This window comes from Cucumis sativus, chromosome 5 (assembly GCF_000004075.3).
Source record: "Cucumis sativus cultivar 9930 chromosome 5, Cucumber_9930_V3, whole genome shotgun sequence".
Lineage (NCBI taxonomy): Eukaryota > Viridiplantae > Streptophyta > Magnoliopsida > Cucurbitales > Cucurbitaceae > Cucumis > Cucumis sativus.
In genome coordinates this window covers 511274-562188 of record NC_026659.2, presented here as the reverse complement: position 1 = coordinate 562188, position 50915 = coordinate 511274, and the positions used below count along the sequence as shown (strand labels likewise).

The following is a 50915-nucleotide window of genomic DNA, read 5'->3' as shown; positions in this document are numbered from 1 at the left end:
GTCTAAAAAAAGATGGCAGAGAGAAAAAATATTAAAAAAAGAAGAAAAAAGTAAAAAATATTTGAATGAAAGGATGGGGGAGGAATATAATGGGAAGTTGTGTGGATAGGGGTTGGCCAAGGCATTAGAGGGAAGGTAATGGAAACCGGGAAACGGACAGGTGGCGGTAAGGGCTGTGAAAACTCAAAAGGGACTCTCATTTTGGCAACTGCTTGAATGAATGAATGAATTAAAAAATTAAAGTGAAGTTGGCTGTGACAAAGTACTGCTGAATGTTCCTCTCCCCTTTGTACACGTGTGAAACTATTTTTCCACTTAATTTCATTTCTATGGGCTTTTTTGTCCTTTTTCTTCAAATTTTAAAAAATTATAAATCACCTGTCTGTCAGTTTATCACTCCCCATTTTCGCCTCTTCCCTTCCCTCTTTCTCCTCCTCCACGCGCGCGTCACCCTCAAACTCCTTCCCTCCATCTCTCTTTCCAATATTAACTTAAATGTAATAAAGATGAGTTATCTCCATTTTTGTTATTAATACTTTTAATCTTACAGCTAACAAAATTTTAAAATAATAAACTTTACAAAAAAAAAAATAACTCAAAATTTTGATATAACTTGTAAATATTTTAATTTAATTTTAAATTTATAATAAAAATATAAATAAAAGAAAATAGAATAATAAAGAAATAGAAGTTACTTATTTAGGGTTTAATTAAAATACATTCATTGAAATTAGATGTTAAACAAACTTTAAAGGCGTTCAACCTTATAATCCTTACCTTTAATATGCATTTGGCAAATACTTTTTAATAAAAATCCATTTTCTTTTTAAATGAAAGATTAAAATATGATTCAAATTTGGTGCTATCCATGGGTAAAATAAAGAAAGAAAGGAAGAAAGTATCTGAAATTGTATTTAAAAGAAATTGTATTATGTGCATAATGGCCAACAAAAGAAATGCAGTATATTAATAATATATTGGGACTGAAAAATACAAAAGTATTTATATCATAAGGAACAAATGGAATCAAATTGGCATATTTTAACAAAAATTTCTTTATCAAAACAATCCCACTACCATGGATGACATATATATATATATATATATATATATACTTTTCTTTCTTACATTTCTTCTTTTTTAAACTCCCTAACATAATAATATTTGTTTTTCAAATTTTAAAATCACAAACCTCATTCCAACCACATTATTATTTTACCCCATCTCATAATAATTTGTTCATCACTAGTCAATTGAGTAATATTTTAAATAGATTTAATTTATAGATGATTTTTATTATTATTATTATTATGATTATGGATATCGATTTTTCAACTTAACAGCATGCAAAAATGTGAAATCCTCTCCATTCAATGTGAAAAGATGCCATATGAATAAATGAGACATTTATTTTAGTGACGCATTTGTAACAACTCTTTTTATTTTTATTATTATTATTATTTCAAGATTATTCTCATAATTTTAAATAAAATTAAAATAAGATTACTCATTTTAAATAGTGTAATTTTGTTTTAATTTTGTTTTATTTCTTCCTATTTCATTCTAATTTGGTATGCATGCATGTATGATTAATTAAATATTATTATTTGATCTCCTTGATTTTGATTAAATGTTATTAATTATGTCTAAATTACTTTTTAGGCACTAATGGTTTTTTTCTTCTTCTTCTTCTCTATTTTCCTTTCTTTTAAAGTTTGGCCAACACAATGAGCAAAATAGAAAAAACATAGCACCTATTTAATATAATAACAATAGAAGAAAATAGTAAAGTTTGACCAAATTATATGTATCATAATAAAACTATATGACACTACAAAATTAAATTCTAATATCCACTTTGGAAATTACTTAAAATCCAAACTTTTAATAAATAGAACCAAAGAAAATCAAATCGTCATCATAGTGATTAGAAAATTCCATCAAAATTGTCATCACACATGTGTATAAATTATATAATTGCATCAAATGACAAAAACATTTAAAAAAACAGTTAATGATATTTTTTGTGTGCATATTACGAATATGACAAGTAATTATTAAAGTGTTATCGACTTTTAAATTTGCTATTTTTGCACGTTAGAAAGTGGAGTAACATAGACTTTATTATTATAATTTTTCTTACTACTTTTGCAATGCTCCAATTCAAAAACTATTTTCCAATTAAGATTACATATAAAAATCATCAGTTTATTTATTTATTTATTTTAATAGTAGATTGTGTAACTGAGGTTGGAAGAAGTGTAAAGAAGGTAAGAGTTGATGCATTGATATTTTTTAAAGGTAACGTTAGGAAGAGGTGTATATTTGATGAACTGAAAGATAGGTGTATAAAATTATAGAGGTTTGATGTAAGGTTAATTAAAATGTTTTGTTTAAATGAAATAGGGAGAGAAGAAAAACAAATGAATGGATAAAAGTAATTAAGAAAATTGGTAAATATAATTAGGAAGTGAAGAGAGACGCGCGTAAAGAAGAGAGTTGGGGAAAGAAGTGAAGAAGAAGAAGAAGAAGAAGAAGAAGAAGAAGCAAAAGTTTCGTGGAAAGTAAGGAGGGATGGGTTGGGTCTACCCCTCGTTTTATCACCACAAATTCTTCTTAACTGTCGCCACCCAACCCCATCTTCTCAACATCCAACGGCTCACCTTTTTTTACACTTTTTTTTCCTTTTCTTTTTTTCTTTTTTTCAAAAAAAAAAAAAAAAAAAAACATAGAGCTATTTGATACATTTCTTCAATTTTTTGAAAAAGTTGAAATCAAACCCTCTCTTTCTCTCTCTCTCTCTCTCTCTAATCTTCTTCCGTTATATTCTCAAGAATTATTTAACTGTTTCTTCTTCATCATCTTCATCCTTTATATATATATAATATATATATATATATATTCTCTCTTTGATTTCCAATCCCATTTCATAATTTTTTTTGAAAAATTATTCTTTGTAATAATTTCGTGAGAGAAAATACAGAGAGGGAAGGAATCGGTTTGTGTAACGATGCAATCAGGTTTTACCGGCGGTGGAGCTCCGGATTTCTATACCGCCGGCAGATCCATGTCTTCCAACCCTTCTCAACAAAATGCTTACAGATCCCAACTCTCTGGGGGTTCTTTCATAGATCCTGCCGCTACTCAGATCGCTCGTCAAATCCCTTCTTCCCTTCTGGGAAAGCGGAATCTTGCCGATCTTCACTCTCACAATCAACATAATCATCACAATCTTCCTCTCAATAACTTGTTTCTCCGGTCTGTCAAACCCAGGGCCTTCAATCATCCCATTTCTTCACTTTCTAATTTGGATTTTTACTCCACTATGACTTTGCCGTCGCCGGATGTTCAGGCTCACCGTCTTTATGGCACGAGTTCTGGAGCGCTTCTTCAGCAGCTTCGTCAACAGCCTAACGGTGGGATTCCGGTCAGGGATTTGCAGAGTCTGGAGTCGGAGAAGAAGATGATGAACCATCGGCTTCAGGAGTTGGAGAAAGAGCTTCTTGAGGATAACGATGATGACGATGGGAGTGACGCTGTTTCTGTGATTACGAGCTCCAATAGCGCATGGTGTGAGACGATTTATAATCTGATCAGTCCGAATCCGAGTCCCACGGCCCAGAATCCGAGCCCGACTTCCTCTGCTTCTTCTTCTTGTTCTTCGTCTACCTCCTCCTCTGTTGCGTCTCCGGCTTCCGATTCTTGGAAACAGTCTGTAATCGAGGCCGCTACTGCGATTTCCGATGGGAAATTAGAAGGACTTGATGAGATTCTTGCGCCGGTTGTTAAGATTTCGAATGCGAGAGGTAACTCTGTACAGAGATTGGCAGAGTATATGGTTTTGGCTCTCAAATCGCGGGTGAATCCGGTGGAATTTCCGCCGCCGGTGGTGGAGATTTACGGCGATGAGCACTCGGCAGCCACTCAGTTGCTGTATGATGTTTCTCCTTGCTTCAAGCTCGCTTTCATGGCAGCGAATCTCGCGATTCTAGAGGCGATTGGGGAAGAGGATCGGAAATTGCACGTTGTGGATTTCGATATAGGAAAAGGCGGTCAGTACATGAACCTAATCCATCTTCTCTCCGGTCGCCAGAAAGGGAAGGTCACCGTGAAGCTAACGGCGGTAGTGACAGAAAACGGCGGCGACGAGAGTTTAAAACTAGTCGGCGAGTCGCTGACTCAGCTCGCGAACGAACTCGGGGTTGGGTTCAATTTCAACATCGTGAGACACAAACTCGCTGAGTTAACACGCGAGTCCCTCGGCTGCGAGTTGGACGAATCACTGGCCGTAAATTTCGCATTCAAGTTATATCGGATGCCAGACGAGAGCGTGTCAACAGAAAATCCCCGCGACGAGCTCCTCCGCCGTGTCAAGTCATTAGCACCCACAGTGGTGACGGTAATGGAGCAAGAATTGAACATGAACACCGCACCCTTCGTAGCACGGGTGACCGAGTCCTGCACCTACTACAGTTCGCTCTTTGACTCCATCGACTCAACCGTGCAACGACATCATTCAGACAGGGTCAAGGTGGAAGAAGGACTCGGTCGCAAGCTAGCCAATTCCTTAGCTTGTGAGGGTAGAGACCGAGTGGAAAGATGCGAGGTTTCGGGGAAGTGGCGTGCCAGGATGGGAATGGCTGGGTTCGAAGCGAGGTCGATGAGTCAAACGGTTGCGGAGTCGATGAAAACCCGGCTGAGTTCAGGTTACCGAGTGAACCCAGGGTTCACCGTGAAAGAAGAAAACGGAGGAATATGCTTCGGTTGGATGGGACGGACTCTTACCGTCACAACGGCGTGGCGTTAGTTAATAACCTCACTCATTGTTATTGCTATGTTTTTTTTTCTCTTTTTTTTTTTTCTTTTTTTTTAATTTTTAATATTACCTAATTTCCAAAAGTATTATTAATATCAATATTAATATTAACATTTTCCCGAGAAAATGGAAAGGAAAATGCTACCGAGAGAGAGAGAGAGAGAGAAAGAGAGAGAGGGTAGTGTTTGGATTCCAAGAAAATTCTTGTAATGTAAAATTAAAAAAAAAAAAAAGAAGAAAAAAAGAAAAAGAAAAGAAGAGAAAAAAATTGATAAATATATTTTCCTAATTTTGGGGTGTGTGAAAGGGGAAGTTTGGTGAAGTGCCAACTTGTTGTAGTGTGGATTCCCCTCTCAAATTACCAAACTCAATGGGCCCTTTTTCTTCCTAATTCTTATTTTTATTATATCATATAAAAAATATATTTGTGAAGGACGTGTCGGCTTGTGATTGGTGCTTCCTATGTTTTTGTTATTCTATTTCACTTTTTCTTTCTAATCATTAATAATTGTTTACCTAATTCAAAAAGTCAAATTTAGTTTGGAATATAAATCCCATTTTGGCCTTCCTTTCTAATATGATGCAAAATTAGAAACTAATTTTATTTATTGTAACTTTTTTTTATACGTTAATTATTTGTGTTCTTATTAGTCAAGTTTATGTCAAATGAAATAAGTTATTTTACCAAATATTAAAATCGGTTACGATTTTCTGAGAATTAATTTCGAGAGTTTCAAAAGCATTTTTACAGATTTATATTTATATTAATATTAATTAAAAAGAAGGTTAAATTTTGAAAGAAAATAAACGATATTAATTAATTACGATGATTTAGAAAATTAATATTTCGAAAAAGTATGAGTGAAGTAAACAATAAATAATGGTGGAATTGGTAACTTTTGTAATTTACTCATGCATCAATTATTTGGCAATATTTTTTTATATTATGTTTCAATAACTTTGTTCAATTTTTTTTTTCTTTTTTCTGTTTCAATCTTTTCATTGAGTAAATTTCAATCTTTGTTGATCTAAATTTCGTTTTTTATTCTTTTATCTTTTTTGAGATGTTAGGTTTGAATTTTAGTGTTGGAAATTGATAGTAGGAGCTAAGTTGAAATTAAAATTAGAAAGAAAAAAAAGGTGAATATTTAAAAATGAAGTTTTGGGAAAATGGAATTAAATGGGATATTCTCATTCATTTATTGAAAGAATGGGAGATGGGGTTACATACATCAATAATGTAGTGATTATGGTGAGCCCCAATATGTTTGTCCACTCCATTCCTAATTTTTCCTTTCTCTCTTGCTTTAATATTCCAATTCCCCATTCTCTAATTTCTTCACTAAACAAACTTAATTAATCTCCAAAACCAAACATTACATTCTTCCCGTCAAAAATTGTATCAAATGACAAAATCAGTTCATTACACAAAATTAGTGATATCAAACGGTAATCATAAGACTATCGGAGAACTATACAATTACTGGACGGCTATCAAAGGATCATCACTTTTAAATTTGATACTTTTGCAAATTTTTGACAGCTCTATTAATATATTTTTTTTTACTTTATTTTTATTTTCTTATTGTTGTATAATTATTTTGCTTAAATTGAATTACATAGTTAGGTAAAGAAGGTACGTAATATAAGTTTAGTCATTAATTCAATTATGACATCAAAACCTTCTCGTTTACTAATTTTTCACTATCTAGTTACCATATAGTAATTAGTTAGAAATAAAAGAGAATTAAATCAATCTCTCTTATTTCTTTTACTATTACAACTATTTTAATTATAGATTAATAAATGTGACCTAAATGTGAAATTATTTAACAAAAGTTGTGATGAAAATAGAAGAAAGTAGTCAAAGTCAAAGGGTTTGGTTAAAAATGATTTTTTATAAAAAAAATTATTATTATCATTAAAATGATTTATTATTAGTGGAGCCCAAAGAAGGGCTTTAAGGCATTGAGTATATGAAATGACTTGACATGCAATGGAAGAACACAATTACTAATGCTTCATTTTTCTTATTCACTTTATTTCTAAAAGTACTTTTTTTTTATATATTTTTTATTATTATGCCTACTTCCTAACACTTCTTTCATTTTTTTTCTTTAGATATTAATGTTAAAATAATATGGAACAAACAATTTCAATATACATTTGAATATAACAGTGATTTTGATTTTCTTTTTCTTGGAATAGTGTAATTCAAAACTATTACTTCAAAACAAAAGGTTGGAATAAATTCTAAGTTCAATAGTTTCAAAATTATATTATGTTTGATAAATATTTGGTTTTTTTTTATATATATATAAAATTAAAGTTTATAAATGATATGTTTTGTTATTCACTTATTCTTGTTTTATTAAAAAAAAAGAAGAAGAAAAAGTTAAGTTTTGATTTTTTTTAAAAATTTAGTTTTCGTAAATTTAAATAATAGAAAATTGAAAACGACATAGTTATTAAATGGGGTCTTAAGTTTTTTTTTTTTTTAAAAAAGAAAAATAAATTCTTTTTGGATTTTCTCAAAGGTGTGATTGATATATCCTTGAATGATTCCTCGTCAAAATTGTTCCCAAAAAACGAATCCATGGGATTTAACAATAACCCTAGCCGAAATCAAGATTGATTCCTTAAATGATTCCTCATCAAAGTTCATAGGCGACCCGTTGAAATCAAGAAAACCAAGAAATGTTGAACAACGGTGAAAAAGTACTTATTTGGTTTAGAAAACGATGCAATCACATCAATTCATATTTCTACAAAATCACCAAAACAAATTATAAAGATCAACAAAGAAGATAAATCGAACTCATTTGACTTGATTTGAGACATTTACACAATCAACAAAACGCAACACTTTTTACTTACTAAAAGTGAAAAAAAATGATAAAAGATAAAACTATACCCTTGAAGATATTTATGGAGTTTGTAAAGTCACGTAGAGAAATGTAAAACAATGCACATCACCCCATACAATAATCTTACTGTGAGTAACCCTAAGGCAGAACAAAAGTAATGGATGGAGAAGAGGAAGAGGAAGAGGACACATTTGTGATGGAGATCAAAACTTTTGAAATTTAATATAATTTTATGTCACTTGAAAAAAGGGAAAGAGAGAGAATGAAAAGGAAGAAAAGATGATTCCTTTGGAGAACATAAACTAAAAGAATAGTGCAGTAAAGTGAATGATTTTTCAAACAAATTAAATTAATAGAGAAACATACAAAAGATAGAGTAAATATTTAGAAGATGATGATTGTTAAATGATACTGTTAATTAGAAAAAGCAGTTTTTGACATTTCAAACTTGGAGAAGACAAACATGGTGGGGGGGGACTTTCCACAGCAAACAAAAAATCCATGAATTCGAAAAACACTTTTTCAGCTAATATATTTCTTCACACTTCCATGCTTGAATACTTCCAAAGAAGAAGAAGAAGATCAAGAAGAAGAAGAAAAAGAAAAATAAATAAATAAATCAAATCAAATCATTGTTCGGATAATTTTTAATTTACAACTTAGTCCTTCCATTTTTTTTTATTTCATCCCTATACTTTAGAAAAATATCTAATAAGTCTCTTTCAACTTTAAAAAGTATATTTTTATTTTTGTGTTTAATAACTCTATGCTTTTAGAACTCGAAGAAGGTTTTAAAAAAATGTAATTAATATACTTTGTTCATAGAGTTACGTTTGAATTGACGAATATAGGCATTAACGTTGGTGGGAAGAGATGATGAATGATATTTAGTATATAAAAGAAAGAATTGTGTTTATAGTAAGAAATTAAAGAGATGGGTTTCATGGAAGTATGCAGTTTGCTTTTGGTTGAACAGTGAAATTAAACCTTTTGAAAAAAAAAACAAAGGGTGAAAAAAATTCACTTATTCATCTATTTCAAAATGTAACAATTATACTTTCAATTTTGATATTTAATTTTTATTACTCTCCAAAATTTCAAAATGTTACTGTTTCGAGTAATTTCTTAATCAATAACAGTCTTTTTATATATTAGATTTCAAATTATATATTAAAATTTTGATTTCTTCTCTTAGCAAAATTCTATTAGTTGTGTTAACCGGCATATGCAATTTAGTACAGAAGTTGCGTCGAATTTTGTTTTACCAACACGCTGTTAGACTCCATCAAACAAAGATACTGTAGGACGAAGACCTTTATAAAGGAGAAGGATCAGCCATGCAAAATGCTATTTTTCATCTGGACCTTTATTTTTGGACTATTCATATTCTACGTAGAAGACATGCGGAGAAGAAGATTTTCGGTTCATATATTTTCCTATTAGAATGTTCGAAACCGCTCCACTCCTTAAATATCAGTGAAGGAGACTTGTTTATCTATATAGATATCCAACGATCTCGATACAACACAGTGATTGACCTTTGTTTTTTAGAGGTTAGATGATTAAAAGGTTTTTGATTGAGGGGTCCTAAACTAAGAGTGTTAATATTTAGATTAGATTTGCAATCCCATTTGCTGTAGTGTTGACTAAGAAAAGGATTTGCAAATCTCCCAAAGTGTGAGATTTTGTTGAGAAGAAAAGTCTCAATAATAATGTTTATTATTAATGATGTTTGCTGTCATGCAATAATCCTATGAACTCAAACATCTCATCTTTGCATTTTGCAATCTCAACCCTTTCCAATTCATAGGAATTTATGGCCAAAACAATAACAATAACAACATTTTTATTTTGAATTTGAAATTGAAATTGATCATGAAATTTTGTGATCTAAAAAGAGTGGTTTCTTTCTTTCTTTCTTTCTTTCTTCTTTGTTATGTAAACTATAACTTTTAGCCTTTTCAATCTTACAATCATTTTTGTGCCTTTGAATTGTTGGAATACAAAAATTCTATTATTTTCTTTCTTCACCAAATGATTACACCTAGAAGGTTAAATTTCATCTTAGCTATCAACTTTTAACTTTATTCCCTTTACATTTTTTTTTTCTTTACTAGGAAGATATCTATTTTAATTAGCTATAGTTATTCGAACTTTTATTGTTTGATCGTTCTCGAATGTCTATTCCAACTTTTAAAGTTTTTTCTTCAACAAAACTGAGAAAAACGTTTTGATCATGGTTCAATTAATATTCACTTAACCAATTTATATGGCTAAAATGCATGTTTACATCAACATAGTATTTTTTTTTGTTGAGATGCAAGAAAAACAAACAATCACGACCTATTCAATTAAGTTTTTTAAGTATTACATAGAACACTTGAATTAAAACAATACAGAAAAAAGAAAAGAAGGTGACACGTGACAGGAATAAATGTTTAGAAAAGGTTTAATTTTAGAAAAATTTCCCATAAGAACATATATTGTGGAAATTGTAATCTTTTAGAAGATTGCATCAGTTGCATATTTCAAGAAATAAATGCTTTAAATATAACATAGGAGGATTTAGAATCACCTTCCCCCATCTCACATTAATTTCACTTGGACTTTTATGATACTCTCTCTCTCTCTCTCTAACTTATTTGGTATCTTTTATAGATTTGTTGATCTAGTTCGTAGATTTTAATTGATAATAACTTAGTCCATGTATTTTTAGATGTATAAAAATTTATTGTGCAATGTCTTAGCCTTGTTTGATCGTTAGTTAGTTTGTAAATCTCTTAAAGTATTAACTAAATCATTACGATAAGAACTTAGTTTAATGTGATACAATGAACAAGTTGAAGAGTAAAAGTCTATTCGTCAAAATAAAATATATCAAAATATTTTTTCTTATTAAAATAAAATAGCATAATAATAATTAACAATCAAACCAAAATTTAAAACAAGTAGACATTTTGGAATCTATTAATTTTACGACATATATTAAAAGTTAAAGTCTAATAAAATAAATAGACATTGTCAAATACGAAAAAATGAACTAAAATATAATAATTTTTTAGATTCTATCCTGTACATTTTTAATATGTCTATGTAATGAAATTTGAAAATCTGGTTATATTTTGAAAATATTTGAAGCATTTACGATAATTTTTCTAAAATAAATCTAAAATTTGAAAGTGATTCATTGAAGAAACTTGAGTACAACTCAGCAGGTACTTTGTTACCTCACCAATCAAAATTTAAATCCCAAATAATGATAACAATAATAATTTTCTTCAAAAAAAAAAAAAAAGAATAATAATAATAATAATAATAATAATAATTGATTGACCACGTGACACCAAGAATAGATTCTTTTCCAAATTCAAGATAAAACAGCCCCACAAGTTACTTTACACTTTTATTTTACTTTCAAATAATGCATCATTATTATCTTAAGAAGAAGAAGAAGAAGAAGAAGAAGAAAAGGGTAAAATTTTGAGCTTATTCCTTTAGAAAAATTATATAAATTTTGCTGCTCTTTTATATGTTTCAATGTGAGTCAAAAGTTTCTGTACGTTTCTGTCTCCTTTGTAGGAGTTCTTTCTAGAAAACATCTACATTTTGACCACTTTCTAAGAGCAAAACAAAACTAAATCAGCTTTGAGCCTTCTATGTCTAACAGTGTCCTTCACAAAAATCATTATGAATTTTTCTTTTTTTTCTTTTATAGTTATGCCCTTCTTCTATAACACTGCTAAATCATACCTTTTGAACTTACACAGATAGATCCAGTGTCTCTCTTGGTTGAATCCGATCTTTGTCTTTCTCTTCTCCAGTGATAAGAAAAGGTTTGATGCTTTCATCAGTAGATTCCATCTTTGATATGCATTGTTCCGTCACCTGAGGCATTGAGAATAATGTTGTTTTGACCAATATAAATAAATTCCAAAGCAATAACAGATTTTCCAGCTGCTTTTACAAATCATAAGACACATCATTTCTTTTACTAGTTTTCCTTGCTCTTCCCATTTTTTTTCTTGATCTATTACTGTACGAAACCTTGTATTTAGATATACATTGATTTCTATAGTTTAAGTCCATACATTAATGAGATATTGCTTTAGGTTTAAAAATATCATGTGTTAGATCAATGGGGCAAACTCCAGGCTCCTCTGTTGGGGCCAAAGGGAGCCGATGAGAAGATGTTTGTTCGTGGTGATACAGATTGAATTGTGTGGAAAGGAATGTGAATAAAGTTTTAACGTTTAAGAAAACTTACTTGTTTTTCTATATGTGCCTGAGGATCATCAACCCGAAACCAACACCCAGAAAAGTAGCAATTGCGATACCAAAAATGCCAGCAAGAATACTAGGAACCACCAAAGATCTCCAACCCTTGGCAGTTGCCATTCCACATGCTGTTGTTGGGCCCCCAATATTGGCATTTGAAGCCAAGAGCAACAGCTTCAAATCAATCCTGAACAGCTTTCCAAAACAAAGAATAATAGCAAGATGGACTGTAACTTGAACTAAAGCGAACATGAAAATACTCGGTGTATTGTTGATGACATACCATATACTCCCACTAGCACCCACAACAGCAAAGAATACCTGTTCAAGTCATATCAAATAAACAAGCCAACTGAACTTTCAGGTGTTCCTCAGTTAACTTTATGTCTAATGCCATGCTCTTTTTTTACCCAAATCTACAAGTTACTGAATTTATCTTAAACAAAAATATTTAAAATGAGCTCAAAGTTAACCATAGTACCTAAATTTTTTTAACTACTTTCCTGTTCTCAAATTTGCTCATTCATTAGTGGAAACAAAATAATGAAGTGTTATTGGAAGCCAAAGTTGCAAGATCATGTGTAAATGAGATGCCATTAGGGGACAAACTCGGCCCCAAAATGCATTTTTTTTCACTAAGTTGTAATGGCAGACCGTGATTGTATCTTCTTTGTTTACTTTGGGTCCCGACATGTACTTTTTTCAACCAAGTCAAACTGTCAAAGCAACATGCTTCCCCCACCCTCCCAGTGTCCAACATAGATGAATAGAGGTGAACCAAATCCAAAGGCCAGGCAGAACAAATGCATTTAACTTTTGGGAAGAGAATTGAATTGCTCTCTACAGTAATATTACAAATTCTGTGTGGTGGTTATTATTATTAACAAGCAAGAATAGAAAATGATGTAAAAGCTTCCGTAAGAGATGCAACTAACTAAAGCTTTACATACCTGCATAAGAATCAAGGCAATGGTATCAGCTGCGGGTGCTAAATAATTGAACTGTTTTGGGAGAATGGTAGCTAGAATGACTACAACAGCAGTTATCCCAGGAAGATTAGCACCTTGAATTTTACACATATTAGTAATCCATGTGACAAACTTGCATATTGCAAAGGATGTAACAACAGCCGTAGCAGTCTGCAACACAGGAAGCTTTGTGCCATGGTCAAAGTCCTTGTCGGTTGAAGCATCTGGTAAACTTTACAGGTTTCTGAATAAGAAGTCATGGATTTGGTGGTAGAAAACCAGGAATGGCAGTATGAATTTTTTTTTCTCAAAAACTTCCAATTTTGAAAAGATATAAATAGCATGGGTTATACGTGGTTAGTGGTGCAACTGCAAGATAGCTTATTATCAAACTTTGTGCAACCCACAGATGCAAATTTTCTGAAAATGATTTGCATGAAATTGAAACTAGAAGAAACCATATACCGTCAGTTGATGTCAGAGGTTCAGGAGGCGTTCTAGAAGCCAATGCAAAGAGAGCCACAAAGTATAAAGCACTGATGACATTGTCAGCAGCCACTCCTGCTGCTAAAACTGATGGAGAAACACCAAGAGCCTCTGAAATTGCAACATAATTTACAGCTACATAGATCAACCGCGAGAAAAGGCCAAAGAAAAAAAAAATAGTGTTACACTAACGAGATACTTCAGAACAGAAATATCAAATTGAGAAAATTGGATACTACATGAATAGGATGTATATGTTTCTTCGTTTTGGAAGAAAAAATCAGTTCCTCCATGCAAAATAAGAGACATGTAATTTTGGCAAGGTAAAAGCAAAAGTTATCGGTATAGCCGCAAATTATGGTTACTAAATATACATTGATACAATGATTAAAGATAAAGAACCAACGAATGTGATCCATAGACAATTGTGGTTTCCCATATCAACATAAAATAGGGGAATGGTTGAGTTCATATATTCATTTCTTTGAATATGAGAAATTCACTTCTTTGACATCCTGAAAATAATTCATAATATTTTCCAACATAGTATCTAGCGGAAGAAGGGAAGTTACACCCACTTTTCATTGCACTAATGCACAATGTGGATAGCTATATTTTAATCAAATTAATTTCCTGAAATCTGCAACAGCAATTGTAATTTCACCAATATCCGTGAAGGGAATGCATTTCACTTGGATTAAATATCTTCTAGTTCTATTTAGGCTTTAAAAGCCATTGCTTCACTTTTCCAATGCCACTGGGAAAGTAATTTTTAAAGATATGTTCAATTGAGAAAGAAATAGCAATGTAAAAGTGGTCCCAAAACGTCTCTGTAGCAATATAAAGAGCAGAGAGGTTGGATTTTCAACAAGAATCTTTGCCACTAATAGGAGGCTACTTGCCCATATGAAGATGACAGGTTTTGATATCATTCAATGAAAAGAAATTGTTCCAAGTTAATTTCGCCTAATCTCGTTCGAGTCATAAAGAAGGACCTCACTTGAGACATAGATACAGAAGTAATAGGGCCAAAAATTTCTGACAACTTACATCCACCAATATAACTACCCATGAGAGCAGCAGCTACTTTCCAATTGTCAGGACCAAGTGATCTCATAGGCACCATGAGAAATGCTACTACAGTTCCTATAATAGTCGCAACTGCCATTCAAAGAAAAGAAAGTAGTTAACAGGAAGCTTGCAATTTTAAAACAATATAAAGAATGCACCTGAACTTTCAATTCTAAAAATCAGGACGTCAAACGTTATTTTAATTGTAACAGACCTATTAATTTATGTTAGTTGTGTCCAGTTTTTAGCTTTCCACTAATGCACGAAATATCTGACCTGAAAATTTAATTTTTTGTTTTCTAAATTTGTTTATTTATTTTTCCCTGCCCAATGGACTTTGAAATGTATATGCGCGAAAATACATACATAAATAAAAAAGAGAAGTTGATTAGTAAATAAAAGAATAGAATCTAGAGACGTTTTATTACAAGTTTACTCTTAAAATAGCACTCCTTTTTCAAACGCAGTATTTAAGAAAACAAAAACTATTCTGAACTTGAACCCGTATTAATGCAAGAAATTAGAAACTCAATAGACGATAAACTCACTGGACGTAAGACTAGCAGAGAAACTACAGCGACATGAAAAGATTTTGAAGTTCAGAATCAGAATTGATTGCTAGTTGGAAGGGATAAGAAATGTGTAGCACAACTTTGCAATAGACAAAAGTTGTTATGTTTTTGTTTACATAGACGTTTGAAATTTCTGCACCCTTAACATTTTCAGTTAGAGTTACAGGTTTTTCTTTATTCTTTTATTTAAAAAGAAAATAGAAGGTATAGAAAGAGAGATATGGGGGGATCGTAAAAGCAAACATTGACCGTTAAAAATAACAATACTTTATTTACCATAACCAGCTAGCATAAGATTATAACTATTGAAAGAACTAAGATGTAGTAGACATAGTTTCACACTAATTCTAAATCATTGCGGAAATGAGTTCAATTCAATTGCTGTAAAACATATACTATTAACCTCGAGATAGAGGTTCGGTCCCCCACCCACATATTTTTACAAAATGAACCTTTAAATTATTAATGTCTACAAAACATCAAACCATTTCTCCAGAGAATAGCTTAGATTATCAAGTCAATGCTGCCGTTAGACATAACTCTATCAAGAAACTGAAGAGAAATAAATTACCTGATCCAAGCAGGAAAACTCCAAGTAATGTTCCAGTTGATCGGATTATATGACGAATGTCTGCTCGAAACAGTAGCAATGGAACAGATAATGGTAGCAGAAATTCCATGACAATTGAATAAGGCATAGCTTCATAAGGAATTATGCCAAAGTTACTAGCTGCCAAGCCAACCAAAGTGCTAACCAAAGCAGCACTCACTGTGCTACCAACCTTGGTCTTCTCAGACCTTTGAACCCACATTCACCAACTTTCCCATATTAGCTCACAAAAAGAAAAATCTTTAATACTCGTTAAATAGGCAACAACAACAACCAGAATATGCAAAGAGTAAGCCTATTAAACTTGTTCAATTTTATTGATTATTTGAGATATTTACTTAGTTATAGACGAAGCAGAGTCTCAGAAAAATCAAAAAGATCATTTCCATGTTCAATTAATCAGAATGCTTACTTCTAAAAGTATGATTCAAGAATGAAACTAAATTTCTTATCCATTTCGATTTCCCACTAGTTTTCTTTGTAATAAATAATCCTCAGCAAAACAAACACAATCCAACACCAGAAAATACATTCCATGCGTTCTAAATTTTCCGTAGCTCTCATTAGCAATAACTGCGAGTCACAATCATTATCCATTTTGAACGAAGAAAATGAAGAAAGTACCAGATCCCCAAAGTGCCAATAGCAAACAAAGCAGTCCATGTGCCCCAATAATCATCTGCCGCAATAATTGGATGCCTCAGCTGCGACCTAACTTTCACATTCCGAGTCGAGTTGCTGTAGCTCGAGGAAGACGAAGATGAGAGAAGGTGTCTGTCACCATTTGCTCTCCGGAATGAGGATTTGGATACGGAAACGGGAACGGGAGCAGAGAGGCGACCATGGAGAAGAGGAAGAAGCGAGTGATGGCAAAATGAAGGGAGTTGGAGCAATGGAAAATGAGGCGCGAACATGGCTGGGTTCGTTATCCTCCCGGACGCCATTAATGGTGAAGTCATCAGAGAATTTTTTCAGTGTTCGTTTCTTTTAATTATTTTATAAAATAAATATGAATACATTTTTTTTAGTTTATTAAAAATGAAACTTTTTTTTTTTTTTTTGTCAACTTCCTTAAAATTGTTTACTATTTTTTTAGTAAAAGAATTCAACCCTTAACCAAATTTAAAAAACAAAACAAAGTTTATAAAAATTACTCAAAATTAAACATGAAATTAAGAAAAGCTTAATTTTTTTAAAAAATAAAATAGTTACTTATTAAAAAAAAAGTTACATTGAGAGAAATAACTTTCTCAAATAAAAAACATTAAAATGAGAAACATAAAATTTCCAAAATTAAAAAAACTAAGACGAACATATCGAGGAGACCGTCACGATAGAGTTATCTTTTAATAACTAGACATATGTAAACTATTATCTTTGTAAGATCTATGTACAAATTTAAATATTTATGCAATTTCTCTATCATTCAACCATCCGATTTCGATTCCCCATTCCCCACCCGTTGTTGTCTAAGAGAAAACAAAATAAGAAAGGACACAATATCCAGAATATCAGGCTATGTTATATGTCAGCATCATATTTAAACTTTAACACTATGAATCAGATTTGCCTATAGAGGTTTGATAATTGTAGAAGACATTTGGGTAAATAAAAGCTATCAATCTCAGTTTCCTTCAACATCAAGATGGCTTGAGAGATGACTTATCATTATGATCTTTGTAACTGATATTATCTTGCTTCGGTTTTTTCACACTAGAGCTCTCCCCACCTCCTTCCAAAGCTCTCAATTTATTCTTTATGGCAGCAATCTTATCGCTGCGAGTCAACTGCCCGTAACTGCTGCCACCGAGTCTTGATTTTCTCGACTCGCTTGCTGTTCTTGAAGTATCATTCGTTGTGTTCGTCATTAACTTTTCACTAGCGAGGCGAACGACCAACGGACGACCACAAGCTAATTTCCCATGCATCTTCTCTTTAGCCAATTTAGCTTCCTGCATACTCACTTTACAAGCAAAAATAAGTAATTGCTTGACAGAGGCTATTAAGGAGTAAACCAAGCAACTTACCTCCTTGGAGCTGTACTCGATGAAGGCAAATCCCCGTGGCTCCCCACGCTTCGGCCCACGAGTGTGCCACAAGAAATCCTCAGATATTATCTTCCCAAAAGGAGAGAAGAGTTTAATGAGAGCCGCTCTGAAACAAATCGATTCAAACTTTAGTATAGAAGCGGGAAAGCTGGAATACAAATACATTGCAAATGCTGGAACAGTAGTTTTCCTTACTCCGTAATTCTGAGGTCAAGATTGCCAATATAAAGTTTGCTTTCACACTTCTCATCAACAAAACCGTTTGAATCCTGAGGCGGTAATTATTCCATAAGATTGCAAGTAGTGTTACATCATCCCGGCCAGAAGAAGGAGAAAATGTCTACAGAAGCTCACTTAAATTTAAGTACCATCACATGACCATTATGTTACAGATGCAGCATAAAATAATGTGAGTGAGGTAGGTTGGATGCTGATGGAGCAGCCCACAAGATTTAGTGGTCAAAGAATCTAAAAATAAGAAAACAGAAACAAAATACCAACCAGAAGACTGTTCTTAGGATGGTTTCACTAACGTACTTGACCACCAGAACAATGCTCTTTTTGGAATGAAGGTTAGGAATTTCATTAATGCAAATGTTTAAGCGATTCTAGTCTAGTGAAAAATCTTGAGAAGAGGCCACAAAAATAATCTTTGATGATGTTCCAAGAATTTAGATTCAAAGGCATAAAAGTGCCAGGGACTTGTCAACTACAGGAGGAGAAACTTCTCATATCTTCCTCTATGAAGTTGTACCCAATTCTGATCTTAAAAGGAGATAGAATTCCAATTATAGCACTAGGTAAGAATTTTTCCCCACTCTCAAGTTATTGAAAAAGGTTGAAAAAGAATTCATGATCTACCCCCTTACTTATGATTAAATCCCTCTCGTCAAAATTGAATACCTCAGATTCTCCTTCCTTCTCTACCAAACTAACAGCCTTAATTTTGAAGGAAGGCCCAAAATTTTCATCTCCCTGTCTGAGAGCCATTATTGTTAGCATCTCTACAAAATCTTTCCCCCTTTATTGTCAGAACAAGAAGACTGTTTTCCAGGTTGAATCTTAGTTAATCCAACCCTCACCCAATTTACCACTTTTGTCTAGAGAATCCAAGGACACTAGTTTGTCTTTTAGTTCTTTCATTTTAACAAAAACATTGGCAAATGTCCCATCTGTTCAAACACTAGACATTTCCTTGAGGGCTTTCAACTTTAGCACGAAGAAGTGATCTGGCCAACCATGGTACACCAAAGTTTTCCACCAATCTCCAATAGGGGGAAAGGTTGTTATAAAAAAACAATAATAAATAAGGAGAATAACAGAGTGGTGGTTCAAATAACATGTATGCTATACAAAACAGGGTGAAGGGCCCCAACTTTAACTGAGTTTTTATCAGAATGAGGAAGTAAACACATAAAAGAGAAAAGGGTCAGGAATATACCATAACATAAGATAGCAAATTTGTAATTTTCAGTTCCACAAAGTGCAAGAAATTTTCTGGACTTCACACATATCTGCATAAATTTGTACATATTAAAATAACAAATTTGATAGCATTACTTATTTGGAAACACCCAAATTCACACAAAAATACTTAATTACCAAACCAACCCAAATTCACACAAAAATACTTAATTACCAAACCAACAACAGATATAATACAAAACACCAGACACATTCTAGAAATAAGTTGCAAGAACCCAAGCATAGATAAGACAAGTTGGGAGCAAACATTTAGTCTTATCTACGTCACATAAATTTGGATCACAACTACCATTTCAAAACAGTCTAAACCCACAATCTCTTCCTCCAACTCAATCTACCTTTCAAAGTATGCACACATTCTCCACTCTCGTCCATCAAATATACAAAAGCCACGTTCTTTCTACATATAATGTTATTAATTTAAAATAGTTGAAAATTTTCTATTCACCTTCGCCGCAGCTGAGATAGATCCTAATAAATTTAATAATCCCAACAAATCAAAGCAAGAACTAAACTACGACTAAACGATCAAACGAGCTGAGCTTGTGACACAGCAACTAAAGATCAAAACCGATTCCTGATACAAAACGACGAATATGCTAAACATCTCAACCACAAGATAGTAAGTACCATGAAAAGGGGTCGCTGAAAAACCCTAGAGGGTGGAGATTAGAAAAAGAAGAAAAATGAAATGGCGCGATGGTTGTGTACAGTGAAGAAGAGAATACTTACAGAGTTACAGATCAAAGAATAGAACGCAGATTGGGAAGATGAGTTTACGATTTGTACGAAGAAGAAGAAGAAAATTGCCGAGTTAGTATAGACAGTCGTAAGCGTCGTCGTTCGACCCAATAATACTGGAACTTTGATCGCCACTCCAACTACAACCTCTACTTCTTCATCTTTGCTTAATGATCATCAAATAAATTGTTAGCCATCTATGAACATCAAGCGCCTGTAGCTCAGTGGATAGAGCGTCTGTTTCCTAAGCAGAAAGTCGTAGGTTCGACCCCTACCTGGCGCGAATTTTTTTCCAAATTTAATTTTCTATTTTTTCACTATTATTATTATTTATTTTGTCTTCAAAATATCCAATCTCTCAATCTCATCGTCTCTTTCAAACTGATCAAATTCCTTACTGTTGTTTTGCCCTAATTCTTACATTTGAAGGCAATGCGAAGCCTTCATCTTCTTCCAAATCCATTCTTCTTCAATTCCTTTCATTCCAAAACTCTTACATCCCCAATACCTAACCCTAAATTTCTCCCCAAATCTCCTTCTTTCACCCCCATTAAATCCGTCCTTCAATGGAATCGAAAGCCTGAGCTCGCCGGTGACACTCCTCGCGTCGTCGTCATCACCTCCGGAAAAGGTGGAGTTGGGAAAACCACTACCACTGCTAATGTCGGCATTTCCTTGGCCCGTCTTGGGTTCTCTGTGGTAGCCATTGATGCGGATGTTGGCCTCCGGAATCTCGACCTTCTCTTAGGGCTTGAGAATCGTGTTAATTACACGGTTGTTGAGGTTCTAAATGGGGATTGCCGGTTGGACCAGGCTTTAGTGAGGGATAAACGATGGTCGAACTTTGAATTGCTTTGTATTTCTAAACCTAGGTCGAAATTGCCGATTGGTTTTGGTGGGAAAGCCTTGGTTTGGCTTGTGGATGCGTTGAAAGCTAGGCAAGAAGGTTGTCCTGATTTCATTATTATCGATTGTCCTGCTGGAATTGATGCTGGTTTTATTACCGCCATTACACCAGCAAATGAGGCAATTCTTGTGACCACACCGGATATCACGAGCTTGAGAGACGCCGACAGGGTGACTGGATTGCTTGAATGTGATGGCATTCGGGACATTAAGATGATGGTGAATCGCGTTCGGACTGATATGATCAAAGGGGAGGATATGATGTCTGTGCTAGACGTACAAGAGATGTTGGGATTGGCTTTATTGGGTGTAATCCCTGAGGATTCAGAGGTAATTCGTAGCACAAATAGAGGGTACCCTTTGGTTTTGAACAAGCCACCTACATTGGCGGGTTTGGCCTTTGAGCAGGCAGCTTGGAGGCTTGTTGAACAGGACAGTATGACGGCTGTGATGGTGGAGGAGGAGCCAAAGAAACGAGGTTTTTTCTCATTCTTCGGAGGCTAAGAGATCAAATTCTCTTAGGAGAGAAAAGGTTGTGTAGATCTGCTCTGATCTCAAGGGTGGCCATGTATAAAATTGGAGTAGAAGGATTTTGGTAGTGTTAGAAAAGCAGCTGCAACTCTGCCATTATTTGTTCAAGAGGAGATGCTACGGTGAGTAATTTTGTATAGTTGGTTTGATTATGATTCTCTTTAGTATCACTGGTAGATATCTAATATATCAGTTTTAGACTTGTGTGTTTTGGTGCTTATGTTTGTTAGTGAGAAATTTTTTTCACCATCTGTTTTGAGGTTCTATTATGTTCTTATGATAGTTCTGCTCTGATTGATTCCAAAAGCACTTCTAATATGATGGAATGAAATATCTCGGTTGTCCTTCTACTTTATTGAACATTTATCACACTTGTTTGTTAATAGTCGTTGTCCAAAGTCAATAAAGGTTCGATCTTTATTAGACATGTGTATTGAATACTTATTCTAGACATATAATAACATTGTACCAAAATAATTAATTTTGCAAGGAAAATACACCAAACTCATTTTTAACCATATAATTGCATAATTGAATAAAAAAACTTGACTTTGAATTTCCTTCCCATATGAAAATGATATATATTTTGATAAACTTGTCCATTGCTTAGGTTGTGTCTAATCTATGTTAGGTTAGGAAGTTCTTAAACTTTGGGTTAGCTTTATTAAATTGAAGAGTATTGTTGAATCAAAATGATAGATGAAGTGCCTGTGCCTGTGCCTGTGCCTGTGCCTGTTGAGATTTTGAAACTCATTTATGGACATCCTACTTTCTACCATTGCAATGAAGTCCTTTTGAACTGCAGATGAGGGGAGCTTATGTAAATAAGGAAGTCTTCTAGGTTCTAAGAGCTCAAACAAAAACATGGTTTTGCTATAATATTACTCTGCTCATGCTTTGTTCCAATTTAGTATATTACTTGGCTTGGTTGTTCATTATGAATTTGTGTTACTATAAATATATGTAAGACACTAAAGTGAACATAACCTAATAGCTCGTTTTGAAATTGGCCGTTTAATTTTCACGTCTCACTTGTGTACATTTTAAAAGAGTCTAACTTATTTAGAACCCAATTAACAGATACAATTTGACAAGGTTTGTTTATGCTTTTAAGATCAATATATACGTTGTTCGTATAAGAAATCTAGAAGTGACATGTCTCTTAAACAAATGTCAGTCTAACAAATACAAGTTATAAAATAGATTTAATGCAATGTTTAGAAAAGAGGATATGTAATTTCAAGAAAAATACCTTGATTATGATAACTCAAAAATTAGCTTACAAAGAATACTTGTTAACTACTAAAGAAATGCACCCAACCAAAAAATCATCACATAAGGTCTAATGAAAGTTCACATGTGTAACACAGTTGTACATTGCCTTACAACACACTTCTAAGAATAAGCACGACAACCACATAAGATATGATGAGATTGAAATATTACGGCAGCTAACCAATAACGATTTAAAAGTTACAAATTACGAGACTTTTATCAAATCATAAAAGTTATTTGTAAAAGTAAATTCTAAATCTCTCGATATCATATAAGTTCATCAAACTTACGACATCAATTGTTTCTACAAAATAATTTACTAGCACCCACACGGCTCCATATTCTAACCAAATCAATCCACTCATCGTAATAGTAAAGTATTGGACGTGTTAATTTGTTACGTGTGAAAAGTGATTTTTGTGTTCTAGTTCCACTCCCATTGAAAAAAACCCGTCAAAAACCAACTTGAACAAACGTCTTAATATATCGTCTTTGTTATGATTTTATTTTTACATGTCGAAAGAAAATAGTCGATTGTTGTTTCAAAGAAAAGAAAACTTGAATTCCAATTTAGAAGAAAGAAAGGAAAAAAGTTAAATCCAAAACAAAAGCAATGAGTTAAAGAAAAGAAAAACAAATCTTCAACATCACGGGAATTACTAGTTTTGTTATTTACTAGAAATCGGTTTAATTTGGTTGTTAGCCAACTCCAAAACCCAAAAAGAAAAATGAAAGAAAAGCTAAACAATTATCCGTGGCCATAACATATTTCAATTCAACAGTGTCGTGAAATGCATACAACATTATACATTATGTAATGAACTAACAACACATCCATCTACCTAACTTATAATCAAAGCTTGTTCATATCTACATTGCAATGCAAGTAACTAAATGGCCATGTGAAGAGATACAAAGCTATCAAAACAAACATAGTATAGGATCGTGTTATGTATTTATAAAGTTTGTAGTATGAATCTCAATTTCATAGAGACAAAGTTTTAGCTTATAACAAAAGTTCTAATAATGAAATTGAATTGGAAGCAGCTTATGACAAAGTTGTTCATAACTTGCACGACTCATGCAATATATCATAATCATTCCAATAAATTAAACAATGGCTATATTAATTTTCAATACATACAATAACATAGCTACTCACATAACAAATTTACAAAGTTTGTAACATGGTTGAACAATTTATTAATATGATAACACAAAAATAGGTGATATCAAAAGCATATCTAAATATAATATTAAGTTTGCACCAATCATTTTATTAGAATTGAAGTGAGCATTACTTACCAAAAATAATTAACCCAAACAATCGTATGATATAGGATTCGTTTTTGCTTTTTTGTTTCTTTTTATGGGAAGATTGAAGATGTTCAAAATTAAACATAATTTTAGAAAATTTATTAATAAAAACAAATACTCAAAAACCATTTGCTAAAATTAATTTTTTAAAAAAACAAATTGAAAAAACAAGATACTAAATTAAAATACATTCCTCTCTTTTATCTTTCCTTATACGTTATATTTCCCTTAAACAAACAATTTTAGTTTTATTCTATGTAAATCCATTCTTTCCAAAATTTCACCCTTTCAATGTCTTTTCTATTATTAATTCCTAACTTCTCCTATAAAAACCTTCCTCTCTAATTCAAAAAATATTCATCAACTCAAATCTTTACAATTTCTTCTCTCAATCAATCCATGTATCTTCCTCAAGATCCAACAAAAACTCATGTAATTTTCTTTTCTTTTTAATCTCTCTTTTTCATTTGTTTTTTCTTTTGTTGTTTCTCCCCTAATTTTCATGTTGATTATTGAAAATGATTAGTGGGTTTTTCTTCCATTTCCTCAAGAACAATTATCTCGAGATCGTTCGGAAATGTATCCTATGGAAAGATGAAAAAAGAGAAAACCCAAGAATCGTTTCTTTTTCTCTGTTAGATTATCTCGAGAAACAAACACATATTGAATGATATGTTTTTCTTTTTACGGCAGGATGCGGCGGCGAGAATCTCGGCCGTGATTTTACTCGCATTGCTGAGTTTAGCCACCGTGGAAGGTAAAAGGTCGTGCCCGACTAATTATTTACAAGTTCCGGCAATCAGTTGCCGGAAACACACGGCGTTGATTACAGACTTCGGCGGCGTAGGCGACGGTGTAACTTCAAATACTCAGGCGTTCCGGCGAGCGATTGAACATCTCAGCTCACTGGCAGCGGACGGCGGTGCTCAGTTGACTGTGCCACCGGGAAAATGGCTGACCGGAAGTTTTAATCTGACCAGCCATTTCACACTCTTTGTTCATAAAGATGCAAAAATTCTTGGTTCCCAGGTTTGACCATATATATATATGGAAATGCATCTGTTTTATTTTATATGTATATATAGAAATATAATCTGTCTGATAATCCTTATTTATTTGATAGTTTTAGTATTTTTTGGATTAATTTGATGTTAAATATATACTATTTTTCTATTAAAAGAAAAGCATACGAATCTTATTATATAGTTTGGATTGGAAAAGGTGATTTTGGAACAAACAGAAAGTGGAAATGTTCCAATGGCAAGAAAGTCAAGTTTAGTGTAGTACAAAACAGATGGTTTGTAGTGTTTGTTTTTTACTGAATTTTTCAAAGAATAAGTTTGGTAATACATTATTCTAAGACTACATACTTATGTGTAATCTTTTTGGGACTTTTTCTTTGAAATTAGGTATGAGTCATGGAGGATTCATATTTTCTTAAAATTGAAATTCTAATAAAAGTAAAATGGGTAGGAATTTATGGACTTTGATTGTTGGAGTCAAATTGAAAATGAGTATTGATTAAATCATGGGGGTTGGTGATTTGTTGGGGGAGCTAATTGATTTTGCGTAATCCAAAGGTGGAGAATGAATCGGAATGGCCACAAGTCGCACTTCTACCATCTTATGGGGTAGGAAGAGATGCTCCTGGTGGAAGATACAGCAGTCTCATCTTTGGAACCAATCTCACCGACGTCGTCATCACCGGTAACAATGGTACCATTGACGGGCAAGGAGCTTACTGGTGGGATAAGTTCCACAAAGGCGAGCTTAACTTGACACGGCCCTACCTGATTGAGATTATGTACTCCGATCAAATTCAGATTTCTGATCTAACTTTGGTCAATTCTCCCTCCTGGTTTGTCCATCCCATCTACAGTAAGAATGTGATTATCCAAGGTCTCACCATTCTTGCTCCCATCGACTCTCCCAACACCGACGGAATCGACCCAGGTTTCCTTCTTCAGACCCTTCAAATGGGTTATGACTTTTCTTCTTCTTCATCTTCCCTCTCCCTAATAATTCTTCTTTCTGTTATTTCACAGATTCCTGCTCCAACACTCGTATCGAAGACTGCTTCATTGTCTCCGGCGATGACTGCATTGCCGTCAAGAGTGGATGGGATCAGTACGGTATCAAATTTGGAATGCCAACTGAAGACCTCGTCATTAAACGCCTCACCTGCATTTCCCCGGATTCTGCTGGCGTCGCTCTCGGCAGTGAAATGTCCGGCGGTATCCGCAACGTCAGAATCGAAAACTTCACCGGAATCAATACACAATCCGCTGTGAGAATCAAAACCGCTCGTGGACGTGGGGGTTTCGTGAAGGATATTTTCGTCCGTGGAATGTATCTATCGACGATGAAATACGTGTTCTGGATGACCGGAAACTACAAATCGCATCCTGATGACAAGTTCGACCCCGCGGCGTTGCCAGAGATTACGAACATTAATTACAGAGATGTGGTGGCGGAAAATGTCACTTACTCGGCGAGATTGGAGGGGATTTCAGGAGATCCGTTCACCAATATCTGTATTTCGAATGTTAAGATTGGACTAACGGCGACGCCTAAAAAGTTGCAGTGGAACTGTACGGATGTTGAGGGATTCAGTAGCGATGTGGTGCCGCCGCCTTGTGCTCCTCTGGCAAAGGCGGGGAAAAGCGGCGGATGTGACTTTCCTGAGGATCAACTTCCGATTGAGAGGGTTCAGTTGAAGACTTGCTTTGTTCAAAATCCCACCGTCGTGTGAAGCATTTGATGGAATAAACTGTGTTATGGATTTAATTATTGTCCCATCCAAAAATGAAATGAACTCTATTTATAGAGATAATGTACTCATTTCCAAAAAGCTTTGTTTGAAATATCTATGAATATTCAAGTATCAAATATTAAACTTTTATCTTCTGCGTGAATATCTTCATCTTTTAGCAGAAAATTTACTATCATTAAGCTTCTCTAAAAGTCAAAATTTATAATTTGAAATTTATAACACCAAACTTATGATACCAATTAGAAAAGAAATGTCCAAAGAAATATGCAGTCTTTTCGAAACGATTGTATGAACCCTACCGAGAAGGGTAACAAGTAGCCTAATCTAATCTTAGTGTTTGTTGGACATTTAACCTGCGAATATCACCAACCCCAAATAATATGCCAAATCTGGTGACTTACAAGATGCATAAGCTTATTTGATGTGGCCATAAAGCAATTCAACAAATATTCAGTTTGGAACCTAATTACTTGGGACTGCTTTGATGATATCTGGACATGGACAGCATCGAAGGGTTGAGATTAAAAGGGAATTCCACACTTCACAGAATAAATCCAATCTTGTGAACTCAACCAAACTAAAGTTATATGTAGAAAAGCAAATTATAACATGATTACTCTAAGAAGCACAAAGAGATCAAGCTCTTGGATAAAAATACAACAAAGTGAAACGTGAAAGAGTCTGGAAATAGGAGTATATTTAATCATCAACCTGTATTACAAACTCTATTCCAGTTCTATATAAAACAGTTCAACAATCTATGAGATTTCATCAAGAAATCGTTTATATCATTAGGCTTTAACTCCTCTAAACAGAGCTTCCACAGTCGTAAGGTAAATCAATGGAGTCCGAATGGCTGGCAATAGTTCCCATTTCCAACACCTGCAAAAGAAAAAATGAAACAGAAAGCAAATACATAAAAGAGAAGCCTCAGATTATCGGATTTGACAGCAAGGCTTGAGAAGCCATTCAGTCCCGAAAGATGGTATTTTGTTAACCGATATCATCATCAGCAGATTACTAAAACATTAAGAATAAAATGTAGGTCTCATGGCCAATCCCAAGAAGTAAAAGCAGCAACGCTGCTCCACAAGGCAATGGAATATGATACCAACAGTCGATGGAGATTCCAAACAGGAGCCATCAACATCGACAATAATTTCTTTGTGACGTTAACTCCGGTAATATACGAACATAACGCGTTCGCTCCATATCTAGTAAAGGATTGGATCTATAATCCCCCATCACATAAACAAAATAAATAACACAAACATCACTAAAAGTTTAGCCATAGAGAAACTAAAATGTTTGTCTCATGGCCAGTCCAAAGTGGTAATTGCAGCGACGCTGCTCCACAAGGCGACGGAATATGAGACCACCCACAACGGAGAACGTCCTTAAAAAGGAAGTCCATCAACATCGTTAGGAATTTATGTGCGACGTTAACTCGGAACTTTGCAGATACAGGAATAATCTGCTTCCTTATAGTAAGAGACTTCCTCGCAGAAGTTTCCCGTCGCATATGTACACATTAACAAAGACAAAAACCGGAATTCAAGAACAAGAATCATCTCAATGAAACAACATAAAGATTAATCAAAGCAGATTACAGAAACGGAAGAGAAGAAAAACCCTAACACCATGAAGAAGAAGAAGAAGAGGTTGGAGGAGAATGAAGTTTGGGCCGTCTGAGTTAAATGTATAGGAGAGGTTGGAGATTGTAAGCCGTTGGATCAATTTTCTTTTAGAGAAAATCAATCTCGGCCTTAAAATTGTCTAGGGCTACACGCTTCCATGAGGTGGGGTTAAAATCGTCCATCCGTTAAACATTTTATACAACAGTATTTTTCGAAGTTTTTTTTTTTTCCTTTCAAGTAGAAACTAAAGAAATAAATTAGAGAGAAAATTAAGTTTTTAAGTATTTTTCAAGTAGATACAGTAAAATATAACTTTGAGTGAATTTAAAGTTAGGTCTATCGAATTTAAAGTTGGGGTTTATGTATTCTTCAAATTTCAAAATGAACATTTTACTTGATCTTTAACTTTAAAATTTAGAAAATACTTCATTGTTAACAAGAAAATACTTCATTGTTAAGAAGTTCTTCGTTAAAATGAGGATGTTTAAGAACGTGTTTAAATACTATCAATGGTAGGGTGAGGATGAGGATGTTTAAGAACGTGTTTAAATACTATCAATGGTAGGGAGAAAGGAGAAGCCATAAATTGATAGAGAATCATCTACGTTGTAAGCATCTTTTCTAATTATAATTCTTGTAGTTTTGTTTAAAGCTTTTAGTTTTGTTTAAAGATGATTAATAGCTATCATAGTTATCAACCCAGGCAAGGAACTATATTCAACACACCATTTTGTAATATAAATTCTAACATTTTGCAACAGTAAAAGATCTGTTCAAATAAAAATAACATAACTAAGAACACAATCATAAATTGGGCTTATTCAAAATTGTAAATTGCTTCATATAAACATAAGATAGGAACATCTATCATATGCAAAAATGACATGGGAAACTATCCAATCAAAATAACTTGATCATACAGTCATCATCATGAAGTAGGCAATGACCATTGGGTATTTTCCTTCAACTCAAAAGGTAAAAGCAAAAAAAGAGCAAGGAAGAAAAAGAAAGCATTGCTTAGGTTTTTACAAAACCGTTTACAAATAAACTGCCAAAACTTGAATACAGGGCTTCCCTACCTAACAAGGGCTATACAGCACTATTTCAAGGGCTCTCCATCTATACAAACAAAGGCCAGGACAGGATTTGGTGGTTATGTTATATACATAAGATGCATCATCAAAATAAACAGACCACATTAAAAAATATTTTATATATATATTGCAAGCAACCCCACAATATTGCATCCATACTTGGTGGCAAGTTATCGGTTTTTTTTGGGTCGTCATGCTTATTATTAGCATCGGGGTCAGCATTTGTGTTGTGTTTGTCTGAGGTGCACCCATGAATAGCAAGCAGCAATGCTGCCTTATCACCTCCTCCCGTGCCTACTAGTTGGATACCAAATTGGATTTATGATCATCGATATAGATGGGCTTATCCATATCGCCATGCCGAATTGGCCCTGAATCAATCTCATAGGATGAAAGCAACTTTTTCTGCAATGAGAAGAGCATGTGAGAAGGTCAATAATAACGATATTATTATCACCATCAAGGTTGATGAGAACCAAGAAGGAAGAAGCCAATCGCCATCCATCCCTTTTTATATTTTATCGTGAAGGGTTTGAGATGCAGAAATCAGATTTTCATGTAAAATGACAAAATATCTCAGTTTCAGAATGGAAGCAAAACGAAAAATCATAGAAATGTTGAATAATAACAATAACAATAATTATGTGCCTTAGTTTTGTGCGTCGTTCTCTTTACAACGAGTGTTTTGTAAAATAAATAAAAATTGACCTTACTAAAGAAAGAATTTGAAATTGTATAAAAAAAGGGAAGTTCAACTCCATGCATAATATTCTCCACATGAACGGCCAAAAGAATGTGTGTTTTAAACCTAGGAATAAACAACCTCACCATCATGTTTAATTAACATTAGATGGGAATGAAAACGAGAATTTTCCTGGGGGAAATAATTCTGCTGTACTACTATAGCTCCTAGTAATAAGTAAATAGATATCCCGATGTCTCCAACAGAATTTATCAACTAAATGAAAGGCAAGAAAATGAAGAAAAAAAAAATGCTGAATCAAACCAAATTATTCAGAATGGTTCGAAATGGACGGCCCCTAATCCCAAAAACAACCATGAACTGTCCCCAACTACCCAATTTATTTTGACATCCACAGGCCAACCAATCACAAAAGCCAGTCTTCAGAAACAGTCCTTAATATGGTATCAAACTGCTTCTCGTTTAAATACTTATAGGAATAAGGCAAACGAAAATGCATATGGCCTCAATAATGAAAAGGATTTGGCAGAAACAGGTAAAATTATCCTTCATTCCCCATACGAGAGAAAATGGTTTTCCTCTCTACACAGTTCCTAGGACACATGGTCCCAGAATCTTATAAAAAGAAATACTCTATGTTGTTGAATGGAAACCATAAAAGATATACTCTGTGATCTGTAACTATATCTGAGCATCTCGTAGAACGAAAGAAGAAATGGTAACATGCTAATTCAAGGGCCTAACTAGAATGTTCACAGCTTGCATCCTAGATATGTCCCTCAAAACAACATAGATGAAAATAAATGGTGGGGGTGGGGGAATTTCTTGAAGGCATCCGAGAATTTGTTATTGAAATTTTTTAATCAATCGTTCCCACCTACCAAAGCATAAAAAGAGTGAAACAACTACAGAGTATAATTGGTACTCACATGATCCTCAAAATCAGGACTGATCAGATTGATGGATAAGTTTCTCATCAACAGCAGAACCTACATGGAAGAGATGAAATATCATTTAGTCAAAACCATGCATATTAACATAATAATATATTTCTAAACCCCAGATGCGATGAAATTTCCTTACAAAAAGAAAAATGAAATTCACACAAAATCAACTAAAGCAACAATGTTACATAATAGAGAGGAAAGAAGGTGTAAATCATACAGTTTCGACATCAATTGGGTCCATCCTCTTCAACTTTTGCAGATGACCTGAAGCGTTCGGGTCAAAAACACTGCCAATGAATCTGTAAACCTGTGAGAAATCTGGCAAAACTGCACAACAAAAGAGCATGTAAGTATCAAGAAAAACAAAAATATACAAAAAGATAAGGATTGAAGATTCACTGCAACCATTTAAATTTTACAGGACCCCATACCAATAGTTCAAAGCAATATCAAACTATTTGCAAGGAAACAAAATTATTTGAAGTACATCAAATCAATAAGATAATTACCTCTAAGAGAATGATTGTTACTTCCTTGATCAATTGTTTCAACAAGAGGGCGGGCTTTTGAAGGGCTTTCAGTACTACTGCAACAATTATTTGCCGTTGTTGGCACTGCATGCACATATAAACCAAACAAAAACGTTACCTAAATAAACATTTAATGGGAATATTTAACGGTAGACTCTAGAGACGCAAAGAACTTCCTCACAACTCCTGATTCTAGACACCCTCATATCCTCTCCTTCCAAAATTTCCCATGCATGGTAGGTTTTTAAGCCATATAATTACACCCATCTTATCCAGAGTGACTAACTCACACTCTATGAAGTTGGGAAAAAAATTGTGCTTTCAATCCATATAATATTTAGCCTTTGATACCTTGAGCCGAATTGAGTGGCTGGACAGAGTTCACTGTCCAGGAAGGTACAGCCCCAGCAGGTCCCGGACATGTAAGTATTGAAGATGAATCTGGCCTTATAGTGTATCCAGATTCTACGGGAGGAGAAGTTGACTGCAAGGACCCTGGCACTTGAGAAGGCATGGCAACTGACAAAAAAGTACAATTGAGATTTGTGAGCCGCTGAAACAATATAACGAAGTGATACCAAGCACATTGAACAGAGATAGGTAGGGGGTGAGAAGTGTAGTGGAGAACTAACCATTTTTTGATGCCTTCTGAGGATATGGATGAGAAGCCTTCCTCTTTGGTCGTGGAGGGGGCAAATGCTCTCCACCTCCAGTTTTCTGAACTTTTAAGAAGTACTTTTGTGCATGACTACGTATCTGTAGGGGACATCACTCTTATCGTTTATCATTCATAAACTAAAATATAAACAGAAAATTGAACACACCACGTTGAACTATAACAATTGTTAGGCACTCATGAAATTTTAAATATAAAAATTGAACTCCCTAATTGACATAGTTCGGACAATTAACCCAGTAGATAACCTATTAAAAACTAATTGCTCGAAATATTATAATTGGATTCTCCATAGTTTTATGCTTACGAAGTTAATTATTCAATTAGTTTTCACTTGTCACGTTGCAAATATTCTTTTTTTAAAAAAAATAATATATAAGGTCTCTATTATGGAATATGATGTAAACAAATGTTAATTAGAACTACATTTTTTCTAATTATAAAACTTTAAACTCGTCACTTTATTTCAGAAGAGTTCAATCCACACTCCTAAAGGGAGTAAGTCGCAAATAACAGGGGTTTGGCATCAATTACCTGTATAACAGTTTTTGACCCAACAAAAGCTTCAATTTTCTTCCAGTCGCGATCAAATCTGAATGTACATTGACAAAAATAATAGAGAATCACAATTAAGGTACATGTCAATAAAAGCTCAAAAAACAAGCAGTAACCACAATTAAGCTCTCCATCCACCCAGAATCTCTTTTTCCAATTTTTAAATGGAGAAGCCACACATCATATTTTAGTCCATACATCAGAAGTAAGGTTATTTAGTGTCACAAATTAACTTCTCCATTAATAACCCTCAATACCCAGAATCTCTTGCTTTTCCACATTTTCGTGTGCCTAATAACACTCCAATTAACTACCCACAGCCTCAATATCCTCTTGCTTTTCAAGCTTTACTGATTGCCTAATACCGAGCAGGATCAATTATAAGTCCTACGTGTTGGGAGCTTGAAACATACCATTTCCTAATATAGCGACAGCAGTTAAACTTATCAAGAACAGTCATAAACCAAGTGGTGGACTCAAAAACCACCCAATTAAATAATTTTTCAAACGAAATTCGAAAACCACATGAACCCCAAACCCTTTAGCCCCATCAAAACTCTACTCAAATCCCCCATCATTTCCGTTTCAATAGAAATTACAAATCACACCTCCCAAACATTCTCCATCAATCACCCATACCCAATACCCCACACCTACCACTCCACCACAAACCCCCCACAAATTCAATCACAAAATCCCAAAATTAGGCTCCAATTCCCCACATTTTCAACATTTCCTTCACCACCAAGCTCCAACAAACAAACAAAAACCGAAAACCAAAATCCAGCAAAGAGAAACAGTGACGAAATTCAAAAACCCTAAATCAAGAAAGAACCCAATAAGAATTGAATGAAACAAAGACGAGAAAAAAAAAACGTACAGCTGAAGGGCTTCAAGGAACTTGTCGTGCTCAGGTTCAGTCCAACTCTCTCTAGACTTGGTAATTGTGTAAGGCTTACGAATCTTCTTGGACAAATCCTCAGACGCTGCCATAGAGGTGGCAAACGGTCCTAGTCCCGGTAACGCCATTCCTGATGGATCTAAGTAGAATCCCTCAGAGGGATTGGGATTATTAGACACCATTGATGAAGAAGAAGAAGGAGAAACAGTAGAAAGGGAAGAGATTAAGGTGTTTACGAAGAAGAAGAAGAAATGAAAAATCAAAGGTGTGTCGATAGAACGATAGTGAGAAGAAAAGAAAATGCGGCTATTCCATGGGCGGTTTCAGAATTTATAGATAAAACTTGAGTTCTTATCTTCTACGATTACTTTACGTTAGGTTCATTTAACCATCCAATAAATACTCGAAACGTGGCATTTATTAATTCATGATTTCCTTCGTCTAAATAATTTAAATCAATTAATTCATTAAATAAATAATTCTAATCTTAAACATAAATTAGTTTTCTTATTACAACCATTCTGTACATAAACCGAGTAAAGTATAAATTAATTTCGACATCAATTTTAATTTTCATCTACCAATTAGACTTAGAATAACTACATTAGTGTATAGTAGTGATTAGCAAGTGGAGTATGGAGTATGGTTACAAATGCATCTAATATTCATTTTCGTTAGGATTTAATAATATAATTTTTTGTTATATTTTATAAATATTTTCAATTATTATAAATTTTCTTTTAAGGTTTGTGACCAATATTTGTAAATATTTAATAATTTGTGATGGAATGTGAATTCATAAATATTTGGTTTTTTTCTTCTTAAAATTGTTTAAATCATGATTAGTGATTGTTCCATACAATTTTTCCACGGCAAACTTTGGCATATAGGGGTAAAAATAATCTAACATTTGGATCAACCACAATTTCCTTGATCTAATGCATATAACCACGACATGGTACATTAACAGGGTTAAGTTAATTGAAAACTAGTCTATATACTTTATAAAATGATAAATTTTAGTTTTATGACAACTTTATTAAACTATTTATAAAATCGTTAAAGTTACTTTTTGTTATAAAAAAAAATTTATTCGAATAACAGACTCATCACTCGTAATAATATCGCATGTTATTTTAACCGTAAATGTTTTGTCATTTTTTTAAAATAAAACAACCTTCGCATAGTTTTAAATTTAGAGTTATCTCTGCTCATATCCATATACTCTTTACTCTATCATTCTTCTCGTTCGTTAGTGTATTTCTAACAATTCATCAGTGGTCAAACATACCTAACAAACTCATGCTTGGAAGTTTAGAGGTTTAAATCTTCTCTTTTTACAAAGGCATTGTAATTAAAGTCGAATCAAATTTCGGGAAGAATAGTAATTTGTGAGTTTTAATCAAAGAATAAATATAGATAAAATCTAAATTTTTGCTTTATTTTGAAAATAGTTTTGGTCTAATTACCCTAAAATCTCATTGCTATTTATTTATGGGTAATTAAGTAGAAATAATAAAGAGAAAAGAGGGAGGTGTGTTGGGGGTTATGGTGGTGCGCGATGTAGGGAAGAGAAATGAGAAGAAGGAGAGAGAGCGGGGGGAAAGTCGGTTATAACGTGAGAGGTTGAATTTGAAAGTAACGAGGATGGGACACGTGTCACTTAATCACCCCTTCTTTTAACCTCCCTTTCTTTTTGCATTTTTTATGTTACCAATACAAACCTATGTATCTCTGTTTCTTTTTTCTTTCTTCCTTTAAATATCTTCATTGAACTTCTCAAATATTCAATATGTTAACTCCATAAATTTCAAAATAAAACTATACAGACTTCGTTACATATACTGAGTTAGACATCTTCATCACCACAATGATAATGAGAAAACTATAATTTAAATAACCTATCATCTAAAATTTGCTTTTAAAAGTCATTTAACCGACAACAAGATTAAGGTAAATGATGTTAATGTTGTTCGGTGAATTTTAATACGGTTCTTATACCTTTTGGATTTTAAATTAAATTTATTGTCTCTAGTAATTAATCACAGTTAAAAGATATTTTTCTTCGTTAATTCAATAGTTTTGAAAAATGTTATTCAACAATATATCTTTACTCATGTTTAAACGGTTAAAAGGTACATATTTAACTCTTGGGTGTTTTCTTTTTTAAACATCAAATGAGGATGTTAATAAGTTAAACCATATATGGTGATAATTATAATTTTTTTCTTGTTAAAGACTTTATATATTTGATATATATAAACTCTTTATCTTAATTCTTTCATGGCAGCTGATATGTTTGAAAATTTGAATTTTACACCCTTTTTATTTATAAATAAAACAATATAATTTTGTGGAAGAACTTTTATTTTCAACCATTCAATTTAAACGACCCAACATTTTTATCTTTTCGAAAGAAAACAAAATATTTCTTTTTTTTTCTTTTCTGAGAGTGCATAATTGAAGAAAAGTATCAATTTAGATATGTTTTGAGGGGCAAAAAAATCAACTTGTTATAAAGTTAATTAATATATTTTGATAGATTGACATTTCTACCCTTGACCTTCCTTTGTCATCTTTTGACCGTTGTACGTTTCCTTCCTAATCTCTCCTCTGCCCAAATATGTCACCTGACCGTGGGGTCACTTCCTTATTTGATTTATAAATTTTAATTTTCTTTCCTTCGGATCAATTATTTTTACCATTTTTTATTTGGGAAGACTTTAAAGGTACATTCATTGACCATAGAGTTTATTATTTTGTTTATAGGAATTGTTTTGATAATCCTATTGTTTTTCTATTATTTATTTTAAAAAATTAAGATCGATCATGAACTTGTTCGAACCCCTTATTTATAAATTTTTTTGGTGAAAATTTTAATATAAAAAATGACAGATGAATTCCAACGAATCACGTTATGTCATGTACCTCTTACCATTCAAATTATGATTATTAGTAAGTGATTGGGTCATAACTGACGTTCATGTATAAAGAATGACATCAATTACTTTTTTAAAAATAAAACCTTAGGTTGCATATTACCATGATCCCTGGTATAAAATTTCTCTAACTCTTGATTGAAACACTTCAATACATCAAATTGCAAGAAACACTTTTAATCAACAGCTCTCTATTATCACATAGTTTAGAACATCTCACAAAATTCTAATTATTATAAGATAGATAATTAGTCAATTAAGTAAGTGAACAAAATATTACGACGTATTAAATTAATAGTTATATTTTACTTAAATATTCTAGACTGCTCCCTTAACAAAATATGCCTCTATTTCAATAGTTTGTTTTGGGGAGATTTTAACACGTTACATGCACATAAATATACATGTGTGTAATTTGATAATATAATCCCCTCCTTTTTTAACTTCTACGTTTTCTAAACTTTATTGTCAAAATGATGTATTTAATTTCAACTCACTAACTAGTTGGAGAAACTTTCTCAATACGTCTTCTTAATATAATGTTGTACCCGTTTTAAGTTAATTTTCATGTACAATGTTTACCAAATAATTATTTTTAGGTGAAATTCAATTATGACAAACTCCACTATATGAAATTATATGTTATTGTCAACTACATCCAATGCATTTCAAACACACGTATAATTAAGATTATATTCATTTTCAAACTTTATGTTCTAAATATTTTTAATCTATTATCAATAAAATATCCAAACATTAGAAAATTTGTAAAAAAATAAACCACTTGATAAAATATTTACCATTTATAAAAAAATCAAATATAATGAAATTTAATCAATTGTTGTGAAATTTATTTTTTAGTGTTTATGTTTTATGAAAGGTAAATATTTTGTTTATTTATTTTTTAAAGGATCGAAAAAAATAAATGTCCAAACTCCATCATGAGATTATTTGAACTTAACCTCTGGAAGGTGAAGTACTTACCGAGAAAATGTCCAAATCAATCCCACACCAAAGTAGGAACAAAAACGAGTTTAGTAAACAAATTCTAAAAGTAAATATGAAAAATGTTATAATTAAACCACTCATTTAATGTGCGGAATAAAGTGTTTTGAGTTAAAATTGAAAAGGTTTGGTGCTTTAAATGTTCCTTTTAATGTTTGAAAAGGAAATAATATTCCCAATTAACCCTATTGTTTCTTTTTCAAACATATTAGATTTTAAGTTTAGAAATAAAACTATTATACCATTCAAATTCAATTTATAAATTAAAATTTTGTGTAAGATGTCAAAAGCTAATAAATAAATAAATTTGGAGTGTGAATCCGAACATAGTTTATTATTACGTGTATAATTCTCTCCCTCCTTTAAATTTTATAGCTATTTTGATTTGAGTACTTTTTGTGATTAATTGAAGTGTTAGTACTATTGTTTCTAGTACAATAAGAGTTGTGAAATTTGGTACATACATAATGTGTTATTTCATAACAGTGTTGGTTGAATAAGAAATTTGGATGATTTTGGCTACATCTCCAATTGGGCTTTGAAATCATTAGTTGAATCACACCAAATCATTGATCACTTATGCCCAAAGTATAACCCAATTCAAACTCATGGCTCATTTGATCATTAACCTTTTCATCCTCAACATACACTAACGTGGTTTAAACTAGAGACACCATCAGTACAATGAATGTTGATTCCTCTCCCCCACATTTACATTGGTGTTTTTCAATCAAAACTTCATCTTTTGTGTTCATAAATTTTCCTTTCGGAAAAAAGAATAGTTGACTTGATCTCTAATTAGCAGTTGACTCGACATTTCCAAGACTTCTTTCACAAACTTTTCAGTCATTGATGGCTCCAAAAGGTAAGAAAGCAAAAACCACTTGGCATTTAATTTCATTTGCATCAACATTCTTTGTTTTTCTTTCATTGCAGACTGAATTTTCCAAGAAGATTCCTCTTTTTAGAACGCTCTCTTTTTCTTTGCTTTGCTCATTTCCTTGACTCTTCATCTTACGACCTTTTCGTCATGACTTCTTCGTCACCTTCCTCAATGTCTCTCTTCTTTTTTCACTATAAATTTGGTTCATTCTCCACTCTTTTCTTTTCAATTCCAAACATTTCATCATTTTTCTTTCCATTCTCTAAGTTCTCTCAAACTTCCTCTTTGATTCTCTGTTTAAATCTCTCAAGCAAGCAACTATGAAGGTACGTACGACGTGTCGAGTTCTTTCTCTTTCATGGATTTGATTGGTTTCTGTTGTTGTTCCCTTTCTGGGCTTTTTGTTTTCTAATACTTTTGTTTGGTTTTTCTGCAGAAAGTTATCGTGAAATTGGATGTTTCTGATGAAAAATCTAAGCAAAAAGCTATGAGTGTTGTGTCTAGCCTATCAGGTATTCAATTTTCTTCTTCTTTCCATTCTCTATCCTCTCTGTTTCGTTTGACTTCTGAGGAAACAAAGGAATTGAAAATATATCATTCCAGTTTTTTGTTCAAATAAATTTTGTATGTGTTGATTCATTGAAAGAACTCGAACACTTCATGACTTGAAATACAAAATCAACCCCATGATCTCTGTCAATGGACTCTCTTTCTCTGTTCTGTTTTTCTCGAAATCAATAGAAATTTGTTCTTCCTTTTCTTTTTACATGGAAACTAAAAGGAACCCATTATTTCACAAGCAAAACAAAATAATTTTCTTTCATCCTTTTCCTTTTTCATGGAAAATAAAAAGAACCCCACTACTTAACAAGATAAACAAAAACAAACCCATATCTCAAAATCACTAATCTTTCTCTCAGTGTGACGATCTGTTTGGCTAAAAAAAATCTGTTCTTCATTGCAGGAGTGAACTCGATCTCAATGGACATGAAAGAGAAGAAGCTGACAGTAACAGGAGATGTAGATCCAGTAGTGATTGTAGGCAAATTAAGGAAAATTTGTCATACAACAATAGTTTCCGTTGGACCAGAGAAAGAAGAGAAGAAACCAGAACCAAAGAAAGATGAACCAAAGAAGGAAGATCCAAAAAAAGCAGCTGAGGAAAAGAAGAAAGAAGAACAAAAACTTGCTGAGCTCATCAAAGCTTGTCAACAATATCAAGCTTATAATTATCTCTATTGCAATCCACCAGTTTTCTACCCTCCTCCTAGATGCATTAGCATTGAAGAAGATCCAAATGCTTGTGTTATTTGTTAAAATCTCCCCCACACTCTCTTTACAAACAGTCCATTTCAAAAGGGTAATGATGAGTTTGGAGGAACATCCATTCCTTGGCAAAGTTCTAAACCTAAGATGAAATTCCACCCTCCTTTCCCCTTTCATATTTGTGTGATTTCATGTACCAATCCCCACCCCTTTTTTATGTATGGAAGATTGCAATTTGCTTCCTTCCAAACATGTACTGAATAAAGGATATCTATGCTACTCAACGTTTTATACCCTTTTCAATGTTTCCATATGTTTAGAAGTTCAACATCAATATGAGAACAAATCAAAGCAACGCAAAAATAGAAATATATACACTAAAAATCAATCAAAGCAATGAACATACATAACTTATCTTTTAAGTTTGATGTTTAAGTTGACTTCGAACAAGTCTCTTTGTAATGTGCCCTAAAGCAATCTATATCAAAGGTTAAAGATAAAGATCGAAGGAAAAAGTTAGTCACCTTTGAAATTAAAGCACTCTATATCATCATCACCCAAGAAAAACAAATTTGTACCATTTTTTTTTAGCCCAATAAAGAATTCTATAGATTAAATAGGAAATGCTTTTATATCTAAATAAAATATATTTGTATTTTGAAAATTTATTAAAAAACCACTCACAAATTCATTAGATCGACAAATTAGATTATACTATTTAGCCGGCATACAATGTGAGATCATATGATTTTGACAAACTAGAGCTAGCTCTTTATATATACAATATAGTTGTTTAAACGTCACTTTCTTTTTCTTCGTCCTTTTTAGTACAACAAATTAATGAAATACTAAAAAAAAATATGAACATTCAACCTCGAAGACTAACTATGAACTTTTGTTAACCACTCTCGAAAAAGATTTAAATAAGTGACTCGAAACTTTATGTATTTAATTTAGGCCAAACTTACCAATTTTGTCCCATAGTTTTTGCTTGAATAATCCCATTTTTCCTTTTTTCTTTTGAATGTGATTGGGAAAGAGCAATAATATTCAAAATAAAGTAGGAGTGATTGGTTAACTAATTGTTTATTAGTACTCTTAAGGTAAAACGAAATATACAAAGTTTGATATAAATTGGTTGAAACCTAATTATACGTTACTTCATCAAACAAAAACGAGATAATTAACTTAAAACCTAATTATACATGGACACATCTTATTTATATAGATTTTTCTAGAAAACAATATGAATTGAGATATTTGAAAAATGGTTAGGGATTGAATAATTTTTTAGAGGTGACATTAAATATAAGGCTAATTTGTAGTTAATTTATTTCCATATTGAAATGGACATGAGATGTATCCAAAAGATGCCGTCTTCAAAAATACAATTCCCTTTTTGTCCATATATATATAATTGAAATTTTAGAATCTCATTAATCCTAAGATTAAGTTGTTAATTTATAGATTAAGACACTCATCAATCATAACTTAAAACTTTTTTTTGAATAAGTAAAACGGTAAATGAAACTTCGGCCAATCACTCCATTGTGGAAAAAAGTGAAATGCTAATGTAAGTATAAAAAAACCTACATGATATTCAAAAGGTTGTACGTAGTTAGAAATTATCAATTGTGTATAAATATTTTATCAAACTATAATTATTACTTATGTGATTATATACTCTTGGAGAAGAGATCCTCGTGTTCAAATCTTCCTATCTCTTAGATCAATTGAATTAAAAAACCGACTTTGGTCAATTCTAATGACGTTTCCACTACGGATATGATTCATCAAGATTTTCTATTTAAATTGATTTGAAACGATGAAGAGTTCTAAAATTTTTGTTCCCAAAATTCTCTAGCGTTTGTTTCTTTTCCTGATTTAGTCTTCTTCTCCTGTTGAAAATAGTTTATTGAATAGTAGTAGTGCATGTTAAATCAACTATACTCATTTGGGCTTTAAATTTGAAATTCATATTTAATTAAATGGATTAAATGATACAAAGATCGTTTAATTTGTACGAGGTTAAAGTTTGATGTATGAGTCTAAAATTAACTTACAATTGTAGATTTTTTTTATCTTTTCAAAAATATTAGAAACTTAAATTAATAACTATATTAATTAAAACATTAAACTTTGAGATGGTATCAATTTAATCTCCATACTAATAGTTATTAATTTAAATTCTAAACTTTCACCAATGTGTTAATCTAAATCATTAATTTTAATGAATTTATCAATTTAAACTCTCAAATTTCAAACTTTCTCAAACTTTAAATTGATACAAATACTATAGTTGAGAGTATAAATTGATACATTTTTGAATGAGTCGTTATATCATTATGACAATTTAGATGAGCTGTGTTAGGAGTAATATTACATGTGGGTTTGGTTCATACTCAAACTTAAATTATAGTAATGTTGATTATTAAAACAAAACATTTGAAAAGTGTATGGGAAAGAAGAAAAATAGCATATGGTTAGATATTATATGATATGATGTAATATGTATAATACGAATTGGTTGGTTATGGTTTGAATGAAATTCATTTTATTTTTCACATAATCCTCATCCCCTTTTTCTTCGTCTTCTTCTTCTTTCGTCAATCTCTGTAGTGTCTCCTTCTCTCTGCCTAAGTTAAAAATGCAAACAGTCTGAAACAGCAAGGAATTTGTCAAGCTTTCATGGCTTTTCAGATTGAACCCTCCAGTGAACCCCACGAACAAAACCCACTTACTTTCATCACCCATCTCTTTCATTCTTCTACCTCAAATTTCTCAACCCTTTTCGCCAATCCTCAATCCATTCCCCCATTTCCCTTCCAATCCTCTTCTTCTAAGCTATGTATTCCAGTCGCATTCCCGCCCTCCCCAAAACCCCCTTTTCTTTCCCACTCAGGCTTTCACTCAATTCATTATGACCTCGATTCCCCCAAATCCGCGGCTGTAAAGGGTTTGTCGTCGTCGCCCAACTTTGACTCTGGTTTTCCGTCGACACTCAGGATTTCAGGCCTTAATTCCGATGGAAAAACTGGCGGCCCAGCGTTTGTTGGCCAGGTCTTCAGTATGTGCGACCTTTCTGGGGCTGGTCTTATGGCCGTTACGTCTAATATGAACATTCCTTTCGTTTCTAAGAGGTTCCCCTCCTATCTCTCTTGTATTTAAGATTGGCTCTGTTATTATTATTAGCTAGATTGAAGAGGGTAACTGCTGGTTTTGCTAATGGGCAGTCAATCATAGCTGTCTAGACTGTAAGTTATATAGACTATATGAGAAGTATTGCTCAGGGTGGGTCTTAGTTTTTTAGTTTACGAATATGTGATTGGGGGGAATGTTTATGTGATTCATGTTTGAGTAGCTTAAGTATGGATGAAAAAACTTTACTTTCATTAAGTAACAACGAAAGAATACGCACTGGAATTTAAAAAAAAAAAAAATGAAAATCCAACATAATGGAGCCAATCTAGAAGAAAGGGCCCGAATCAAGAGAAATAAGGTGAAATGGATAATACCGAAAGAGCTTAGGAACTGAGGTCAGGGAGATTTAAAGAATCTAATAAAGGATTAAACATTGCTATAAGAACTCTCATGCTCTCCAAAGGTTTTCCTTACCCGAAACTCTTACAAAATAACACATGCCGTAGCCTGCCTCAAAAAAACCCCTTTATCACAAAGGGGGATGGAGGAATAAGCTCCTCAATCGTCTCCCCGCAACTCTGAGAGTTGACAAAACTAAAACGAAACATCTCAAAGTAATCGCGCCAAGTTGCATGAGCAAAATCGCAACTCACTTCAATGATCTATGCGTAATGCATCGTTATGGAGAACTGCAGCTTCGTTTTGGAGAAATGGTGTTAAAAGGAGCATCTTTTGAATGATGTTGTGATGGTTAAGAGTTAAGACTATACTAATATGTACAAGTTTTTACAAAAAGAATTTAACGTTCTTTCATTTATGGGTACCTTGAGAAGACTGGGGCTAAAAAACAAGACATTTTCTCCTCCTTGCCCACAAAATCAGTTAAACAAACTTGAATTTTTATCTTCTTCTTTCATCCATTGGAGCTTGCATATTTGTTATTCGTAACCTTCTGTAATTTGTTATCTCAAAAGTTCACCTTTGAGATTTCTTATCGAGCAACTACTTGTTTTTACCAGATTTTGATTGCATAACTCCAAACTTTTTGAGAATGGAAAGACTTACCCACCCATAACGGCAGTCTTGCTCCAGAAAATTATGACATAGAAGAATACGTGAAAGCTATGAACTGAAAAAACTAAATGTAGGACCCCATAAAAAGTTCCCAGACTCCGACAGAAGTTACGCTTTCTTTTTTCAACAAAATTATTACCCACAATTTGGGGGTGGCGTGGCATGCTGGTCTGTTCGAGTGAAGCTGGCTTATAATATGTTGCGCACAATCTATACCAACCGAATACTCAATATCACTGTGGCATTTGCATTACCAGCTAGGCGTGTTGGTTTAGTCCTTCTTTGGATTTCCACTTTCGCTAGATTAATTTTAGTCGCTGAAATTGAAGGAAAGAATGGTTACAGTTTTTCTATTAAGTAGTAGTACTGTTCTGAGCGAATTATCCTTTCAAAATTCCTTCTCTTATTTGTGATTCCATTCTTTTAGAACTGAAGAGTGGCTTAAGAAGATGTTCTCAACCATTACTAAGAGTAAAAGAAATGCCCCCATATTCCGCTTCTTTACTGATTTAGGTGATGCAGGTATTTGCTCCTTCTACTCTTTATCTTCGTTCCTTTGGCAGTAATTATGTGATTTATGTACTTCTGGACTTTCTAATGCATTTGGAGCATAGCATCTTTCTCAAGTTTGTCATTGTTTTTTTTAATCTTTTAGTAACGTAATATTAACTTCTCAATTTTGCTTCTTAGTTACATATGTTAAGCGACTAAATATTCCAAGTGCTGTGGTGGGGGTATGTCGTCTTGATTTAGCATACGAGCATTTCAAGGTACATCTAATATTGGTGGGCCAATTCTAATTTGTTGGTAGTAATATATTTTCCAAAATCTGATGAAGATTTGCTTCCTTGTTTCTGGGCATCGTCTTCCATGTTCTAACTTCTAAGGTTACTTGTACATGCAGGAAAAACCTCATCTGTTTCAGTTCATTCCGAATGAGAAACAAGTACGATTTTCTTGTCTGAAGCAAGAAAATTTCATTAATACAAAAAATATTTAAAGATATTGTGAGCATCAAGCATGCTAGTCAGCTAGAACGTAATGATAGTGACTCATGCCCTTGGCCCTTGAATGCTTTTCTAATGTGTAGGTTAAAGCAGCAAACAAGCTTCTTAAAGGCCTACCTCAAAATGGTGGAAGCAAAAAGATTGATGGCGTTCCTGTGTTCAGTGCTCAGAACTTGGATATTGCAATAGCAACTACCAATGGGATAAAGTGGTGTGTCATCTTCTCTTTCAATTTTTTTTAAAAAATTTAGTTTTTACAGGAACCAGCCATTTCTCATGTTAGTTATCCACTTTTTGCCACTTTGAGTAAGTACATTGTTGTTGTTGTGAAGTGCAATCATTGACATATCTAATCATAAGTTCATATTGTCTTCAAGAACCAAAAGGCATTCTTTTTATACTTATGACTGTTAGAACGGCTATTGTTAGTATTTACTAGTTTCTTTATCCATTAGTTCAGTAATTTTATGAACTTGTGATATTTTCGTTATTTTGAAGTTTTTCTCTGCATATTTTATCTTCAGTATTTTCATTTTGTTATTCAGGTACACTCCTTATTTTTTTGATAAAAACATGCTCGATAATATTCTTGAAGAATCTGTTGATCAGCATTTTCATGCTTTAATCCAAACTCGGCGTTTGCAGCGCCGGAGGGAGATAGTTGATGATAATGCAGCAGCAGAAGTTCTTGAAGAGATGGGCGATAGTTTGTTGGAGCCTCCAGAGGTATGATTGTTAGATAGTGTTGGTGCAGTTTCTCTCCCTATGTTTGTGATTATAGCCTCACATCTCCCTATTTTGTAACTCTTTCGGGCCTACTTTGCCCTCTTTTGATTTCATACATCACTGAAATATTGTATACATGTTTCTCGCTGAGAAAGAATACTGTAAATCGTGATTACAAAATAATTTAGGGTAGGGTGAATGTGCAATCCACCAAGAAACTGTACGTATCTCACTAATATAAAAGGGACCAAAAGGTAATAACTTATAACCTTATAATATTTTAAAGGGAGGGGTTTTGGTAACTCGTTTGGCTTTTTAGCAGGATAATGTCTTATTCTCCTACTTTTATTCACTCTGAGTCCTCTGAAAAACTATTATCCTGGGATTGACTATTGAGCAGTATTCACCTACATATGTCGTCTCACATATTCTTTCTTAGTAGGTTCAAGAAGTGATGGATGAGATGGGCAATCCTGGAATACCCTTGAGTGTCATCTCTAAGGTTGCTGAAATGCAGCTCCTTTATACCGTTGATAAAGTAATTCTTGGAAATAGATGGTTGCGTAAAGCTGTTGGTATTCAACCCAAATTCCCTTACATGGTCGACTCATTTGAGAGAAGGTGTGTGTTCGGGTTTTCCCAATTATTACATCTCTTCAATACTTGGTGTCTCAACCAAACATTTTAACTAACAGCTTTGATGCAATTTACTTTCTTTGTTTCAGGAGTGCAGCTTCTCTCCTAAGAATCCAAGAGTCTGCTAGTGGTCTTACCAACTCTGAATCAGTGGAGGAAACCAAAGAGCTTCAGTGTTATAGTTCATCACCTCTCAACACTGAAGATAATAGGGAAGCCAATCAAGAACCTAAGCAGCATTCCTTCAATCCTTTTAGAAACTGGTTTGGTCATCTATGGTCAAAACAACGCCAAAGGGATGACTTCTCTCAGGAACGTACAAAACAAAATGTGCAGATAAGTCCCTTTCTCCCCAAAATAACAATGGTGGGTATATCTACTGGTGACTCAGGGCACACGAGTAAAGCCAATTTAAAGAAGACAATGGAAGATTTGACTAGAGAACTAGAACATATAGATCAGGGAAATGCTGCTAGTCATAATGAGTATGAGTTCAACAATGAAGAAAGGGATCCATTATTTGTTGCAAATGTCAGTCATTTCTCCTCGGGCTTGTCAAAGGCAGGATCGGCACGGTGGGTTCGAGGAAATGATTAAAGGACCTTTCCAATGTCATGAATCCGAACTACTCTTTTTAACAACTCCAGTTTTCCCAGATGCTGAGAGCAGGGTATGAAGTTATGGCATACTTCCCTTACTGGGTGTAGTTTTTTCAATTTGCCAAATGTAAAATCAAACTGACATTCATATGCCTGTGTATGGTAGTTGCTTAGATAGTTTGAAAATGTGGTATATGTGCTGTATCAACAGAATGAAAAGTAAAAGAGGTAGAAGGAAAAAGTCTCTCTTGTTATTCTTTTCAGACAATTTTGAACAATAATGAAATGGATTTTTGGGTTTCAAAAGAGAGAAGCTTTAACTATTGCTTGCTTTTCATGATCTTCAACAAGTCATAGGATGAGTTGAGTCTCTGACAGATCAAATTGATTCTAGATATCAACAATCATCATAACAGAAGCAAGCAGAGAGACAGAGAGACAGAGAGAGAGAGAAGCTGCAGGCTGCTGCGTGTAAGTATTACAAATCTATTTTTTGTCTACACTTGTTTCTCTTTTCTCTAAAACTTACATGGCTCTAGAATCGCAATGATTGTATGTTCAACTTCAGTGGTCTGTCTATTCATGTGGAATTGGAACTGTTATGTTATAGCTTCTTTCTTTAGATAATGGATTTGAAAGAATCTATACTAAAGATTAAGAGGGATATTGCTTCCTTTTTGTGGCCAAGCATTTACTGAAATTGCTATGCATATGAATTATGATGGGTTTGTTCTAGTTTTGGTTAGAAATTGATGGTGTTGGATGCAGCAAAGAAACAAAAATTGCCATATTTAAGAGGGAGAGCAAAAGGCAAAGCAATGATGGGTTAAAGAATGAGGTATGGGATTGATAGTGGGTTTTGCTTTGTGGTTTTAATGCCTTTCTTCCATAGTGTTTTGCACTTCCTTCCACATTATGAAGTGTTAATATTGACACATTAGCCCCTCCTAGAAAAGATATTGCTATCATTGTATTAGGAGCTTATAGTGTCGTTTCTTTTTCTCTTTTTTTAATTATAAATGGATTTATGTCATGAGTCAGATTAGAAGTACTTTTTGTTATGAACCTAAGTAAATTAATGGGGTAAGGCTAGTTGAGTTGGACTAAGTGACATGTTTAACAACTTAATTTTTGAGTTGTTTTCTAAATCTCTATGATAGTATTGAAGGTGGAAGATGTTTAAAATTAATGTTTATAAACCAATTCAATTAATAATGGTGTAATTTATTTTTTACACATTCCAATAATCTAAAGTGCCTTCTTACTTATTCCACCTAAGTAGAAAGTGGACATTTATTTATTTTTCTAAAAAATGCCATTTTGGGATATTTATATATATACAAATCAACAAACTTTTGATGGGAACATTATGGTGAATTACTAAAAGAATAGTTTAGACATCAAAATAACATATTCATCAAGAGCTTATAGTTTTCTTTTCCTTTTCCTTTTTGGTAATGGCTTGACTTCTTTTAAACTAAAATAACAATAACAATAATTCAATGTGATTAGAAGTTTGACATAATAACTTTGAATGATAGTTATGCAACTAATATATATATAATGATTTAGAAAGGTGGATGATAATGATTTCCAATTCCTAAAAACTTTGGTACTCTCTAGATAATACATGATCACTTCCAATTCAATTATCTTAAATTTATGAAAATTTTAAAGATGACTTTGAAATGATGATAGGTTAGTTATACTAAATTAATCTTTGTAACCATATAGTACTATACCTATTTGATAGAGCTCTCTATACTATTACTAGCTAGATATCCATATAGTTGAGATTAGCTAGCATTAGCTAGGGTTTATGACTTCAATATCCAATTTCATTGCTCTTAATTGATTAATTTGCCGTCGTATACTTATTGAATCAGAATAATTACTATATTTTATGTTGAAAAATGGAGTTAATATAAGTTAATTGTGCAGTAATTAAATTATAATTGATTGTTAAAACGTGAGTTATATATACCTTTGAACCCTTCAATTCCATTCAATTTAATAACTTTTCATTAACCACATACGTCTAGAGAGTGGGTGCCATTTAAAATCTTGATTGAATTGGTGGTTTACATCGTTCTAAGATCGTATTGTCATAATTAAATTGTTCTAAATTTTGATTTTGATTTTAAAATTTTCTAGTAAAGATTTTGGTAGTGGTAGCTATTGGTTATAGGAAGATAGTTATAGTAAATACTAAAGGTTGGTGAGACATATATATATATATATATATATATATATATATCCTTCAATGTTTCTAAAGAGAGAATTCAACAAAATGGAATCACTTTTTCAAATAATCATACAATATAACTAACACCTAACCTTACTGTTTTTTTAATTTGTAGCTCATTCTAACTATGTGTTCTTCTTCCATCTTTATTTTAATGAAAAAGTTGAAAGAAATTACAATTTAAAATTCAAAAGGTGAAAAAGAAATGGAAAATTTGAAAATGGAAAGAAATCAGCAACACATAATTATGAACAATATAATATTGTAAGTATATATATATATATATATATATATATATATATATTTGTAGAATTTAAAGAAAATGGAATCTCTTACAACAAACTCTTACAACATTGACCTTTAGGAGAAAATGACTCTACATTGCATTAATTGATAACAAGACAATGGAAACATACCAAACACAAAACAACCCCAAGACTCATAAATAAGTATTTCGATTCTGGGTTTTAATTCCAAAGTTTTCCATTGCCATAAGAACTCTATATACTCACACATTGTTTTGAAACCATAATATATAGATACATATAATGAGTTTTTTTTTCTCTCTAACCTAACAGGAAAGATGGGTTTAATAATGGAACCAGCAACAGTAGTCGAAGTAGAACTGATCCCACCTTTCCCCCAAGTGAAAACAGACTAATTAAGACTATGTATATATATATATATATATCATTGATTCACCACATAACTGAGTGTATACAAACTGCATAACATATGGTATATATTGAGGTAAAATTAAAATTAGGCAGCGTTAAAAGTTGCAAAGATTCCCCACATCAAACCCCCATTTATTTAAAAAAAGAATATTTTCTTCTTCTTCTTCTTCTTCTTCTTCCTCTTCTTCTTCCTCTTCTTCTTCTTCTTCATTATTTTGAGTACATTAAAAGAGCATCTTTTTCTTTAATTAAGAAGCCCATTTTTCACGGATCCAGATTCTCTTCCCTACCACACACTCTTATAGTAATAACAACATCATTAATTTTCCTATCCCTTTTTTTAAAAATATATAGTTCAGAAATTTGAAGTATTTGTAATTAATTTTGAGAGCCATAATATGAGGAGAAGAAATTAAATAGTTTTCTTTTACCTTAATGAGGAGGAACTATACGTTACCATTGTCCACAAAAGCAATTACAAAGAAGACAAACCACAAAATTCTCCTCAACAGTTCCCTTTTTTGGATATACAATGAACCAAAAACACTTCTGGGGATCTTTTTCTAAGGGATAATCACTAACTTTTTCCTTTTTCTTTTTTGAATTTTAACTAAATTGATTAGTGAATTGCGAGGAAAAAATAGTTAATTACTGGGAAATCCATATATATATATATATATATATATATATATATATATATATATATATATATATAAGATATAATTAAACGTTAACCAATATTTACATTAATCATTAACTTGGTTATTTTGGTAAATGGAAGAAAAAAATAGAATGAAATACATTAATGGGTTTCTTATCCATAATCCTAATTAAGGAAATAAAATCCAAATTGCCCATAAAAGAATATGAATATATATATATTGACACGTAAAGTTACATCCAAGTTTTCCTCTTGATTTTATATTCTTATGT

At 32.9% G+C, this 50915-nt stretch overlaps 8 protein-coding genes and 2 non-coding genes across 12 annotated transcripts; 6 read left to right on the top strand and 4 right to left on the bottom strand.

Moving 5' to 3' along the window:
• The first annotated feature begins 2777 nt into the window (after positions 1 to 2777).
• Positions 2778 to 5251, top strand: LOC101214171 (scarecrow-like protein 8). Its single transcript, XM_011656347.2, has one exon. The coding sequence runs from the start codon at positions 3011 to 3013 to the stop codon at positions 4805 to 4807; it is 1797 nt and encodes a 598-aa protein (XP_011654649.1). The 5' UTR covers positions 2778 to 3010; the 3' UTR covers positions 4808 to 5251.
• A 5901-nt stretch (positions 5252 to 11152) lies between these two features.
• On the bottom strand, positions 11153 to 16661 carry LOC101214986 (hypothetical protein). The gene is made up of 7 exons (XM_004145850.3): positions 16290 to 16661; positions 15627 to 15853; positions 14463 to 14573; positions 13392 to 13547; positions 12909 to 13150; positions 11948 to 12279; positions 11153 to 11568 (listed from the first exon to the last, which is right to left on the bottom strand). Exons 1-6 carry the CDS (start codon positions 16622 to 16624, stop codon positions 11956 to 11958), a joined length of 1395 nt encoding a protein of 464 aa, XP_004145898.2. The 5' UTR covers positions 16625 to 16661; the 3' UTR covers positions 11153 to 11568; positions 11948 to 11955.
• Positions 16662 to 17079: 418 nt separating this feature from the next.
• On the bottom strand, positions 17080 to 20088 carry LOC101215222 (probable RNA-binding protein 18). Of its 2 annotated transcripts, XM_011656345.2 has the most exons (5): positions 19931 to 20088; positions 19155 to 19227; positions 17909 to 17982; positions 17693 to 17819; positions 17080 to 17617 (listed from the first exon to the last, which is right to left on the bottom strand). In XM_011656345.2, the coding sequence occupies exons 2-5, from the start codon at positions 19155 to 19157 to the stop codon at positions 17306 to 17308; spliced, it is 516 nt and encodes a 171-aa protein (XP_011654647.1). In that variant the 5' UTR covers positions 19158 to 19227; positions 19931 to 20088; the 3' UTR covers positions 17080 to 17305. The 2 variants fall into 2 exon arrangements, with proteins under 2 accessions (XP_011654647.1, XP_031741097.1); XM_031885237.1 differs by having other exon boundaries at positions 17080 to 17819.
• Positions 20089 to 20149: 61 nt separating this feature from the next.
• TRNAR-CCU lies at positions 20150 to 20222 on the top strand. The gene has a single exon. It is a non-coding gene; the product is annotated as a tRNA-Arg (tRNA).
• A 63-nt stretch (positions 20223 to 20285) lies between these two features.
• Positions 20286 to 21759, top strand: LOC105435429 (putative septum site-determining protein minD homolog, chloroplastic). Its single transcript, XM_011656346.2, has one exon. It carries the CDS (start codon positions 20372 to 20374, stop codon positions 21347 to 21349), a length of 978 nt encoding a protein of 325 aa, XP_011654648.1. The 5' UTR covers positions 20286 to 20371; the 3' UTR covers positions 21350 to 21759.
• A 2488-nt stretch (positions 21760 to 24247) lies between these two features.
• LOC101214411 (probable polygalacturonase) lies at positions 24248 to 26883 on the top strand. Its single transcript, XM_011656342.2, has 4 exons — positions 24248 to 24400; positions 24662 to 24997; positions 25549 to 25921; positions 26014 to 26883. Exons 1-4 carry the CDS (start codon positions 24368 to 24370, stop codon positions 26718 to 26720), a joined length of 1449 nt encoding a protein of 482 aa, XP_011654644.1. The 5' UTR covers positions 24248 to 24367; the 3' UTR covers positions 26721 to 26883.
• Positions 26884 to 27666: 783 nt separating this feature from the next.
• LOC116404196 lies at positions 27667 to 27757 on the bottom strand. Its single transcript, XR_004217133.1, has one exon. It is a non-coding gene; the product is annotated as a small nucleolar RNA SNORD96 family (small nucleolar RNA).
• A 1501-nt stretch (positions 27758 to 29258) lies between these two features.
• Positions 29259 to 34105, bottom strand: LOC101215465 (protein REVEILLE 6). The gene is made up of 8 exons (XM_004145852.3): positions 33764 to 34105; positions 32863 to 32920; positions 32285 to 32408; positions 32004 to 32171; positions 31632 to 31736; positions 31340 to 31449; positions 31105 to 31164; positions 29259 to 29877 (listed from the first exon to the last, which is right to left on the bottom strand). Exons 1-8 carry the CDS (start codon positions 33964 to 33966, stop codon positions 29770 to 29772), a joined length of 936 nt encoding a protein of 311 aa, XP_004145900.1. The 5' UTR covers positions 33967 to 34105; the 3' UTR covers positions 29259 to 29769.
• A 4539-nt stretch (positions 34106 to 38644) lies between these two features.
• Positions 38645 to 40175, top strand: LOC101215695 (heavy metal-associated isoprenylated plant protein 39). The gene is made up of 3 exons (XM_004145853.3): positions 38645 to 38937; positions 39048 to 39123; positions 39576 to 40175. The coding sequence occupies exons 1-3, from the start codon at positions 38932 to 38934 to the stop codon at positions 39926 to 39928; spliced, it is 435 nt and encodes a 144-aa protein (XP_004145901.1). The 5' UTR covers positions 38645 to 38931; the 3' UTR covers positions 39929 to 40175.
• Positions 40176 to 42420: 2245 nt separating this feature from the next.
• LOC101215938 lies at positions 42421 to 47766 on the top strand. 2 transcript variants are annotated; one of them, XR_004216910.1, is made up of 9 exons: positions 42421 to 43017; positions 44520 to 44614; positions 44783 to 44862; positions 44997 to 45038; positions 45183 to 45310; positions 45645 to 45825; positions 46268 to 46446; positions 46551 to 47131; positions 47455 to 47766. XR_004216910.1 is itself a non-coding variant. In XM_004145854.3 (8 exons), the coding sequence occupies exons 1-8, from the start codon at positions 42566 to 42568 to the stop codon at positions 47056 to 47058; spliced, it is 1665 nt and encodes a 554-aa protein (XP_004145902.1). In that variant the 5' UTR covers positions 42421 to 42565; the 3' UTR covers positions 47059 to 47373. The 2 variants fall into 2 exon arrangements, 1 of the variants encoding a protein (XP_004145902.1); XM_004145854.3 differs by lacking the exon at positions 47455 to 47766 and having other exon boundaries at positions 46551 to 47373.
• The last annotated feature ends 3149 nt before the right edge of the window (positions 47767 to 50915 follow it).

Bases quoted from the DNA above. Each gene is read 5' to 3' on its own strand.
- LOC101214171 (XM_011656347.2), top strand. From the start codon at position 3,011: ATGCAATCAGGTTTTACCGGCGGTGGAGCTCCGGATTTCTATACCGCC.
- LOC101215695 (XM_004145853.3), top strand. The intron at 39,124-39,575 runs GTATTCAATTTT...TCTTCATTGCAG, and splicing joins TGTTGTGTCTAGCCTATCAG to GAGTGAACTCGATCTCAATG.
- LOC101214986 (XM_004145850.3), bottom strand. From the start codon at position 16,624: ATGACTTCACCATTAATGGCGTCCGGGAGGATAACGAACCCAGCCATG. The intron at 13,151-13,391 runs GTATATGGTTTC...AAAGTTTACCAG, and splicing joins ACCTCTGACATCAACTGACG to ATGCTTCAACCGACAAGGAC. The intron at 12,280-12,908 runs GTATGTAAAGCT...TGACTTGAACAG, and splicing joins TTGCCTTGATTCTTATGCAG to GTATTCTTTGCTGTTGTGGG.
- LOC101215222 (XM_031885237.1), bottom strand. The intron at 17,820-17,908 runs GTAAGGAAAACT...GATTTGTTTCAG, and splicing joins CTTGACCTCAGAATTACGGA to AGCGGCTCTCATTAAACTCT.
- LOC101215465 (XM_004145852.3), bottom strand. From the start codon at position 33,966: ATGGTGTCTAATAATCCCAATCCCTCTGAGGGATTCTACTTAGATCCA. The intron at 31,737-32,003 runs GTATCAAAGGCT...ATGTGCATGCAG, and splicing joins GCCACTCAATTCGGCTCAAG to TGCCAACAACGGCAAATAAT. The intron at 31,450-31,631 runs GTAATTATCTTA...TTTGTTGTGCAG, and splicing joins TAACAATCATTCTCTTAGAG to TTTTGCCAGATTTCTCACAG.
- LOC101214411 (XM_011656342.2), top strand. From the start codon at position 24,368: ATGTATCTTCCTCAAGATCCAACAAAAACTCAT. The intron at 24,401-24,661 runs GTAATTTTCTTT...TTTTTACGGCAG, and splicing joins AAGATCCAACAAAAACTCAT to GATGCGGCGGCGAGAATCTC. The intron at 25,922-26,013 runs GTTTCCTTCTTC...GTTATTTCACAG, and splicing joins CACCGACGGAATCGACCCAG to ATTCCTGCTCCAACACTCGT.
- LOC101215938 (XM_004145854.3), top strand. From the start codon at position 42,566: ATGGCTTTTCAGATTGAACCCTCCAGTGAACCCCACGAACAAAACCCA. The intron at 45,039-45,182 runs GTACGATTTTCT...TCTAATGTGTAG, and splicing joins TCATTCCGAATGAGAAACAA to GTTAAAGCAGCAAACAAGCT. The intron at 45,826-46,267 runs GTATGATTGTTA...CTTTCTTAGTAG, and splicing joins GTTTGTTGGAGCCTCCAGAG to GTTCAAGAAGTGATGGATGA.
- LOC105435429 (XM_011656346.2), top strand. From the start codon at position 20,372: ATGCGAAGCCTTCATCTTCTTCCAAATCCATTCTTCTTCAATTCCTTT.